The sequence below is a fragment of the Triticum urartu genome, chromosome 7A (assembly GCF_056163025.1).
Source record: "Triticum urartu cultivar PI428250 chromosome 7A, HENAU_Tu73, whole genome shotgun sequence".
Lineage (NCBI taxonomy): Eukaryota > Viridiplantae > Streptophyta > Magnoliopsida > Poales > Poaceae > Triticum > Triticum urartu.
The window spans coordinates 151,905,417-151,977,505 of record NC_141879.1 but is presented as its reverse complement, the minus strand read 5'-3'; the positions used below and the strand labels follow the sequence as shown (position 1 = coordinate 151,977,505).

Sequence of the window (72,089 nt, the reverse complement as noted above, 5' to 3'; positions counted from 1 at the left end):
TCGTCGTCAGCGGGCTGTACGTAGTAGTAGGCACCTCCGAGTAGTAGTAGTCGTCATCGACAGTGGCGTCTGGCTTCTGGGCTCCAACGTCTGGTCGCAGCAATCGGGTATAGAAAGGGGGAAAAGAGGGAGCAAAGCAACCGTGAGTACTTATCCAAAGTACTCGCAATCAAGGAGCTACACTACATATGTATGCATTGGTATCAAATGGAATAAGGGTATCATATGTGGACTGAACTGCAGAATGCTGGAATAAGAGTGGGATAGCTAATACTTTCGAAGACTACGCTTCTGGTAACCTCCATCTTGCAGCAGGAGAAGAGAGTAGATGGTAAGTTACCCAAGTAACATCGTGTAGCATAATCCTAACCGATGATCCTCTCCTCGTCGCCCTGTTAGAGAGCGACCACCGGGTTGTATCTGGCACTTGGAAGGGTGTGTTTCATTAAGTATCTGGTTCTAGTTGTCATAAGGTCAAGGTACAACTCCAAGTCATCCTGTTACCGAAGATCACGGCTATTCGAATAGATTAACTTCCCTGCAAGGGTGCACACATTTCCCAACACGCTCGATCCTCTTTGTCCGGACACACTTTTCTGGGTCATGCCCGGCCTCGGAAGATCAACATGTCGCAGCCCTACCTAGGCACAACAGAGAGGTCAGCACGCCGGTCTAAATCCTATGGCGCAGGGGTCTGGGCCCATCGCCCATTGCACACCTGCATGTTGCGTACGCGGCCGGAACTAGAACTAGCCCCCTTAATACGAGAGCAGGCTTACGGTCCAATCCGGCGCGCGCCGCTCAGTCGCTGACGTCACGAAGGCTTCGGCTGATACCACGACGTCGAGTGCCCATAACTGTCCCCGCGTAGATGGTTAGTGCGTATAGGCCAGTGGCCAGACTCAGATCAAATACCAAGATCTCATTAAACGTGTTATCTTGAAATAACCGCGAACGCCGACCAGGGCCAGGCCCACCTCTCTCCTAGGTGGTCTCAACCTGCCCTGTCGCTTCGCCACAAAGATCCACACAGAGGGCTATCGGGAAAGTATGTCCTTCCAGCCCCCAATTCGTGAATCAACTGTGGGTACTCCTCGAGCCGACCCGTCTTTTGTCACCACAAGTATCATATATTATGTATAAGTATATACCCATGACCACCTCCCGAGTGATCACGGCCCGATAGTATAGCATAGCAGACGGACAAGAATGTAGGGCCACTGATGATAAACTAGCATCCTATACTAAGCATTAGGATTGCAGGTAAAGGTAACAACAGTTGTAGCAACAATGACAGGCTATGCATCAGAATAGGATTAACGGAAAGCAGTAACATGCTACACTACTCTAATGCAATGTGACGTCCGGATAATTAAGCTACAGTGATTCCCCGCTAATGATGCCACGTCACCACGGTTACTGTGATAAACCCTCGATAGTTCAGAACCGAAACAAATTCAAAATTTAAATAAAAGAAAACAATAAAAGTTTTCAAAAACTAAAACAAAAATGTTCGGTGGTTGCCAAATATTACAAAGATAATTATGGTGTAAGGTTCACAATTTTATAAAATGCCTAAGTGTTTATAAATAAATAAAAACAGAAAAGAAAATAAATAAAAAGAAAACAGAAAACAATACAAAAAAAAGGAAGAGAAACCCCCCCTGGACCCTGGCCCAACTGGGCCGACCCCAGGCCCAGTCGGCCACCCCCATAACCCCCACGCCCTGAAACCCTAACCCCCAGATCCCCCACTACCCACTCCCCCGATTCCCCACATTCTCCCTCGTCTCTCTCTCTCGCCCGATCCAATCGGGATCGAGCGCCCATCGCCGCCGCCTGGAGCACCCCGCCCCCCTGACGACGCCCGCCGCCGCCGGACCTCCACCCCGTCGGACGCCGCCCCCTGCCTCCTCCCAGGCGCCCCCACTCGACTGGATCGGGGAGGTCCCGCGCCGCCCCGACGCGCCTCGACTGCGGCGCCCATCCCCTGCGCCTTCGCCCGTTGTCGCCGGCCCGCTTCCTCTCCGCGCTCGTCCCCGTCGCCCCCCTCGACCACCGCTGCCCCGTGCCCTACGCTCCCTCGGTGAGGACCCCGGTCCTCCTTCTCCCCGTCCCCTCTCGCCGGCGCTCGCCTCGCCCGTGCTGCGTTCGGCCGGCGAGCCCCGCGCCGACCAAGCCCTGCTTTGCCCTTCACCGCACGCGTTGGCTGCGTCCCGCGCGACGCGCGCGCTCGCGTTGGCCGCTCCCCTGCTCCCCGCGTCACGAGCTCCCGCCCCTGCCCTTGCTGTCCGCCACCGCCGACGCTGGCCCCCCTGGCCTCGCCTCCGGTCGCCCCCGCGCTCTCCTGGCCTCGCCCGTGCCTCGCCGCGCGAGCACGCGCTTGGCCGCCCGCGACCCCCCCTGGTGCTGCGTCCCCGCCCGGTGCCGCGCCGGATCTGGCCGCCCCTGGGTGTGCGCCCGTTCGGGCTGGGCGCCAGCGCCCGCACGCCCGCGCGCCCGTTATGCCCCCTGGGTCACTGACCGGGTGGCCCCACGGCCCAAAACGTTTTATTAAAAAAAAGGAATTAGGAATTAAAAAAAATAGATAAATAATAAAAATAATTAAATAAATAATAATAATTAAATTAATTAATTAATTAAGGAATTAATTAAGTTAATTAATCGTAATTAGATTAACCTAATTAACTAATTAGTTTAATTAAATAGTAGTTAGATTAGTTAAACAGTGATTAGCCTAAACAGTCTATGACCAGTGGGTCCCACACGTCAGATTGACCAGTCAACACCCCTGTTGACTGCTGACGCCATGCTGACGTCATGCTGACGTCAGCAAACACTATTCTGGATAATGTTAATTTAAATAATTAATTAAAATCAGAAAATGATTTAAATCTTTAGAAAATCATATCTTTTAATCCGTAACTCGGATGAAAATACTTTCTACATGAAAGTTGCTCAGAAAGACGAGACGAATCCGGATACGCAAACCGTTCGTCCGCCACACACCCCTAACATATCAAACTCGCAAGTTTCCCCCTCCGGCTCCTCTGCCCGAAATCGCGAAACACCGGGAATACTTTCCCGGATGTTTCCCCCCTTAACCGGTACCACCTCATACCACGTTAGGGCACGCATAGCATCGTTACTTGTCATGTCATGCTTCACTATGCATATGCTTGCATTATATTTATTGTTTCTTCCCCCTCTTCTCTCTCTAGACACCAAGACCAACGCCGCTGCTACCCCGTACGACTACGGAGTTGACGATCCCTCTCTCTTGCCAGAGCAACCAGGCAAGCCCCCCCCTTTTGATCACCAGATATCGCCTACTCTTCTCTATATTGCTTGCATTAGAGTAGCGTAGCATGTTACTGCTTCCCGTTAATCCTATACTGATGCATAGCCTGTCCTTGCTACTATTGTTGTTACCTTTACCTGTAATCCTAATGCTTAGTATAGGATGCTAGTTTATCATCAGTGGCCCTACATCCTTGTCCGTCTGCCATGCTATACTATCGGGCCGTGATCACTCGGGAGGTGATCACGGGTATATACTATATACTTTATACATGATACATGTGGTGACCAAAGACGGGTCGGCTTGAGGAGCACCCGCGAGTGGAGTTTTGGGGCGGAGCGGCAGGGCAGGTTCCGACCACCTAGGAGAGAGGTGGGCCTGGCCCTGGTCGGCGTTCGCGGATACTTAACACGCTTAACGAGATCTGGGTATTTGATCTGAGTCTGGCCATTTGGTCTATACGCACTAACCATCTACGCGGGAGTAGTTATGGGTATCCCGGCGTCGTGGTATCAGCCGAAGCCTTCGTGACGTCAGCGACTGAGTGGCGCGCGCCGGATTGGACTGGAAGGCCACTAGGCTAGGTCTGCTTTCGGCCGCGTTCGCAACGTGCAGGTGTGCTAAGGGCGATGGGCCCAGACCCCTGGGCGCTTAGGTTTAGACCGGCGTGCTGACCTCTCTGTTGGTCTAGGTGGGGCTGCGACGTGTTGATCTTCCGAGGCCGGGCATGACCCAGGAAAGTGTGTCCGGCCAAATGGGATCGAGCGTGTTGGGGTATGTGGTGCACCCCTGCAGGGAAGTTAATCTATTCGAATAGCCGTCATCTTCGGTAACATGACGATTTGGAGTTGTACCTTGACCTTATGACAACTAGAACCGGATACTTAATAAAACACACCCTTCCAAGTGCCAGATACAACCGGTGGTCGCTCTCTCACAGGGCGACGAGGGGAGGATCATCGGTTAGGATTATGCTATACGATGCTACTTGGAGGTCTTCAGTCTACTCTCTTCTGCATGCTGCAAGATGGAGGTGGCCAGAAGCGTAGTCTTCGATAGGACTAGCTATCCCCCTCTTATTCCGGCATTCTGCAGTTCAGTCCACATATGATACCCTTACTCCATTTGATACCCATGCATATGTAGTGTAGCTCCTTGCTTGCGAGTACTTTGGATGAGTACTCACGGTTGCTTTCTCCCCCTTTTCCCCCTTTCCTTTCATTCTGGTTGTCGCAACCAGATGTTGGAGCCCAGGAGCCAGACGCCACCGTCGACGACGACCCCTACTACACCGGAGGTGCCTACTACTACGTGATGCCTGCTGACGACGACCAGGAGTAGTTTAGGAGGATCCCAGGCAGGAGGCCTGCGCCTCTTTCGATCAGTATCCCAGTTTGTGCTAGCCTTCTTAAGGCAAACTTGTTTAACTTATGTCTGTACTCAGATATTGTTGCTTCCGCTGACCCGTCTATGATCGAGCTCTTGTATTCGAGCCCTCGAGGCCCCTGGCTTGTAATATGATGCTTGTATGACTTATTATATTTGTAGAGTTGTGTTGTGATATCTTCCCGTGAGTCCCTGATCTTGATCGTACACGTTTGCGTGTATGATTAGTGTACGATTAAATCGGGGGCGTCACAAGTTGGTATCAGAGCCGACTGCCTGTAGGAACCCCCCTTCCACACTCCTTGGCCGAAGTCGAGTCTAGACATTGCAAAAACTTTTACTAACTTGGCTGTGTGCCTTACGGGCCCACGTTGCCATCGGTTGGTGCTAGGATCTTTTACTCCTCGATCCTTACTCTGGGACTCTGAACTCTCTTCTACTCGGGTTAAACGAATTTACTAACTCTGACACTAGGATCCCGTTACGACATTCACCCCAAAGTTGGATAAGCCCTAGTTGTTCTTTAGAGTAGTAATTGAACATTATCCACATTGTCATTTGACTCCTGTGAAAACATCTTTGTTTTCAGATGGAACCCACGAGGCAGGTCGTGCGCCACACGACGGCCATTGGTGCCTCAGGATCACCTGCTGTGTTGGTTGAGATGATGACCTATCTGGGTTATCGCTGGCACCCTGAGTACACCGTCTATGAGGAGTATCAGGACTTCAACCAGGAGCAGTACCGTGCCATCGTCCACCTCTACTCTCGGGAGTATGACTCCACTACCGTGCTGCACACTGCTCATGGTGTTGGAGTGACTATCGATATGGCGGTCCACGATGCTGCTTATGCTGCTCTGACACGTCTTCGTGGAGAGTATCAGGAGTTGGACACCTCCCCCTTCAGGCACATTGCTATCGCATCCGATGTTGGTGCGGAGGGTTACTACACTGCTGCCTACTCCACTATCACCCGAGAGCCCTTCTACCATCAGAACCTGGTTCTGCATGCTGATGGGCTGGATCGAGCTAACCGAGCTCTTCGCCACGAGTTGTACACCACTCGTCAGCACCTCTACCGTGCTCTGACGATGTTGCACCCCTTCGTCGGATCTGGGGAGCTGTCGCGTTCTGCTATCTACCCAGCCAGGACCGTGATGCCCCAGGGCGTCGGCTGGCCAGATGTGGGAGGCTACTCTCCTGCATTGGGCCCTCTCCTGCCACCTGCGCGTCGGGTTCCGCACCAGAGTATCCGCGGACCCCAGGCTACTCGCGTGGAGGTCTTCCCTTCGCGTCACTACCAGCTGTCAGGCTACACCTACCTCCGCAGTACCGCATGGGACTGACGTAGACTTGCTTATTAGTGTTAGATGCATTCGCCGCGAGCCTGCGTGCCGCCTATGATGTCTTAGTCTATGTACCAGAAACTCTGTGTAACGAACTCCATGCATGATCTCTTTTGTAAGATATGCCGACTACTATGTAGTATCTATCGTGCTGCTTTCGTTGTGCATGTTTCATCATGAATGACTCTTGTTATTTTTGCAAATTTCTCAATGCTGAACTACCCCTGTTAAATATTAGCAGGATGGTTAGACCAGGTGGTCGTGGTCGTGGTGGCAACGCCCCACCACCGCCTGAGTACATGGCTGGTATGATCCAACAGCTTGAGATGAATCGCCAGTTCATGGAGAATATGATGGCTCAGTTTCCTCGCCCAAATATGAACCAGCAGCCAACCCCAGTGACTCTGCAGGATTTCATGCGCCTGAACCCAACTGTGTACCGCAGCTCAACTCAGCCTCTGGATGCTGATGACTGGCTCCGTGACATCACCTATGAGATGGAGTCTGCTGATGTAGCCCCTGCCAGCTATGTCACCTTTGCTTCCTTCTTCCTGAAAGGACCCGCGGCTCAATGGTGGGACAGCCACAGGCGTACTCTGCCAGCTGGAACAATCATCACCTGGCCAGACTTCCAAGCTGCCTTCCGTGCTCGCTTCATTCCTCAGGGAGTTATGGACCGGAAGAAGCGTGAGTTCCGCAACCTCACCCAAGGCAACAAAACTGTGGAAGCTTATCAGCGGGAGTTTCTGGACTTGTCCCGCTATGCTGAAGAGGACATTGCAACCGATGCACGCAGACAGGAGAAGTTCCGGGATGGCCTTCAAGCTGACATCAAACTCGCACTTTTAGTGCATGAATTTGCTGATTTCGCCACTCTGGTGAACAAAGCCATCAATGTCGAAACTGGTCTGCAGGAATACCAGAGCTCTCACAAGCGCAGCCGTGACACGGGCTCATCTTCGGGCCCGTCCTCGCAGAAGCGCAAGATATGGATTCCCAATAGCATGTACCAGCCAAGTGCACCTGCCCCAAGGCAGTCCTATGCTGCACCTCGTCTGCCTACGGCTCCAACTAGGCAGTCAAGGCTTCCAGCTCCACCACCCCAAGCTCCTGTTCCTACTCCCGAGAATGGTTTGTGCTTCAGGTGTGGACAACCAGGGCACCGTGCTAGGGAATGCAACCAGAAACAGAATCAACTGGCCCTTCCAGCAACTGGCCGTGGAAGCAACCAGCCTCGCAACAACAGTGCCAAGTCTTATGGTCGTGTTCATGCCAACCATGTTGATCTCAATGAAGTTCTAGACCAGCCTGCTACCGTGATGGGTACACTCCTCGTAAATTCAATACCAGCATCTGTTTTATTTGATACAGGAGCATCACATTCTTTTATATCAGCTGAGTTTGCATTCATGCATGGCATCAAATACGAAGAGATGAACACTGCGATTGTGGTACACACCCCTGCGGGCCAGTGTCAAACCTCTATGGTTAGTCACAACGTTCCCGTTGAAATTGAAGGACTGGAGTTCCTTGCCTCCCCCATCGTACTAAAGACCTGTAGCATCGACCTCATTCTGGGAATGGATTGGTTGAAAGCGCATACTGCTTCTATAGTTTGCGCCACTAAGGTCGTCCATCTGCTACACCCTTCTGACGAAATAATAGCTTACCAAGCTCATCTAGTTCAGAACGCCGAGGCACGACTTTATGCCTTGAACGCGTTGAACGCTGCACCACTCGAGGGCATTGAAAACATTCCCGTCGTTCGTGAATTCCAAGACGTCTTCCCAGAAGAACTTCCAGGGATTCCCCCTGCTAGAGCTGTCGAATTCATCATCGACTTGAAACCCGGCACTACCCCTATAGCTAAACGACCCTACAAGATGCCGCCGCATGAACTCATTGAGCTTAAGGAGGAAATCGACAAATCTCTTGTCAAAGGTTTCATTCGCCCAAGTTGCTCTCCTTGGGGAGCACCTTCTCTCTTTGTTAAGAAGAAGGATGGGACAAACCGATTAGTCCAAGACTACCGTCCTATAAACCAAGCTACCATTCAGAATAAATACCCTCTTCCTCGGATCAATGATCTTTATGATCAACTGGCTGGCTCATCAGTGTTCTCCAAACTCGACTTGAGGTTGGGTTATCACCAGATCCGTGTTCGTGAGGAGGACATCCCAAAAACCGCCTTCGTGACTCGGTATGGATCATACGAGTACACCGTCATGTCATTCGGCTTAACGAATGCTCCCGCCACCTTCTCTCGTCTGATGAATTATATATTCATGGATTACCTCGACAAGTTCGTCATGGTTTATCTGGACGATATCCTTGTATTTTCCAAGAACGAGGAAGAACATGCTGGACATCTGCGTCTTGTGCTAGAGAAGCTTCGAGAACATCAACTATATGCTAAGTATTCCAAGTGTGAATTCTGGCTCCCCGAAGTAACCTATCTTGGGCATGTCATCTCCAAGGATGGTATTGCCGTCAACCCTGAACGAGTTCAGGCTATACTCGATTGGACTCCTCCGAAGAATGTGAAGCAAGTCCGAAGTTTTCTCGGTCTCGCCAGCTATTGCCGTCGATTCGTCGAGAACTTCTCCAAGATTGCCAGGCCTCTGACTAATTTGTTGCATAAGGGTGTCAAGTTCGACTGGACAGACAAGTGTCAGGAAAGTTTCCAGGCGCTCAAAGACAAGTTGACTTCTGCCCCCGTGCTTGCACCACCTGATACTAAGAAGGACTTCGTCATTTACTGCGACGCTTCCCGCCAAGGATTAGGCTGTGTCCTAATGCAGGAGCGCAGAGTGATTGCTTATGCCTCTCGTCAACTGCGCCCTCATGAAGAAAACTACCCGGTTCATGACCTCGAGCTTGCTGCTGTCATTCATGCACTGAAGCAGTGGCGACATTACCTTCTCGGTAATCGTTGCGAGATCTTCACCGACCATCAAAGTCTGAAGTATCTGTTTACTCAGCCAGATTTGAACCTACGCCAGCAAAGATGGATGGAGACTGTTGCAGACTTTGACGTGGGTATATCCTATACCCCCGGCAAGGCTAATGTAATGGCTGATGCCTTGAGCCGCAAGTCTTACTGCAACCACCTCCAGGTCCACAAAGTTCAGCCTCGCTTGCCGAAGAATTTAGGAGGCTGAACCTCCATATTGTTCCTCCGGGATCACTCACTCCCCCTCCCGAAGATTTCCCCAAACGGAACCTCCATGTTGTTTCCAAGGGTTCTCTCAATACCCTGGTTGCGAAACCAGATCTTGTGGACACCATCAAATGGATACAGAAATGTGACGATGAAGTCCTCAAGATTAAGCGCGACCTCAAAAAGGGAAAGCCCTCATTCTTCACGATCGCCGACGATGGCGCCTTGTATTTCAAAGGCCGCTTAGTGGTACCATGTTCGAAGAAAAACCTGGATAAGACTAAAAGGGTTATGCAAGAAGCTCATGATACGCCTCTGTCCATCCATCCTGGTAGTACAAAGATGTATCAGGATATTCGTCAAAGATTCTGGTGGTCTAATATGAAGCAGGACATTGCTCGTTATGTTGCTGAGTGTGACATTTGTCGCCGAATCAAAGCAGAGCATCAAAGGCCTGCTGGAACTCTGCAACCTATCTCTATTCCTGAATGGAAATGGGACCATGTTGAGATGGACTTCGTCACTGGTTTTCCCAAATCGCAGAAAGGTAATGATGCTATTCTTGTCGTCATTGACCGGCTTTCCAAAGTTGCCCATTTTCTGGCGGTCAAAGAGACAATCACGGCTAGTCAGCTTGCTACTCTCTACATGGCCAGAATTGTTTCACTTCACGGTATCCCACTGGTTATCAGTTCAGACCGTGGCAGCTTATTCACTTCAAGGTTTTGGGCGAGTTTCCAAGAAGCTATGGGGACTCACCTGTCGTTCAGTACTGCGTTCCATCCTCAGTCGCAAGGGCAAGTTGAACGTGTCAACCAAGTGCTCGAAGACATGCTTCGAGCTTGTGTAATCTCATTCGGCAAGAAATGGGAGGAATCTCTTCCATATGCCGAGTTCTCTTATAATAATAGCTATCAAGCTAGTCTGAAGATGTCTCCCTTCGAAGTGCTATATGGACGAAAGTGTCCAACCCCTCTGAACTGGTCAGAAACTGGGGAACGTCCACTCTTCGGTCCGGATATTATCCAACAGGCCGAAGAACAAGTTCGCGTTATTCGCGAGAATCTCAAGACTGCTCAGTCACGTCAGAAAAGTCAGTATGACCGTCATCACCAAGACATGGTCTATCAACCTGGCGAAAAGGCTTATCTTCGAGTTACACCAATGAAGGGTGCACACCGCTTCGGGATCAAAGGAAAGTTAGCTCCCCGCTATATTGGTCCCTTCACTATTCTCGAAAGGCGTGGAAAGGTGGCATATCAACTGGAGCTTCCGCCGAACCTTTCTCAGGTTCACGATGTGTTCCATGTGTCACAACTCCGCCGTTGCTTCAAGGATCCAATCCGAGCGGTGGATCATGAAGTGCTTGAATTGCAACAGGACCTCTCTTATAAAGAGCATCCGGTCCGCATTCTTGACCAAGCTGAACGCCGCACACGTCAGAAGGCGATCAAATTCCTCAAAGTCCAGTGGTCGAATCACTCTGAAGACGAAGCCACTTGGGAACGCGAGGGTCGCCTGCGTGATGAATACCCCGCGTTGTTTCCTTCTACCTCCTAAATCTCGGGACGAGATTTCTTGTAGTGGAGGAGAATTGTGACGTCCGGATAATTAAGCTACAGTGATTCCCCGCTAATGATGCCACATCACCACGGTTACTGTGATAAACCCTCGATAGTTCAGAACCGAAACAAATTCAAAATTTAAATAAAAGAAAACAATAAAAGTTTTCAAAAACTAAAACAAAAATGTTCGGTGGTTGCCAAATATTACAAAGATAATTATGGTGTAAGGTTCACAATTTTATAAAATGCCTAAGTGTTTATAAATAAATAAAAACAGAAAAGAAAATAAATAAAAAGAAAACAGAAAACAATACAAAAAAAAGGAAGAGAAACCCCCCCTGGACCCTGGCCCAACTGGGCCGACCCCAGGCCCAGTCGGCCACCCACATAACCCCCACGCCCCGAAACCCTAACCCCCAGATCCCCCACTACCCACTCCCCCGATTCCCCACATTCTCCCTCGTCTCTCTCTCTCGCCCGATCCAATCGGGATCGAGCGCCCATCGCCGCCGCCTGGAGCACCCCGCCCCCCTGACGACGCCCGCCGCCGCCGGACCTCCACCCCGTCGGACGCCGCCCCCTGCCTCCTCCCAGGCGCCCCCACTCGACTGGATCGGGGAGGTCCCGCGCCGCCCCGACGCGCCTCGACTGCGGCGCCCATCCCCTGCGCCTTCGCCCGTTGTCGCCGGCCCGCTTCCTCTCCGCGCTCGTCCCCGTCGCCCCCCTCGACCACCGCTGCCCCGTGCCCTACGCTCCCTCGGTGAGGACCCCGGTCCTCCTTCTCCCCGTCCCCTCTCGCCGGCGCTCGCCTCGCCCGTGCTGCGTTCGGCCGGCGAGCCCCGCGCCGACCAAGCCCTGCTTTGCCCTTCACCGCACGCGTTGGCTGCGTCCCGCGCGACGCGCGCGCTCGCGTTGGCCGCTCCCCTGCTCCCCGCGTCACAAGCTCCCGCCCCTGCCCTTGCTGTCCGCCACCGCCGACGCTGGCCCCCCTGGCCTCGCCTCCGGTCGCCCCCGCGCTCTCCTGGCCTCGCCCGTGCCTCGCCGCGCGAGCACGCGCTTGGCTGCCCGCGACCCCCCCCTGGTGTTGCGTCCCCGCCCGGTGCCGCGCCGGATCTGGCCGCCCCTGGGTGTGCGCCCGTTCGGGCTGGCGCCAGCGCCCGCACGCCCGCGCGCCCGTTATGCCCCCTGGGTCACTGACCGGGTGGCCCCACGGCCCAAAACGTTTTATTAAAAAAAAGGAATTAGGAATTAAAAAAAATAGATAAATAATAAAAATAATTAAATAAATAATAATAATTAAATTAATTAATTAATTAAGGAATTAATTAAGTTAATTAATCGTAATTAGATTAACCTAATTAACTAATTAGTTTAATTAAATAGTAGTTAGATTAGTTAAACAGTGATTAGCCTAAACAGTCTATGACCAGTGGGTCCCACACGTCAGATTGACCAGTCAACACCCCTGTTGACTGCTGACGCCATGCTGACGTCATGCTGACGTCAGCAAACACTATTCTGGATAATGTTAATTTAAATAATTAATTAAAATTAGAAAATGATTTAAATCTTTAGAAAATCATATCTTTTAATCCGTAACTCGGATGAAAATACTTTCTACATGAAAGTTGCTCAGAAAGACGAGACGAATCCGGATACGCAAACCGTTCGTCCGCCACACACCCCTAACATATCAAACTCGCAAGTTTCCCCCTCCGGCTCCTCTGCCCGAAATCGCGAAACACCGGGAATACTTTCCCGGATGTTTCCCCCCTTAACCGGTACCACCTCATACCACGTTAGGGCACGCATAGCATCGTTACTTGTCATGTCATGCTTCACTATGCATATGCTTGCATTATATTTATTGTTTCTTCCCCCTCTTCTCTCTCTAGACACCGAGACCAACGCCGCTGCTACCCCGTACGACTACGGAGTTGACGATCCCTCTCTCTTGCCAGAGCAACCAGGCAAGCCCCCCCTTTTGATCACCAGATATCGCCTACTCTTCTCTATACTGCTTGCATTAGAGTAGCGTAGCATGTTACTGCTTCCCGTTAATCCTATACTGATGCATAGCCTGTCCTTGCTACTATTGTTGTTACCTTTACCTGTAATCCTAATGCTTAGTATAGGATGCTAGTTTATCATCAGTGGCCCTACATCCTTGTCCGTCTGCCATGCTATACTATCGGGCCGTGATCACTCGGGAGGTGATCACGGGTATATACTATATACTTTATACATGATACATGTGGTGACCAAAGACGGGTCGGCTTGAGGAGCACCCGCGAGTGGAGTTTTGGGGCGGAGCGGTAGGGCAGGTTCCGACCACCTAGGAGAGAGGTGGGCCTGGCCCTGGTCGGCGTTCGCGGATACTTAACACGCTTAACGAGATCTGGGTATTTGATCTGAGTCTGGCCATTTGGTCTATACGCACTAACCATCTACGCGGGAGTAGTTATGGGTATCCCGACGTCGTGGTATCAGCCGAAGCCTTCGTGACGTCAGCGACTGAGTGGCGCGCGCCGGATTGGACTGGAAGGCCACTAGGCTAGGTCTGCTTTCGGCCGCGTTCGCAACGTGCAGGTGTGCTAAGGGCGATGGGCCCAGACCCCTGGGCGCTTAGGTTTAGACCGGCGTGCTGACCTCTCTGTTGGTCTAGGTGGGGCTGCGACGTGTTGATCTTCCGAGGCCGGGCATGACCCAGGAAAGTGTGTCCGGCCAAATGGGATCGAGCGTGTTGGGGTATGTGGTGCACCCCTGCAGGGAAGTTAATCTATTCGAATAGCCGTCATCTTCGGTAACATGACGATTTGGAGTTGTACCTTGACCTTATGACAACTAGAACCGGATACTTAATAAAACACACCCTTCGAAGTGCCAGATACAACCGGTGGTCGCTCTCTCACAGGGCGACGAGGGGAGGATCATCGGTTAGGATTATGCTATACGATGCTACTTGGAGGTCTTCAGTCTACTCTCTTCTGCATGCTGCAAGATGGAGGTGGCCAGAAGCGTAGTCTTCGATAGGACTAGCTATCCCCCTCTTATTCCGGCATTCTGCAGTTCAGTCCACATATGATACCCTTACTCCATTTGATACCCATGCATATGTAGTGTAGCTCCTTGCTTGCGAGTACTTTGGATGAGTACTCACGGTTGCTTTCTCCCCCTTTTCCCCCTTTCCTTTCATTCTGGTTGTCGCAACCAGATGTTGGAGCCCAGGATCCAGACGCCACCGTCGACGACGACCCCTACTACACCGGAGGTGCCTACTACTACGTGATGCCTGCTGACGACGACCAGGAGTAGTTTAGGAGGATCCCAGGCAGGAGGCCTGCGCCTCTTTCAATCAGTATCCCAGTTTGTGCTAGCCTTCTTAAGGCAAACTTGTTTAACTTATGTCTGTACTCAGATATTGTTGCTTCCGCTGACCCGTCTATGATTGAGCTCTTGTATTCGAGCCCTCGAGGCCCGTGGCTTGTAATATGATGCTTGTATGACTTATTATATTTGTAGAGTTGTGTTGTGATATCTTCCCGTGAGTCCCTGATCTTGATCGTACACGTTTGCGTGTATGATTAGTGTACGATTAAATCGGGCACGGCGGGGCTAGCGGGCGAGTCGGCGGCAGGAAGGCGGCGGCAAGCAGCGGCGGATGGCGAGCAGCACGGGCGAGGCGACGACGCCGGCGGGCGAAAGGCATGGCGCGTGCGCGAGCGCGTCGGAGGCGCAGGCAGGGGGCAGCGGCGATAGTTGGGCGCGGGGGTGGGGGAGAGCAAGCGGGCGGCGTGCGCGTGCCAGGGAGGGAGCGGTCGCCACGGGCGCTGGGCGCGAGCGAGGCGCCGGTGCGGGCGGCAGAACACGGCGACGAGCGTGCGGCGCGTCGCGCGCAAGGCGAGGCCACGCGCGGCGGTCAGGGGTTGGGCGAGAGCGCACGGGGCGTAGGCTCCGGCCAGTGAGCGGGAGGGCGCTGGCGCGGGGCGCGCGCGTGCTGCGAAGCGGGACGAGCGTGGCGAAGGGCAGCGCGGTGAGTCAGAGAGGAGGGAGTGGAGGCCGCGGACTCACCGGGGACGTAGGGTCAGGGCAGCGGGGCTCGGGGTGGTCGACGGTGATGACCGGGCGACGAGGAGGCAGGCCGTTGGGGAGGGGCTCCGGTGAGGCGGCGGGGTCTCCTGGCGGCGACGGGCGACGGCGTCGGTGGCCTCCTCCTCTCGATCCCGATCCAATCGGGAGAGAGGGGGGAGGAGATATTTTACGGGGGGGAGTGGGGGTGTCGGTGGAGTGGGAGTGGGGTGACGAGTGGATAAGGGGTGAGGGTGGGGGCCGGCTGGGCCAGTGGCCAGCTGGGCCGAAGCCCATGGGGGTTTCTCTTCTTTTCCTTTTTTTGGTCTTTTGTTTTTCTGTTTTATTCCTTTTCTTTTATTCATTTTTCCTTTTCTGCTTTAATTCAATTTAAAATATTTATGCATTTTCTAAACATGTGTTTTCTTCAACATAATTAACTATGTAATATTATGCACAAACCGGACATTTTTGTTTTAACGTTTGTAAACTTTTATCGTTTGACTTAATTTCAAATTTGAGTTTGAATCGGTTTTAAATCATCGCGAGGTTAACAATAGTATCCGTGGTGACGTGGCATCATTAGCGCGGGATTACTGTAGCATGATTATTCGGGCGTTACACGGCCTCTCTAGGCGCACCAAAGGGGGAGGAATCCACCTCCTAGTAGGAGTAGGATTCCTGCTTTCCTAGTCCTACTAGGAGGGGAAGGAAGGAGAAGGGGAGAAGAAGGAAAGAGGGGGCGCAGCCCCTCCCCTAGTCCAATTTGTACTAGGCCCATGGGGGACGCGCGGCTAGACCTCGTGGCTTCTCCTCTTTTTTCCTTAAAGCCCACTAAGGCCCATATGTACTCCCGTATTCCCGTAACTCCTCTGGTACTCCGAAAAATACCTGAATCACTCGGAACCTTTCCGATGTCCGAATATAGTCATCCAATATATCGATCTTTATGTCTCGACCATTTCGAGACTCCTCATCATGTCCCCGATATCATCCGGGACTCCGAACTACCTTCGGTACATCAAATCACATAAACTCATAATACCAATCGTCACTGAACGTTAAGCGTGCGGACCCTACGGGTTTGAGAACTATGTAGACATGACTGAGACACGTCTCCGGTCAATAACCAATAGCGGAACCTGGATGCTCATATTGGCTCCTACATATTCTACGAAGATCTTTATCGGTCAAACCGCATAACAACATACATTGTTCCCTTTGTCATCGGTATGTTACTTGCCCGAGATTCGATCGTCGGTATCTCAATACCTAGTTCAATCTCGTTACCGGCAAGTCTCTTTACTCGTTCCATAATGCATCATCCCGCAACTAACTCATTAGTTACAATGCTTGCAAGGCTTATAGTGATGTGCATTACCGAGTGGGCCCAGAGATACCTCTCCGACAATCGGAGTGACAAATCCTAATCTTGATCTATGCCAACTCAACAAGTACCATCGGAGACACCTGTAGAGCACCTTTATAATCACCCAGTTACGTTGTGACGTTTGGTAGCACACAAAGTGTTCCTCCGGTACTCGGGAGTTGCATAATCTCATAGTCATAGGAACATGTATAAGTCATGAAGAAAGCAATAGCAACAAACTAAACGATCATCGTGCTAAGCTAACGGATGGGTCAAGTCAATCACATCATTCTCTAATGATGTGATCCTGTTAATCAAATGCCAACTCATGTCTATGGTTAGGAAACATAACCATCATTGATTCAATGAGCTAGTCAAGTAGAGGCATACTAGTGACACTTTGTTTTGTCTATGTATTCACACATCTACTAAGTTTTCGGTTAATACAATTCTAGCATGAATAATAAAAATTTATCATGATATAAGGAAATATAAATAACAACTTTATTATTGCCTCTAAGGCATATTTCCTTCAGTCTCCCACTTGCACTAGAGTCAATAATCTAGTTCACATCGTCATGTGATTTAACATCAATAGTTCACATCTTTATGTGATTAGTTCACATTTCCATGTGACTAACACCCAAAGGGTTTACTAGAGTCAATAATCTAGTTCACATCGCTATGTGATTAACACCCAAAGAGTGATCATGTTTTGCTTGTGAGAAATTTAGTCAACGGGTCTACCACATTCAGAGCCGTATGTATTTTGCAAATTTTCTATGTCTACAATGCTTTGCACAGAGCTACTCTAGCTAATTGCTCCCACTTTCAATATGTATCTAGATCGAGACTTAGAGTCAGCTAGATCGGTGTCAAAAGTTTGTATCGATGTAACTCTTTACGCCGAACTCTTTTATCACCTCCATAACCGAGAAATATTTCCTTAGTCCTCTAAGGATAATTTTGACCGCTGTCCAGTGATCTACTCTAGATCACTATTTTACTCCCTTGCAAAAATCATGTTAAGGTATACAGTAGTTCTGGTACATAGCATAGCACACTTTATAGAACCTATGACTGAGGCATAGGGAATGACTTTTCATTCTCTTTCTATTTTCTGCCATGGTCAGGTTTTGAGTCTTTACTCAACTTTACACCTTGCAACACAGGCAAGAACTACTTCTTTGACTGTTCCATTTTGAACTACATCAAAATCTTGTCAAGGTATGTACTTATTGAAAAAACTTATCAAGCGTCTTGATTTATCTCTATAGATCTTGATGCTCAATATGTAAGCTGCTTCATCGAAGTCTTTCTTTGAAAAAACTTTTTCAAACACTCCTTTATGCTTTCCAGAAAATTCTACATTATTTCCGATCAACAATATGTCATTCACATATACTTATCAGAAATGTTGTAGTGCTCCCACTCACTTTCTTGTAAATACAGGCTTCACCGCAAGTCTGTATAAAACCATATGCTTTGATCACTTTATCACAGCATATATTCCAACTCTGAGATGCTTGCACCAGTCCATAGATGGATCGCTGGAGCTTGCTCACTTTGTTAGTATCTTTAGGATTGACAAAACCTTCTAGTTGCATCATATACAACTCTTCTTTAAGAAATCCATTAAGGAATACAATTTTGACATTTATTTGCCAGATTTCATAAAATACGGCAACTGCTAACATGATTCGGACAGACTTTTAAGCATCGATACGAGTGAGAAAATCTCATCGTAGTCAACACCTTGAACTTGTCAAAAACATTCTTGCGACAATTCGAGCTTTGTAGATAGTAACACTACTATCAACGTCCATCTTCCTCTTGAAGATCCATTTATTCTTAATGACTAACCGATCATTGGGCAAGTCAATCAAAGTCCATACTTTGTTCTCATACATGGATGCCATCTCAGATTTCATGGCCTCAAGCCATTTCGCGGAATCTGGGCTCATCATCGCTTCCTCATAGTTCATAGGTTCGTCATGGTCTAGTAACATGACTTCCAGAAAGGATTACCATACCAATCTGGTGCGGCCCATACTCTGGTTGTCCTACGAGGTTCGGTAGTAACTTGATCTGAAGTTCATGATCATCATCATTAGCTTCCTCACAAATTGGTGTAGAGATCACTTGAACTGATTTATGTGATGAACTACTTTCCAATTCGGGAGAAGGTACAATTACCTCATCAAGTTCTACATTCTTCCCACTCACTTCTTTCGAGAGAAACTCATTCTATAGAAAGGATCCACTTTTAGCAACAAAGATCTTGCCTTTGGATCTGTGATAGAAGGTGTACCCAACAGTTTCCTTTGGGTAGTCTATGAAGACACATTTCTCCGATTTGGGTTCGAGCTTATCAGGTTGAAACTTTTTCACATAAGCATTGCAGCCCCAAACTTTAAGAAACGACAGCTTAGGTTTCTAGCCAAACCATAGTTCATATGGTGTCGTCTCAACGGATTTATATGGTTCCCTATTTAACGTGAATGCAGCTGTCTCTAATGCATAACCCCAACATGATAGTGATAAATCGGTAAGAGACATCATAGATCGCACCATATCTAATAAAGTACATTTATGACGTTCGGACACACCATTATGTTGTGGTGTTCCAGGTGGCGTGAGTTGCGAAACTATTCTGCAGTGTTTCAAATGAAGACCAAACTCGTAACTCAAATATTCTCCTCCACGATCAGATCGTAGAAACTTTATTTTCTTGTTACGATGATTTTCCACTTCACTCTGAAATTCTTTGAACTTCTCAAACGTTTCAGACTTATGTTTCATCAAGTAGATATACCCATATCTGCTCAAATCATTTGTGAAGGTCAGAAAATAACGATACTCGCCGCAAGCCTCAACACTCATTAGACCGCATACATCAGTATGTATTATTTCCAACAAGTCTGTTGCTTGCTCCATTGTTCCTGAGAACGGAGTCTTAGTCATCTTGCCCATGAGGCATGGTTCACAAGCATCAACCGATTCATAATCAAGTGATTCCAAAAGCCCATCAGCATGGATTTTCTTCATGCGCTTTACACCAATATGACCTAAACGGCAGTGCCACAAATAAGTTGCACTATCATTATTAACTTTGCATCTTTTGGCTTTAATATTATGAATATGTGTATCACTACGATCGAGATTCAATAAACCATTCACCTTGGGTGTATGACCATTGAAGGTTTTATTCATGCAGACAAAACAACAATTATTCTCTGACTTTAAATGAATAACCGTATTGCAATAAACATGATCAAATCGTATTCATGCTTAACGCAAACACCAAATAACATTTATTTAGGTTCAACACCAATCCTGAAAGTATATGGAGTGTGCGATGATGATCATATCAATCTTGGAACCACTTCCAACACACATCGTCACTTCACCCTTAACTAGTCTCTGTTCATTCTGCAACTCCCGTTTCGAGTTACTAATCTCAGCAACTGAACTAGTATCAAATATTGAGGGGTTGCTATAAACACTAATAAAGTACACATCAATAACATGTATATCAAATATACCTTTGTTCACTTTGCCATCCTTCTTATCCGCCAAATACTTGGGGCAGTTCTGCTTCCAGTGACCAGTCCCTTTGCAGTAGAAGCACTTAGTCTCAGGCTTAGGTCAATACTTGGGCTTCTTCACTTGAGCAGCAACTTGCTTGACGTTCTTCTTGAAGTTCCCCTTCTTCCCTTTGCCCTTTTCTTGAAACTAGTGGTCTTGTCAACCATCAACACTTGATGCTTTTCTTGATTTCTACCTTCATCGATTTCTGCATCACGAAGAGCTTGGGAATCGTTTACGTTATCCCTTGCATATTATAGTTCATCACTAAGTTCTAGTAACTTGGTGATAGTGACTAGAGAACTTTGTCGATTACTATCTTATCTGGAAGATTAACTCCCACTTGATTCAAGAAATTGCAGTACCCAGACACTCTGAGCACATGCTCACTGGTTGAGCTATTCTCCTCCATCTTTGTAGGTGATACGTCTCCGTCGTATCTACTTTTCCAAAGACTTTTGCCCTTGTTTTGGACTCTAATTTGCATGATTTGAATGGAACTAACACGGACTGACACTGTTTTCAGCAGAATTGCCATGGTGTTATTTATGTGCAGAAACAAAAGTTCTCAGAATGACCTGAAACTTCACGGAACGTCTTTTTGGAAATAATAAAAAATCCTGGCAAAAGATCAAGACCAGGGGGCCCACACCCTAGCCACGAGGGTGGGGGCGCGCCCCCATACCTCGTGGGCCCCCTGGAGCTCCTCTGACCTCAACTCCAACTCTATATATTTGCTTTCGGGGAGAAAAAATAGAGAAGAAGGATTCATCACGTTTTACGATACGGAGCCGCCACCAAGCCCTAAAACCTCTCGGGAGGGCTGATCTGGAGTCCGTTCGGGGCTCCGGAGAGGGGAATCCATCGCCATCATCATCATCAACCTTCCTCCATAACCAATTTCATGATGCTCACCGCCGTGCGTGAGTAATTCCATCGTAGGCTTGCTGGACGGTGCTGGGTTGGATGAGATTTATCATGTAATCAAGTTAGTTTTGTTAGGGTTTGATCCCTAGTATCCACTATGTTCTGAGATTTATGTTGCTATGACTTTGCTATGCTTAATGCTTGTCACTAGGGCCCGAGTGCCATGATTTCAGATCTGAACCTATTATGTTTTCATCAATATATGAGAGTTCTTGATCCTATCTTGCAAGTCTATAGTCACCTACTATGTCTTATGATCTGGCAACCCCGAAGTGACAATAATCGGGACCACTCCCGGTGATGACCGTAGTTTGAGGAGTTCATGTATTCACTATGTGTTAATGCTTTGGTCCGGTACTCTATTAAAAGGAGGTCTTAATATCCCTTAGTTTCCGCTAGGACCCCGCTGCCACGGGAGGGTAGGACAAAAGATGCCATGCGAGTTCTTTTCCATAAGCACGTATGACTATATTCGGAATACATGCCTACATTACATTGATGAATTGGAGCTAGTTCTGTGTCACCCTAGTTTATGAATGTTACATGATGAACCGCATCCGGCATAATTCTCTATCACCGATCCATTGCCTACGAGCTTTCCATATATTGTTCTTCGCTTATTTACTTTTCCGTTGCTATTGCTATCATCACTACAAAATACCAAAAACACTACTTTTGGTACCATTACCTTTTGCTACCGTTACCACTACTATCATATTACCTTGCTACTAAATACTTTGCTGCAGACATTAAGTTTCCAGGTGTGGTTGAATTGCCAACTCAGCTACTAATACTTGAGAATATTCTTTAGCTCCCCTTGTATCGAATCAATAAATTTGGGTTGAAAACTCTACCCTCGAAAACTGTTGCGATCCCCTATACTTGTGGGTTATTAAGACTATTTTCTGGCGCCGTTGCCGGGGAGCATAGCTCTATTCTTTGAGTCGCTTGGGATTTATATCTTCTTATCATTATGAAGAACTTCAGAGATCCAAAAACCAAGATCTATCCCTCAACTACGAGGGGAGGTAAGGAACTACCATCTAGCTCTACACTTGATTCACCTTCTGTTTTGAGTAAGCTTGCAACACCTAAGCCTGCTTCTGCTATTGATTCTGATATGTCGCATGTTATTGATGATGCCACTTCTGCTATGCATGATACTTATGATGAAACTACTTCTATGCTTGATACTACTATGCCACTTGGTGAATTTCTTGATGAACAACTTGCTAGGGTTAGAGAGAATGAAATTATTGAAACTGATAATATTGATGAAAGTGATGATGAACACTCTCCCCCTAATAAATATGAATTGCATGTTGTTCCTGAGGGTTATGTTATGGATGAAGAAGCTACTAGAGCTATTTTAGCTTGCAATGATAGATATGATCTAAAGAGGTTATTAGCTAAATGGAAGCAGCAGTCCCTTAATGCTAGAATGAAATCTGACCCTGCTTTTGCTACTTCACCTGTCTGTGTTACTGATAAGGATTATGAATTCTATGTTGATCCTCATATAATTACTTTGGTTGAATCTGATCCTTTTTATGGCTATGAATCTGAAACTGTTGTGGCACATCTTACTAAATTAAATGATATAGCCACCCTGTTCACTAATGATGAGAGAACTCGCTACTTTTATATCCTTAAAATATTTCCGTTCTCATTAAAGGGTGATGCTAAGATATGGTTTAATTCACTTAATCCTGGTTGTGTGCGTAGTCCACAGGATATGATTTATTACTTCTCTGCTAAATATTTCCCTGCTCATAAGAAACAAGCTACTTTAAGGGATATATATATAATTTTGTGCAAATTGAAGAAGAGAGTCTCCCACAAGCTTGGGGGAGGCTTCTCCAATTACTTAATGCTTTTCCTGATCATCCTCTTAAGAAAAATGAAATACTTGATATCTTTTATAATGGACTAACCGATGCTTCCAGAGATTACCTGGATAGTTGTGATGGTTCTGTTTTCAGGGAAAGAACGTCGGATGAAGCTGAAATTCTATTAAATAATATGTTGACTAATGAAAATAATTGGACACTTCCTAAGCCTATTCCTAAACCAACTCCGAAGAAGAGAGGTGTTCTATTTCTCAGTCCAGAAGATATGCAAGAGGCAAAGAAATCCATGAAAGAAAAGGGTATTAAAGTTGAAGATGTTAAGAATTTACCTCCTATTGAAGAAATACATGGTCTTAATTTACCGCCTGTTGAAGAAATGCATAATTTTAATCCATCTCCTATTGAAGAAACACATGGTCTTGATAACCCGACACAGGTAGTAAAGGTAAATTCTCTCTATAGATATGATAAAGCTGAAATCCCATTTACTAAGTTTTCTAGCCCATGCTGAGATGAGTTTGATAAGTTTATGGTTAAGCAAGAAGACTTCAATGCTTATTTTGGCAGAGAATTAAAACGCAGTGTTGATATATGCTTGAACACTTGGGTGATTATATGGCTAATGTTAAAGGTGAACTTAAACTTATTAGTAAACACGCTTCTATGGTTACCACTCAAGTAGAACAAGTACTTAAAGCTCAAAATGATTTGCTCAATGAATTGAATAGTAAGAATAATGATTATGCTATTAGAGTGGCTACTAGAAGTGGTAGAATGACTCGGGAACCTTTGTATCCTGAAGGCCATCCTAAGAGAATTGAGCAAGATTCTTAGAGAAATAATATAGATGCACCTAGTCCTTCTAAAAGGAAGAAAAAGAAAAATGATAGGACTTTGCATGCTTCTAGTGAAACTATTACTGAAACACTTGAGAATCCAAATGATATTTCTATTTCTGATGCTGAAACACAATATGGTAATGAACCTAAAACTAGTGATAATGTTAATGATAATGTTCATGTTGATGCTCAACCTAGCCATGATAATGATATAGAAATTGAACCTGATGTTGATCTTGATAACCCACAATCAAAGAATCAACGTTATGATAAGAAAGACTTTGTTGCTAGGAAGCACGGTAAAGAAAGAGAACCATGGGTTCAGAAACCCATGCCTTTTCCTCCCAAACCATCCAAGAAAAAGGATGATGAGGATTTTGAGCGCTTTGCTGAAATGATTAGACCTATCTTTTTGCGTATGCGATTAACTGATATGCTTAAAATGACTCCTTATGCTAAGTACATGAAAGATATTGTTACAAATAAAAGAAAGATACCGGAAGCTAAAATTTCCACCATGCTTGCTAATTATACTTTTAAGGGTGGAATACCAATTACCAAAGAAACTTGGAGATCCAGGAGTACCCACTATACCATGCTCCATTAAAAGAAACTATGTTAAAACTGCTTTATGTGATCTTGGAGCCGGTGTTAGCGTTATGCCTCTCTCTTTATATCGTAGACTTGATTTGAATAAGTTGACACCTACTGAAATATCTTTGCAAATGGCTGATAAATCAACTGCTATACCTGTCGGTATTTGTGAGGATGTGCCTGTTGTGGTTGCAAACGTTACTATTTTAACGGACTTTGTTATTCTTGATATTCCCGAGGACGATAGTATGTCTATTATTCTTGGAAGACCCTTTTTTTAATATTGCAGGGGCTGTTATTGATTGCAACAAAGGCAATGTCACTTTTCATGTTAATGGTAATGAGCATACGGTACACTTTCCGAGGAAACAACCTCAAGTCCACAGTATCAATTCTATTGGAAAAATTCCATCGATTAATTTTGGAGGTTTTGAATTTCCTCTTCCTACTGTCAAGAAGAAATATGATATTCTTATTGTTGGGGATGTGCATATCCCTGTTGAGGTAACCTAGTGTTTTTCGAAAATTCTCCGGTTCCATGTTCTTCGGAATGAGTTTGTTAACAAGACATGATCAACCTTGTTAGTGGATTCCTTTTGATGATCATGAGATGGATGAAGTTAGAAAGCACAACCTTGTGTACCCTCCTTTTACTTTCTGTTATTTATATTAAATAAAGTAAAAATAGTATTTTCTGTCTGTTATCTGAATTATCCGTGCAATATAAAAATACCCCGAAAATAAAAGTTCTCCAAATGCCCTGAAATTTAAATATGATTTTTTTTTCTGGAATATTTGAGAATATTTGGCACTGAGAACACAGCAGGGGGGCATCCACCTGGCCACGAGGGTGGAGGGCGCGCCCTACCCCCTGGGCGTGTCTCCTGCCTCATGGGCCCATGGTGGCCCTCCTCCACTTATTCCTGCACCCACACACTCCTTCCTCCCACAAACACCATTATCTAGTTCAAACCCGAGTCCAAGCTCATTTTGCTACCATTTTCGATCTCCTTTCTCAAAGCACCTCTCACAAAACTGCTTGGGGGGTTGTTCCTTGGTATGTGACTCCTCCATTGGTCCAATTAGTTTTTGTTCTAGTGCTTTATTCATTGCATATTTTTGCTGCTTATGTGACCCTGTTCTTGAGCTTGCATGTCAAATTTATATGGTTCCAAGTAGTTCTAATGCATGATATGGGCTCTAGGCACTTGTAGGAGTAGTTGCTATCAGTTTTGTTGAGTTTGGTTCACTTTTATTTTGATGTTACTAAAAATTTCAGAATTTTTCAGAAAATAATGAAGATATTTTTGAGGGGATCATCGAGCCAAAGCTCAAAGGAAAAGCAAAATGAAGAAGCAAAGAAGCCCAAATATAATCTGCCTCGCACCGCGGAGGTGATACATCTCCAACGTATCTATAATTTTTTATTGCTCCATGCTATATTATCTACTGTTTTGGACATTATTGGGCTTTATTATCCACTTTTATATTATTTTTGGGACTAACCTATTAACTGGAGGCCTAGCCCAGAATTGTTGTTTTTGCCTATTTTAGGGTTTCGAAGAAAAGGAATATCAAACGGAGCCCAAACGGAATGAAACCTTCGGGAACGTGATTTTTGGAATGAACATGATCCAGGAGACTTGGACCCTACGTCAAGAAATAAAGGAGGACGCCACGAGGTAGGGGGCACGCCTACCCCCCCCTAGGCGCGCCCTCCACCCTCGTGGGCCCCCTGTTGCTCCACCGACGTACTCCTTCCTCCTATATATACCTACATACCCCCAAACGATCAAAGATGGAGCCAAAACCCTAATACCACCGCTGTAACTTTCTGTATCCACGAGATCCCATCTTGGGGCCTGTTCCGGAGCTTCGCCGGAGGGGGCATCCATCACGGAGGGCTTCTACATCAACACAATAGCCTCTCCGATGAAGTGTGAGTAGTTTACCTCAGACCTTCGGGTCCATAGTTATTAGCTAGATGGCTTCTTCTCTCTTTTTGGATCTCAATACAATGTTCTCCTACTCTCTTGTGGAGATCTATTCGATGTAATCTTCTTTTTGTGGTGTGTTTGTTGAGACCGATGAATTGTGGGTTTATGATCAAGATTATCTATGAACAATATTTGAATCTTCTCTGAATTCTTTTATGTATGATTGGTTATCTTTGCAAGTCTCTTCGAATTATCAGTTTGGTTTGGCCTACTAGATTGATCTTTCTTGCAATGGGAGAAGTGCTTAGCTTTGGGTTCAATCTTGCGGTGTCCTTTCCCAGTGACAGTAGGGGCAGCAAGGCACGTATTGCATTGTTGCCATCGAGGATAACAAGATGGGGTTTTTATCATATTGCATGAATTTATCCCTCTGCATCATGTCATCTTGCTTAAGGCGTTACTCTATTTTCATGAACTTAATACTCTAGATGCATGCTGGATAGCGGTCGATGAGTGGATAAGAAGATGTCACTATATGAATTTTGCAGGGTTTGCACAATAACTTTCGAGGGTAGCTTAGAGGAACCACATTGTAAAGACGTGGATGGGTTTATTGACACTATCACTGTAGGGGAAACTAGGAAGGTTTCCGATGCAAGAATCACTAGCATACATTTTCCTGTTTTACGCTACTTTGCAATATTTGCTAGTCGTTGCTTAATTGGTCGCGGAAACTGTGGAAACCTTAGTGTTCCTGATATTTTTATTCTATTCCATGGTTTATTCCGTGATGACTCTGTTAGTATGGGCGGTATTATCTATGCTTCACGCCTTGCTGCATATTATAACATACCCATTAGGCACTATGAAAAAGAAGAAAAATTGTTGCCTACTGTTTATTTAGATTATAAGAGTATGGTAGCGCATTATTTTATTATAAAGAATAGGGAAGGGGAGCTTAAATACAAATTGTTCTTTGATAAACATCATCCTAAGACTATCACCTTGCTTGCTCCTTCCTTGTTTGATTTATCTACAGGCCAATACCTCGTCTCGCCGGAGGACATTCATGCTTACCGGAACCCTACATCAGCCATAGAGCCAGAGTCGGAACCACAAGTTGATCCTCCACGACAGTCTAATTACTAGTGGGATCCGGAGATGATTGCCAACCAGTGGCAATCAGAGTCTTCTTCTTCGCAGTACGACCCCAACTATTACTATGGATATCCGCCAAGCCAACCGTGGCCATAGACCAACTTAGGCCAAAAGACTAAGCTTGGGGGAGTACGTATTTCTCACTGACATTACATTCATGTTCACACACTCATTGCTAGATGTCGGTGCTCATACTCTTTCATTGTACTATCCATGCTAGTTTATTTCCTTTTAGCTAGTTTTAATTTCCATGCTTGTAGTAGTAATTAAAAAGAAAACCCAAAAAGATTTCTTGTTCTTCTTTTGCTTGTTGGGAGCTTTCCCGTGTAAATAGTTTTATTTCTTTTCTTTTCTTTGGGGGTCGATAGGAGAAGACCATAATTAAATTGTTGAAGTGGCCCTTATATGCATTATTGTTGATCTGACAAAAGAGCCCATATTGCCTTGTCTTCTCCTGTTTATTGAATGCTTGCAGATTTCAGCTTAGTCCAATGCACGCGCACTATTATTATTACTCACATCGTTCGGTCGTGCAAGTGAAAGGAAATTATGACGATATATGATGGACTGACTGAGATGAGAAAAGCTGGTGTGAACTCGACCTCTCTTGTTTTTGTAAATATGATTAGTTCATCGTTCCTGATTCAGCCTATTATGAATAAACATGTTTGCAATGACAACTAGAGATCATAGTTTCTTGTGCCATGCTTAATTAGCTATGAGCTTTTAATGGTTTACCTTGCATGCCAACATGCTATTAAAATGGTTATGATGTGTTATGATAGGGTGGTACCTCCTCTGAATGATTTAAGTGACTTGACTTGGCACATGTTCACACATGTAGTTGAAACAAAATCAACATAGCCTTCACAATATTTATGTTCATGGTGGATTATATCCTACTCATGCTTGCATTCGGTGTTGATTAATTTTAATGCATGTTCATGACTGTTGTCTCTCTCTAGCTGGTCGCTTCCCAGTCTTTTGCTAGCCTTCACCTGTACTAAGCGGGAATACTTCTTGTGCATCCAATCCCATAAACCCCAAAGTTATGCCATATGAGTTCACCATACCTACCTATATACGGTATCTACCTGCCATTCCAAGTAAATTTGTATGTGCCAAACTCTAAACCTTCAAATAAATATCCTGTTTTGTATGCTCGAATAGCTCATGTATCAACTAGGGTTGTCCGTATCTTCCATGTTAGGCGGGTTATTCTCAAGAGGAGTGGACTCTGCTCCTCACTCACGAGAAAGTGGCTAGTCACCGGGATGCCCAGTCCCATGCTTTATGCAAACTAAATCAAAATAATTGCAAACAAAACTCCCCCTGGGACTCTTGTTAGTTGGAGGCACTCGTTGTTTCGAGCAAGCCATGGATTGATGCTTGTTGGTGGAGGGGAGTATAAACTTTACCATTCTGTTTGGGAACCACCTATAATGTGTGTAGCATGGAAGATATCGCCATCTCTTGGTTGTTATGTTGACAATGAAAGTATACCGCTCAAAATATTATTCATCTCTATTTCATAACCGAGCTCTGGCACCTCCACAAATCCCTGCTTCCCTCTGCGAAGGGCCTATCTATTTACTTTCTTGTTGAGTCATCATCCTCTTATTAAAAAGCACCAGTTGGAGAGCACCGTTGTCATTTGCATTCATTACTGTTAGTTTACATTGAGTATGACTTGACTGGATCTCTTTTACCATGAATTACAATGTCTAGTCAATCCTTGATCTTTAAAGGTGCTCCGCATTTATGTTTTACGGTCTCAGAAAGGGCTAGCGAGATACCATCTTGTTATATCATATTATGATTGTTTTGAGAAAGTGTTGTCATCTGAGATTTATTATTATTGCTCGCTAGTTGATTATGCCATTGATATGAGTAAACATGAGACCTATGCATTATTGTGAATATGGTCAGTCTATAATCTTTGCTGAAAACTTGAATGTTGGCTTTACATATTTACAACAACAAGAGCAAACAGAGTTTGTAAAAGTTTTTCTTTATCACTTTCAGTTTCTCAAGTGAATTGCTTGAGGACAAGCAAAGGTTTAAGCTCGGGGGAGTTGATACGTCTCCATTGTATCTACTTTTCCAAACACTTTTGCCCTTGTTTTGGACTCTAACTTGCATGATTTGAATGGAACTAACCCGGACTAACGCTGTTTTCAGCAGAATTGCCATGGTGTTATTTATGTGCAGAAACAAAGGTTCTCAGAATGACCTGAAACTTCACGGAACGTCTTTTTGGAAATAATAAAAAATCCTGGCAAAAGATCAAGACCAGGGGCCCACACACTAGCGCCTGCCCCCCCTCCCCCGGGGCGCCCCTCCCCCTACCTCGTGGGCCCCCTGGAGCTCCTCCGACCTCAACTCCAACTCTATATATTTGCTTTCGGGGAGAAAAAAATAGAGAAGAAGGATTCATCACGTTTTACGATATGGAGCCGCCGCCAAGCCCTAAAACCTCTTGGGAGGGCTGATCGGGAGTCCGTTCAGGGCTCCGGAGAGGGGAATCCATCGCCATCATCATCATCAACCTTCCTCCATCACCAATTTCATGATGCTCACCGTCGTGTGTGAGTAATTCCATCGTAGGCTTGCTGGACGATGATGGGTTGGATGATATTTATCATGTAATCCAGTTAGTTTTGTTAGGGTTTGATCCCTAGTATCCACTATGTTCTGAGATTGATGTTGCTATGACTTTGCTATGCTTAATGCTTGTCACTAGGGCCCGAGTGCCATGATTTCAGATCTGAACCTATTATGTTTACATGAATATATTTGTGTTCTTGATCCAATATTGCAAGTTATAGTCACCTACTACGTGTTGTTATCCGGCAACCCCGGAGTTCAAGCAAGAAGCTCAAGCTTGTTAACATAGTTCAGGTCATGCTCATCCGCCGGATCCTCCCGTGCCAACAACGGGACTTCAACTTGTGGGAGTTCGACCCGGCCCAGCACCAGACTCTGAGCGAGCTCTTCGACACGACGCACAAGGACGTCTGGAAGGTGCTGTTCAAGGGCGCCGAGGTCCCTCCCTCTCTCACCGAGGACCGTGGGCTAAGCGCGAAGCGCCGAGCGCATTCGGTGAGTTCTATACATCCGGTAGGATATTTATTTCCCCTAGCTTAACCATGTGCGGGGTCTGATCTCCGTGCCTTTGACAGGACTGGGTGGAGACGTTGGGGCAGATTAACTGTCCGGCCCCTCTGCCCGAAGACACTGCGGACGCTCTCCTGACGGAGATGCTGACTCCGGCTCCTTACAAGGTGCCGGAGAAGACCAAGAAGGCCAAGGGAACCCGAAAGAGCTCCCGGTGCCAGGTGTAATCGGACTCATTGTCCGATAACTCCGCAACGCACTCCTCCCCCGAAGACAAGGAGGAAGATGAAGATGTTCCCCCTCCAGTCGGGGGAGACAAGAAATTGAAGGTCGCCCCTACTAGGGGGGCGAAGGGTCCAAGAAGGGAAGGACTCTCCTTCCGGACTACTCCACCACCGCCGCCGAAGGCGAAGACGAGTGGCTGCTCAGGGCCAAGCCCCTGGCGAAGTCGTAAGTATTCGGATACTAGAGTAACTCATAGCATTCCTTTGTCGCACTGCTTCTCCTAACGCCGAATTATAATTGTGCAGACCGCCCCGAACCCGTATCGATGTATCCTCGTCGGACGGCTCCCTGGGCTCGTCGGATATGGATAGCGAACCACTTCAGACCGCCACCTCCCCTTTCCCTACGGACAACACCGAGGTGTTGTCTCAAGAGGCACTGGGTCGAGGGGAGACAGCCCCGGAGGCGCCTCAAAGCGACCTTCCGGACTCCGGGAGCAGGGGGAGCAAAGCCCTCGAGGGCTCCGAGTTCGGCCCTCAGCCGAACACCGCGCCGGAACCTCCAGTGGTTCCGGACTCGGGCAGGCGGCCTCCTTCCAAGAGGGGCAAGACGCATGTGCCTGTGTCCTCTGCCCATCCAGAGGCACCGGATAATCTGATGGGAGCGCTTCGCAGCGCTTCCATTGACGAAGAGCACCGCACTATTATGAGTGCGGTGGTCCAGAAGGTTCAGTCCGCCAAGAGCGGACTGACTGAAGCCTGTGCTAGCCTTCTAACAGGCTTTGAGGTAAGTTTTTGAAATATAGGAGAAATATTACCGCATAGACAGTAGCCCCCGATGCTCTGTTCGGTGTTCACAAAGAAAAGCCGAACAGAGGATCAAACAATATCGCAGGAGTCTAATATAAGTATGTCTATATGTGTATGCAGGCTTCGCTGCTGGCCTCTGCCGCACTGACTGCAGAGGTCGCCGCACTGAAGCAGGACCTCAAAGGGTCCAAGGAAGAGCTCAGCCTTGCCAAGAGGCAGCTCGAGGAGAACAAAGGTAAGTAGTACCTGGTCTATGGATATAAAAATAATGCGATTGCAAAATGACAGGATTATCGTAAATTTGCCAGGGGCCACGACCGAGGTGGCGACCCTGAAGCAAGTGCTATCCGAGGCCGAAAACAAAGCGGTCAAGGAGCGCACCGAGCGGGAAAGGCATGAGGCACGGGTGGGCGAGGTGCAGCAAGAGCTCCACGCTCTCGTGACGAAGCATGATGCGCTGGAGCTTGACTTGAAGACGCGAGAGTCCAATCTTGCCACGGCCCTTGAGAGTGCAAAGAGTGCCAAGGCCGAAGCCCAAAAGGCCCTCCAGGAGATTGATGTGATGAAGAAGATAGCGGCGGGTAAGGCATTCTATATGCAAAGCAAGCATGTGAAAGTAAATGACTTGTTACTTACCCGAATCCAGAACTCTCCAGGAGCATTCGCAGATTTTCCCCGCAGCGTGTCGGATGCCGCGAAATTTTACTAGGCCGAGGAGGGAAGCTCGACAGAGAAGTTGTTCTGGGCCCAGTATACTGGGACCGAACACCCAGTGCCTATGAGCGACCAGCTAAAGCAGCTGGTCGAGCTACACAAGGCGGCCGAACAGGCCATGAAGGGCTTGATAGTCCGGATGTGGCCTGGCGACGCCCTTCTCAACAGCTACTTCGTCCTGGTGAGGCGGCTTGTGGATGCCTGCCCATGGCTGGAAGTTATCAAGTGGTCCGTCTGCATCGAAGGTGCATGCCGGGCTTTCGCCCGTGTGAAGGTGCAATGGGCCAAGCTGGACGCCGTGAAGCTGATCAAGGAAGGGCCGCCGGAGGGCAAGGAACATTGCCACCCCGAGATGTACTATGAGGGTGTCCTGAAGGGTACTTGTCTCGTAGCGGACGAGTGTACGAAATATATAATATTTGAGTAAACTTGCTCGTGTAATCCTGTATTCATGAAAACTTGTTCATATGCGCTATGCAACGCTTGTTAGAATTTAAAATACTACCTTCTGTTCGGCTGTTTATCAAATCTGAGAGATGGATAGTCGTCGGCTTCTGCCCCCATGCCACGAGTGCTGGGGTGTTCGGGATAAACCTGAGCACTCTTGTTCCCATTTTTGGGTCCTTCGAGGGAGGTGCTCAGCACAACGAACAAGGCAATCGGACTATAATGCGTTATCACTCTCACTTGGCCATAGAATTCTATAATTTTAAATTTTGGCGAAGCCCCTAGTGTTCGGAAGGCCGAATTCGGGGCGCGATACACGCCTTAAGCCGGACAGGGCCGGCTCCTCGCTCTAAGCGGCATAAGTCTTTAGGGACTCGAAACCTCTCGAACAGCGACCAGTCTCTCGCCTTATCATGACAGTCAGTTTTAGCTTTCTCTACTGAGGTGCTTAGCCCAGCAGAACCGGGGCACAATCGCAGTAGTTCTCCCAGTGCTACCTTAGCCGATATAGCGGAACGTAAGGTACCAAAACATGGGAGCCGGGCGAACCCAACTATTGACCCAAGACATGATTCGGAGCTGATGCATATAATGCTATAAGTTCGGGGTGCCGCACTGTCGAAAGTGTTTGGACTTTTCACGCCGTATTGTGGGGTATGCTTAAGCCCCTGGCGTATTGGCCGTACCAGAGTGTACGGGTGCTGGATGTCATGAATGAACATATATATAAGAAGAATGCAATAATAGTCTTAATGCTATGCATTGTTTATTCAAAAGGGTGCGTTAAAGCAGAATGATACATGTAGTGCGATAAGCAAAAAGTAGGACTATGTCCCCTCCAAGGGCAAGCTGAGGAATAGTATTAAAGTAAATATGTCACTCGTTATCGTAATCCACCTGGAAATTCCGTGGTGTAACGTAGCTTTCTGCCTCCTTGGTTGCTGCATCATGTGTTCGGCAGTCATTCTGCCAGACAGGGTTTCCAGAGATTAAGGTCCTGAAAGAGAAAAATAACAAAGCAGGAAGCCCCTAGTGCGGTTTAAGCCGCGTCTTGGAGCGTGCCGTAATCATGCCCCCTCCCTACCTGTGCCCATGGTATTTTTAATGCGTAATTATGTATGTGTGGCACGAGTTTCGTCGTTTGGCTTGGGCCGGGGTGGGGGCCGCATTGCTATGCGAGCTCGGAACGTGCCAGGCGGTCCTGTTGCCGATTACTCCGGGCGCGCTTGAAGGTGTTCGGGTCCTTAAACGCCGAACTAGTGGATTGCCTTAAGAGGCTGCTTTGCGCTTCCGCTGTGAGGGTCATAGTGTGCTCCTCCGTTTGGAGAGAGCGCTCTGTGTTTCCATTAACTGTAATGACCCCCTGAGGTCCTGGCATCTTGAGCTTGAGGTATGCATAATGCGGTACCGCATTGAATCTCGCAAATGCGGTTCGCCCGAGCAGTGCATGATAACCACTACGGAACGGGACTATATTGAAGATTCACTCTTCGCTTCGGAAGTTATCCGAGGATCCGAAGACCACTTCCAGTGTGACTGAGCCTGTGCAATGGGCCTGTACACCTGGTATGATGCCTTTAAAGGTTGTTTTTGTGGGTTTGATCCTTGAGGGGTCTATACCCATTTTGCGCACCGTGTCCTGGTAAAGCAGGTTCAGACTGCTGCCGCCATCCATAAGGACTCGAGTGAGGTGAAATCCATCAATAATTGGGTCTAAGACCAGTGCGGCGAATCCGCCATGACGGATACTAGTGGGGTGGTCCCTGTGATCAAAGGTGATCGGATAGGAGGACCATGGGTTGAACTTTGGGGCGACTAGCTCCAACGCATATACGTCCCTGAGCGCACGCTTCCGCTCCCTCTTGGGGATGTGGGTTGCGTATATCATGTTCACCGTCCGCACTTGTGGGGGGAACCTCTTCTGTCCTCCGGTATTCGGCTGCCGGGGCTCCTCCTCGTCATCGCTATGTGGCCCCTTATCTTTGTTTTCGGCAATTAACTTGCCAGCCTGCTTGAACACCCAACAATCCCTATTAGTGTGGTTGGCTGGCTTGTCGGAGGTGCCGTGTATTTGACACGAGCGATCGAGTATACGGTCCAAACTGGACGGGTCCGGAGTGCTTCTTTTGAATGGCTTTTTCCGCTGACCGGGTTTAGAGCCTTTGAATCCGGCATTGACTACCGTATCCTCGGTATTGTCGCTGTTAATGCGGCGCTTATGTTTGTTGCGACGTGACCTGCTACTGCCGTCCTTGGTATCCGAAGTACCATGGTTCTTTGATATGTTGTTACTGCGAGCCAGCCAGCTGTCTTCTCCCGCACAAAAGCGGGTCATGAGTGTCGTGAGGGCTGTCATAGATTTCGGCTTTTCCTGACCAAGGTGCCGGACTAGCCACTCGTCACGGATGTTGTGCTTGAAAGCTGCTAGAGCCTCTGCATCCGGACAGTCGACGATTTGATTTTTCTTTGTTAGGAACCGTGTCCAGAATTGCCTGGCCGATTCCTCTGGCTGCTGAATTATGTGGCTCAAGTCATCGGCATCTTGTGGTCGCACATAAGTGCCCTGAAAGTTGTCGAGGAATGCGGCTTCCAGATCCTCCCAACAGCCAATGGACTCTGCTGGCAAGCTATTGAGCCAATCCCGAGCTGGTCCTTTGAGTTTGAGTGGGAGGTATTTAATGGCGTGTAGATCATCACCGCGTGCCATGTGGATATGCATGAGGAAATCCTCGATCCATACTGCAGGATCTGTTGTGCCATCGTATGATTCTATATTTACGGGTTTGAAACCCTCTGGGATTTCATGATCCATTACTTCGTCTGTGAAGCATAAGGGGTGTGCGGCGCCTCTGTACTGGGCTATATCGCGACGCAGCTCCAATGAGTCTTGCCCGCTATGCTCGGCCCGGCTGGATTTACTTTTGTTGTATCCGGCGTGACGATTATCGTCTCGCGTAGTGGCGCGCCCTCGTGATCCGTAAATCGATCTTGCATGTTTTTCTTTGTCCTCCAATACGTCTCGCAGGTCTGGCGTATTTCCCCATGCCTTTTTATTTGAATGGCGTCGGGGTGCAGGCTGAGCTTTTGGCTGGAATGCCTCTCTGTCGTGGCCACGGGGTGGCCGATCAGCCGCATCATATGCTTCTTCCTCCAGTCGGGGTAGCAACCTGCATTTTGGGTAACTCTTGGAGGGGCGTTCGAGTTTATATTCCTCGGCCGCCAGGACTTCAGTCCATCTATCAGCTAGCAGATCTTGATCAGCTTGAAGCTGCTGCTGCTTTTTCTTAAGGCTATTTGCCGTGGCTACAAGCCGGCGCTTGAAGAGCTCTTGTTCGACGGGATCCTCTGGCACGACGAATTCGTCATCGTCAAGGCTTGCCTCATCTTTGGAGGGAGGCATGTAATTATCATCCTCCTCCTTTTCATCTGCCGCTCTCTCAGGAGGGCTGGCTTCTCCCTCCTCCTGCCCTAAAACGTGATGGGGGGATTGTTGCCATCTTTGGCACTGTCCGGAGTTCTATTATCTCCTGTGCCGGTATCACCACTTTTGCTTTGGCGGGACTTAGAGCGGCGCCACTGACGTCGGTGCTTGGGTTGCTTCTTGGAGGGGCCATCCTCCATTGTCTCGTCGCCATTGCCTTCTTTGGGTGTGTCCACCATGTATATATCGTATGATGAGGTGGCTGTCCCGTGCCCTATGGGCAGTGGCTCCTCTTTGTCTCCCGCATCGTCGTCCATACCGTCGATGTCTTCGGAGTCGAAGTTGAGCATGTCAGTTAAGTCGTCGACAGTGGCTACTAAGTGGGTGGTGGGTGGGCGGCGAATTTCTTCGTCATCCGCATCCCAATCCTGCCGGACATAGTTCGGCCAGGATCCTCCTGACAAGGAGAGAGACCTTAATGAGTTCAGTATGTCGCCAAAGGGCGAGTGCTGAAAAATATCCGCGGAGGTAAACTCCATGATTAGCGCCCCATCGGATTCGACAGGAACGGGCGCAGGCGGTTCGGAGTCCGTGGCCGGAGAAGGATCCGGCAGTTTGACTACATGGCTCTCATGAAGGGTAAGGTCGATACTCGGCTCGGTCGCCGCTGAGGATACGGCCTCTGTGACGGGGTCCATCCACCCGTCCACAGATGGCGTAACTGGCTCCGAATTGAGGCTCGGGGTGGCTGCCGGTGCGATCTCCTGAATACGGTCTGATGGCAGAGCTAAATCGTACTCATCGTGACCGCGCGGCGCACAAGGCAGGGGCTCGAATTCGTCGAAGATCAAGTCTCCGCGGATATCGGCCATGTAGTTTAAGCTTCCAAACCTGACCTGGTGGCCAGGGGCATAACTTTCGATCTGCTCCAGATGGCCAAGCGAGTTGGCCCGCAGTGCGAAGCCGCCAAACACAAAGATCTGTCCGGGAAGAAAAGTCTCACCCCAGACCGCATCGCTATCGATGATCGTAGGAGCCATCAAGCCTAACGGCGACGATACAGAGGAACTCTCAATGAAAGCACCAATGTCAGTGTCAAAACCGGCGGATCTCGGATAGGGGGTCCCGAACTGTGCGTCTAAGGCGGATGGTAACAGGAGGCAGGGGACACAATGTTTTACCCAGGTTCGGGCCCTCTTGATGGAGGTAAAACCCTACGTCCTGCTTGATTTATTCTTGATGATATGGGTATTACAAGAGTTGATCTACCACGAGATCAGAGAGGCTAAACCCTAAAAGCTAGCCTATGGTATGATTGTATGTTGTCCTACGGACTAAAACCCTCCGGTTTATATAGACGCCGGAGAGGGTTAGGGTTACACAAGGTCGGTTACAAAGGAGGAGATATCCATATCCGTACTGCCTAGCTTGCGTTCCACGCCAAGTAGAGTCCCATCCGGACACGAGATGAAATCTTCAATCTTGTATCTTCATAGTCCAACAGTCCGACCAAAGGATATAGTCCGGCTGTCCGGAGACCCCCTAATCCAGGACTCCCTCAGCTCCCCTTGTGTCGAATCAATAAATTTGGGTTGAATACTCTACCCTCGAAAACTGTTGCGATCCCCTATACTTGTGGGTTATCAGTAGGCAAAGTACTGCCAGAGGTCTCCTACCTCTCGGCACGGGCATGAGTATGAAATACTAATTTCAATACTTGGAACATCTTATATGCTCTGTGGCGTTCAAAACATTTTTGAAGTCTCGGTTCTAAGCCGTAAAGCATGGTGCACTAAACTATCAAGTAGTCATCATACCGAGCTTTACCAAACGTTCATAACGTCTGCATATGCTCCTGCAATAGGTCTGTCACCTAGCGGTGCATCAAGGACATAATTCTTCTGTGCAGCAATGAGGATAATCCTCAGATCACGGATCCAATCCGCATCATTGCTACTAACATCTTTCAATTTATCTTTCTCAAGGAACGCATTAAAATTCAACGGAACAACAGCACGGGCCATCTATCTACAACAACATAGACATGCAAAATACTATCAGGTACTAAGTTCATGATAAATTAAGGTCTAGTTAATCAAATTATTAAAGAACTCCCACTTAGATAGACATTCCTCTAATCATCTAAGTGATCACGTGATCCATATCAACTAAACCATGTCCGATCATCACGTGAGATGGAGTAGTTTTCAATGGTGAACATCAATATGTTGATCATATCTTCTATATGATTCACTCTCGACCTTTCGGTCTCGGGTGTTCTGAGGCCATATCTGCATATGCTAGGCTCGTCAAGTTTAACCCGAGTATTCTGCATGTGCAAAACTGGCTCGCACCCGTTGTATGTGAACATAGAGCTTATCACACCCGATCATCACGTGGTGTCTCAGCATGACGAACTTTCGTAATGGTGCATACTCAGGGAGAACACTTGTACCTTGAAATTTAGTGAGAGGTCGTCTTATAATGCTACCGTCGATCTAAGCAAAATAAGATGTATAAAAGATAAACATCACATGCAATCAACATAAGTGATATGATATGGCCATCATCATCTTGTGCTTGTGATCTCCATCTCCGAAGCACCGTCATGATCAACATTGTCACTGGCGCGACACCTTGATTTCCATCGTAGCATCATTGTCGTCTCGCCAACTATTGCTTATACAACTATCGCTACCGCTTAGTGATAAAGTAAAGCAATTACATGGCGATTGCATTGCATACAATAAAGCGACAACCATATGACTCCTGCCAGTTGCCGATAAATCGGTTACAAAACATGATCATCTCATGCAACAAAATATAGCATCATGCCTTGACCATATCACATCACAACATGCCCTGCAAAAACAAGTTAAACGTCCTCTACTTTGTTGTTGCAAGTTTTACGTGGCTATTATGGGCTGAGCAAGAACCGTTCTTACCTACACATCAAAACTACAACGATAGTTTGTCAAGTTAGTGTTGTTTTATCCTTCTCAAGGACTGGGCGTAGCCACACTCGGTTCAACTAAAGTTGGAGAAACTGACACCCGCCAGCCACCTGTGTGCAAAGCACGTCGGTAGAACCAGTCTCGCATAAGCGTACGCGTAATGTCGGTCCGGACCGCTTCATCCAACAATACCGCCGAACCAAAGTATGACATGTTGGTAAGCAGTATGACTTGTATCGCCCACAACTCACTTGTGTTCTACTCGTGCATATAACATCTACACATAAACCAGGCTCGGATGCCACTGTTGGGGAACGTAGTAATTTCAAAATTTTCCTACGCACAGGCAAGATCATGGTGATGCATAGCAACGAGAGGGAAGAGTATCGTCCACGTACCCTTGTAGAACATAAGCGGAAGCGTTATGAGAACGCGGTTGATGTAGTCGAACGTCTTCACGATCCGACCGATCCAAGTACCGAACGAACGGCACCTCCGAGTTCAGCACACGTTCAACTCGATGACGTCCCGCGAGCTCCGATCTAGCAAAGCTTCACAGGAGAGTTTCGTCAGCATGACGGCGTGGTGATGATGATGATGATGCTACCAATGCAGGGCTTCGCCTAAGCACCGCTATGATATGATCGAGGTGGGTTATGGTGGAGGGGGGCACCGCACACGGCTAAGAGATCAATGATCAACTTGTGTGTCTAGAGGTGCCCCCCTGCCCCCGCATATAAAGGAGCAAGGGGAGGTCGGCCGGCCTCTCTAGGCGCGCCAAAGGGGGGAGGAATCCTCCTCCTAGTAGGAGTAGGATTCCTCCTTTCCTAGTCCTACTAGGAGGGGAAGGAAGGAGAAGGGGAGGAGAAGGAAAGAGGGGGCGCAGCCCCTCCCCTAGTCCAATTCGTACTAGGCCCATGGGGGGCGTGGCTAGCCCTCGTGGCTTCTCCTCTTTTTCCCTTAAAGCCCACTAAGGCCCATATGTACTCCCGTATTCCCGTAACTCCTCTGGTACTCCAAAAATACCTGAATCACTCGGAACCTTTCCGATGTCCAAATATAGTCGTCCAATATATCGATCTTTACGTCTCGACCATTTCGAGACTCCTCGTCATGTCCCCGATCTTATCCGGGACTCCGAACTACCTTCGGTACATCAAATCACATAAACTCGTAATACCAATCATCACCGAACGTTAAGCATGCGGACCCTATGGGTTCGAGAACTATGTAGACATGACTGAGACACGTGTCCGGTCAATAACCAATAGCGGAACCCGGATGCTCATATTGGCTCCTACATATTCTACGAAGATCTTTATCGGTCAAACCGCATAACAACATACGTTGTTCCCTTTGTCATCGGTATGTTACTTGCCCGAGATTCGATCGTCGATATCTCAATACCTAGTTCAATCTCATTACCAGCAAGTCTCTTTACTCGTTCCATAATGCATCATTCCGCAACTAACTCATTAGTTACAATGCTTGCAAGGCTTATAGTGATGTGCATTACCGAGTGGGCCCAGAGATACCTCTCCAACAATCAGAGTGACAAATCCTAATCTTGATCTATGCCAACTCAACAAGTACCATCGGAGACACCTGTAGAGCACCTTTATAATCACCCAGTTACGTTGTGACGTTTGGTAGCACACAAAGTGTTCCTCCAGTACTCGGGAGTTGCATAATCTCCTAGTCATAGGAACATGTATAAGTCATGAAGAAAGCAATAGCAACAAACTAAACGATCATCGTGCTAAGCTAACGGATGGGTCAAGTCAATCACATCATTCTCTAATGATGTGATCCCGTTAATCAAATGACAACTCATGTCTATGGTTAGGAAACATAACCATCATTGATTCAACGAGCTAGTCAAGTAGAGGCATACTAGTGACACTTTGTTTTGTCTATGTATTCACACATGTACTAAGTTTCCGTTTAATACGATTCTAGCATTAATAATAAACATTTATCATGATATAAGGAAATATAAATAACAACTTTATTATTACCTCTAGGGCATATGTCCTTCAAATACTTAGTATTAGCTTCTCCAACTTTAATTTGTCTGATAGTTGCTCTTTGCTTCCAATACAGCCTTTGGTGCTTCAACAACTTCTCCAAGTGCAATTTGAGGATCTCTCTGCTATTGTTTTCTACCAAAGTTAGGTATGTCACATCTTCAAAGGTATCATAGCAGAGAATTAAAAAGTTGGTGTCTTCAATGATCTTTTTGAGATTGGAGATGTTTCTGGCCCAAGTCTTTAATCCTTTCCTGGACCTCTTAAATTTTGTGGCAATAGTTCTGGCACTATCCATGTGCCCCACATCCTGGTTCCAAATGGTCTGCACTACATCCTGAAAATCTGGGTGTTCCAGCCAGTAGTTTTCAAATCTGAAGATGTTAGGTTTGGGTATAGATGTACCAATCTTAATCATAATAGGAACATGGTCTGAAGTTGTTTTTGCCAGAGGATGAGCAAAATTAGCTAGGAAGTTCAAAGTCCAAGTCTCAGAGTTGAAACACCAGTCCAATTTTTCCAAAAGTGGAGCATCCTGCATGTTACTCTAGGTAAAGTTCCTACCTTTCACAGGGATTTCAATAAGTGCTTGATTGCTAATGGCTTCACTGAAAGCAAACATGTCTGAGATACTGCCTCCCTCTCTGCTTCTGTTGTGTGGATATCTGATGTAATTAAACTCCCCAAGCACCATCCAATTAACATCATCATGTATTTGAAAATTCTTAAACCAGTCAATGAAATTGCTCCTATCTGGTTGCTGACATGGACCATAAATATTGGATAGGATCTAGGAATCTCCATTATGATTAGAGGTGAAATTGATTGAGAGGGAGTATTCATTGGAATGGAAATTTTGTCCATGAAAAACATGTTAATTCTAGGCTACCAAGAGGCCTGCAGATGCACCAATAGAAGGGAGAAAAGCAAATTTATTTATTCTATTGGGACAGAAATTTTTAATATAAGAATTGCCAAATTGTTCTCTCTTAGTTTCATGAAGACAGACAATTGTACATTGAGATTCTTCAATTTTGTTTCTGATTGTAGTCCATTTATCCGGATCATTGATGCCTCTGACATTCCAGTTCAAAATAGTCCAATCTCTAGCCATATAACATATATAGAGCAGGAAAACATGTACTGCGAAAATACTTATGCCAGAGAATAAAGCAGGAGAATCTTAGAGATCATAATGTAGCAGTGGACAAAGATTAATAACCCAAGGCGCTACTGTAACAATAATAACTGAGTCTGACACATTGAAGCATAGCAATCTCAGAGCACCTCTATTACACTGATCATGACACCAAAAGAACCACAGTGCCCACCAAACAAATTCATACATTACAAACTAACAAGTTCTTAAACAGTGAGAGCTGGATGAGTCTGATCCTCAAGACAAAATGCAACTTCAGAGGCCATATTACTACTAGCTAAGAAGCAACTACTGGAGATTTATTGACTCAGCTACTGGGAGCCTTTGCTGAGTCCTTGCCAGCCTTGGGGCCCACTTTGGATGTAGTAGTGCTCTTGATCTTCTTGTGCTTCTTAGAGAGAAGTTCCTCAGAAGTATCACTTGCAGGCACATTGCAAAAAAGCAATGTTAAGATTCTTAGCTACTTTTGTTGGGATTGGTGGAGGTAAAGCATGATAGGCCATACAATTCCAATCTATGCAGATGTTCTTTTTATATCCATTTGCTAATTTTTGCAATCTGCAACTTCTCCTTACCTCAGTTTCTACCAAGGGCACTTTATCCTTCCTCTTCTTGTTATTGTGCAGAGCTGATGAGGAAGATGTTGCGGCTGACACTTTTGAAGATGAGATTAAAGGAGAGGTTACTTCCTGCTCTTCTCCCCTCCCCCCCTGTTCAGACACAGTGGCAGTGGAAACAAATGATTCAGCAATTGGGCAGATCTTAGGGATAGCAAATGGTAGAGTACTGAGACCACTAGACCCTTGTGTGATTATCTCCTAGACATTAGAATTCACAAACTTCTTGGCCCAATAAAATTTATCAGGTGTGAGGAAAGTAACTGACAAGAAATTGACCCGATCAACATGTACCTAGGTGATATCCTTGTCATGCTTTGAAGGAGCAAAGTGCTTTTTCCAGGTCTAAGATCCCTCCTGACCTAGGAGCTCTGCCAGCTGAGCATGATCAGTTTCCATAGTTGCAAGCACTGGATCAACATCTAGCAAATTCAGTTGCACAAGACCTGTAGTGATAATATTGTGTTGATTGAGGAAAGCAGGTACAGGGAAATCAGGGGGAGCAGACAAATCAGAACAATTACCATTGGAGGAGGTATCAACCATACCATTAGGATCTGTGGGGATGTCATTCAAAGGTTGATCCAGTGGCACTGGTTCCATCTGCAGTTGTTCTGGTTCTGTCCTCTTTTCTTCAATTGCAGATGCCAGCAACTTTAAAGGAGCGGCACTAGAAGTAGAGGGCAGGTGAGCCAGCAACTCCATCTGCATGGGGTCCTCCTGTCTATCAACCACATTGTTGCTTGGCTGCCACAGAATCATATTCAAACTCATATCAATAATAGGCTGCCTTGGGAGCTGGGGGCCCATAACTGCCTCCACATGGAGAGGGTGGGCAGGCTCAAGTGCAGGAATAGGCCAATCTGCCAAATTCAAATCTGGTAGGAGAGGAGCCAAGGGCCCATTAGCTGAAGCACCAGAATTGGCACTGTGGTCAGATTGTCCCATGGATAGAGTGAGGCTGGTATGATCAATGTTCTCATTAACTGGCTGAACATCTTCTTCCATGGGCCCCATAAGATCATTGAGCTCAAGGAATTCTCCAGGGTTGTTCTCCAGGTCAATCATAGGATCTGGCATTGCCTGGTGGCTCCATCCAGGTAACTCTTGTTCTTGCTCTGCATCTTCATCTGCATCCATATCCTCTGCAGTATTCAGTGCCAGATTCAGGTTCAGATTTGGTTCTTGCTGCTCTTGTTGCTGAAGGGGTCCAAGAAAGTGGTTGTGCTGGTTAGGGTGAAAGTTCTCCTGCAATGGCATTGGGTGTGGGTTGCCATTGGGTTGAATAGGGTCCTCATCATGTGGTTCTACACCTAGCACCTGCTGCTGAAGGATGACCACAGGGCACGAGAGAGAATATTCCTTATCCCCATCTCCTAAGACAATACTAGCAGGAATATCTCTTAATTCCTCCACCTTTACTTTGACTATTTGATTTGCTCTAGTACTTCTGACTTTGTCCCAGCTAACAAACTTTCCAAACTTGCTAACTGCATCATTAATCTCCTGAATGTTCCTCCTATCAAGTGGAAAACCACACAACAGAATCCAAACTTCTCTGTTTAAAACCAACTTTCTCCAGTTTAACCCTCTATCATGTCTTTCAAAGATGACATGAACATCAGTGAACAAGTGTGGGCTATTGGAAACTAGATCATCCCGATCGAAAATGCTATTCATCTTAACATAAGACTGACCGAATGGGCAAGGGACGATCTCTGAAAACCCCAATCTCCTGTCGGTGAAGAAGTCAGAAAGTACCTCGCGCACGGTGTTGAACTGCACTGGAAGGTTGGGCATCGGCACAATCGACACAATCACCCAGTCTTCATGCAAGGGTGGAGGCGAAGCTGACATTACCTGCACCCTGGCCGAATGGCCAGCTATCTCGTTGCTATGGTGATTTGGGGGAAGGAAGGGGTGGGATCAAAAGGGAAGGTGGCCATGGTAGAGGAGATGATGGACTGCGAGGTGCGTGCGGGGATGGCCGGCGGCGTGCGATGATTTGTGTCAGAGTTGAGAAAGACAGCAGCTTGGAGAAGCTGAGAGGCGAAATATGGAGAGGTGGAGTAAATTACGCTGCCAACTCGGGAAGGTGTAGTGGGGGATTAACAGGATTGCCTTGACCAGTCAGCTGATTTACTACCCTTGCCATCCCATCCGCAGGAACAGTGGCGGCTTGCCTTGGAATGTGAAACGATTGTGGTGGGCGGCTGAATTGGGCACTGAGCGGGGTGGGTTCAGTCGATCGAGTGGGTTGGGCCTTGGAGAAGCAATCTTTGGTGATATGGCCCTCTTTCTTGCAAGCATGGCATTTGATTCTGTTTTTACAAGTGGGCCGAGAGTGACCAGACTCGAGACAGTGAACACAAAAGGCCACTTTATTGATTTGAATAGGCGATGTTCCCGCTCCGTTGTGTGCCCCATTGAGCGACCATTATGACCATTGCTGTCGGAATTAGGGCCTTGATTACCCGATGATGGTGCCCCATTTGAATTTGGATGATGAACAACATCTGATCTAGGAATAGGTGAGATCTGTGGGGCGTAGTTGGCAGGAGATCTAAGAGCTTGCATGTAAGATTCCCTTGGGTGTCTACTGAAAACATGAGTCCATTCATCCTCTTTATCTTGAAGATATTGATCAAGCTCCCAACAAGAGTTTGGTCCCCCATTCCCCCAAAGAAGGAAATTCACATTGAGCAGAGGCAGATTGATGTTACCTCCCTTGATGATGGAGAAACCCACTTCTTTGGACAAAACCGAGAATTTGAAAGACCAATTATGTAGCAGCTTGACTTTGAATACAGAGGCTCTTCCTCCAAAACATGCTAGGAGAATAGTACTTATTGATTCCTCAGTGAGTCTAATGTGCGAGCGAGTGAATTTGGCGACCAGAAGGAATTCCTCTTGATCCGATCCTTCTTCATAGTTGATAGGAACTCCCCACTTTCTCCATACTTCCGAGGCAAAATCTTGGCCTCGGTCAAAGTTGAGATCTGCGAGTGACATGATCTTGGTTGGTGGTAGGAGTTGGATGGTAGGGCTGATGGGAGGGTGTGCGCCAGGGCCGGAGCGGCCACCGACAATGGCCGGGAGGGAGGGGGCTAGGAGGAAGGTGTTGGGGTTGAGTGGGCTAGCTGCAGTGCGACCTGGTAGCCGTCTCAACATGACCCCTTGTAAAGATATCAATCAAAAGCCTTGGTTTTTAGGTGAACTTTCAGGTTGCACATGTATTTCTTTTTAAGAGGAATAGTGGAAGAAAAGCCCACTATAATTTTTAAATTTTATTAATAAAAGCAAAAAAGTATATGTACAAAGGCTTGAGAAAGCCAAAGGCAGAAGAGAAAACAAAAGATAAAGAAACAACGAGGCAAGAAAGAAAACTATTCAGACAGCCTACTCTAGTAAGCCAAGAATTGAAGGCTAGGCATGTGGGGAAGTAAGAATGAAATGGTTCCTAGGTCTGTTGCGATGGCGCGAAAAGGAGGCAACCTCGTTCCCTTAGTCCACTGCCGGCCAGACCAATGGTTCTCTCCCTCTACGTTTGCTGCTCCGGCGACAGGAGAGCGATGGAACCCGGATCTAGGGCCCCATCGTGTAGATAGTAGGGCTAGTGGTCTTGGCAACGCCGTTGAGTTGGGGATGATGGTGTCCATTTGGAATAAGTGTGCCATCACTCGATTCCCTTCCCAGTAAAGCATTGGGTGGAGTTGGCGAGTGGCTGGAGTTGTGTGTTCTCGGATTTGTTGAAGGTGAGTCTTGGTGCTCGGGCCATGCTTAGTGCGACGGAGGCAGCGATCTGCTTGGTGAGTTTTTGTCCCATGTCTTCTTCTTCATCTCAGCGAGGTGGGCTCTGGCTTTGTTGTGGAGGTTCTAGGGGTGGTGCGGCGGTGCTATGGGGGTTGGCGCCGGCTAGTGCGGCTGCGTGTATAGGAGTTTTGGGCGTTCGGATCTAATCGAGGCTTGGCCGGTGACGGCTGGTTCATGGGGTGATACGTCCATTTAGCATCATGCTTTTATATCGATATTTATTGCATTATGGGCTGTTATTACACATTATGTCACAATACTTATGTCTATTCTCTCTTATTTTACAAGGTTTACATAAAGAGGGAGAATGCCGACAGGTGGGATTCTGGGCTGGAAAAGGAGCAAATATTAGAGACCTATTATGCACATCTCCAAAAGTCCTAAAACTTCACGGAAGTCATTTTCAGAATATATAAAAAATACTGAGCGCAAGAAGTTCCGGAGGGGGGCCACACCCTGCCCACGAGGGTGGGGGCGCGCCCTACCCCCCTGGGCACGCCCCCCTGCCTCGTGGCCCCCCTGGTGGCCCTCTGATGCCCATCTTCTGCTATATGGAGTCTTTCGATGAGAAAAAAATCATAAGCCAGCTTTCAGGACGAGACTCCGTCGCCACGAGGCGGAACCTTGGCGGAACCAATCTAGGGCTCTGGCGGAGCTGTTCTGCCGGGGAAACTTCCCTCCGGGAGGGGGAAATCATCGCCATCGTCATCACCAATGATCCTCTCATCGGGAGGGGGTTAATCTCCATCAACATCTTCACCAGCACCATCTCTTCTCAAACCCTAGTTCATCTCTTGTATCCAATTCTTGTCTCTAAGTACGGGATTGGTACCTGTGGGTTGCTAGTAGTGTTAATTACTCCTTGTAGTTGATGCTAGTTGGTTTATTTGGTGGAAGATCATATGTTCAGATCCTATATGCACATTAATACCCCTCTGATTATGAACATGAATATGCTTTGTGAGTAGTTACGTTTGTTCCTGAGGACATGGGAGAAGTCTTGCTATTAGTGGTCATGTGAATTTGGTATTCGTTCGATATTTTGATGAGATGTATGTTGTCTCTCCTCTAGTGGTGTTATGTGAACGTCGACTACATGACACTTCACCATTATTTGGGCCTAGAGGAAGGCATTGGGAAGTAATAAATAGATGATGGGTTGCTAGAGTGACAGAAGCTTAAACCCTAGTTTATGCGTTGCTTCGTAAGGGGCTGATTTGGATCCATATGTTTCATGCTATGGTTAGGTTTACCTTAATACTTTTGTTGTAGTTGCGGATGCTTGCAATAGAGGTTAGTCATAAGTGGTATGCTTGTCCAAGTAAGGACAGCACCCAAGCACCGGTCCACCCACATATCAGATTATCAAAGTACCGAAAGCGAATCATATGATCGTGATGAAACCTAACTTGACGATAATTACCATATGTCCTCGGGAGCGCTTTTCTCTATATAAGAATTTGTCCAGGCTTGTCCTTTTCTACAAAAAGGATTGGGCCACCTTTCTGCACTTTATTTACTTTTGTTACTTTTTGCTCGTTACAAATTATCTTATCACAAAACTATCTGTTACTTATAATTTCAGTGCTTGCAGAGAATACCTTGCTGAAAACCGCTTATCATTTCCTTCTGCTCCTCGTTGGGTTCGACATTCTTACTTATCGAAAGGACTACGATAGATCCCCTATACTTGTGGGTCATCAAGACTCTTTTCTGGCATCGTTGCCGGGGAGTAAAGCGCCTTTGGTAGGTGGAATTTGGTAAGGAAAAATTTATATAGTGTGCTGAAATTTACTGTCACTTGTTACTATGGAACATAATCCTTTGAGGGGCTTGTTCAGGGTATCTTCACCCCGACCAGAAGAGCAAAGAGTTGCTCCTCAACCTATTGAACCTACTGAAAATGAAAATGTCTACTTTGATATTCCTTCGTGTATGATAGAAAAACTGCTAGCTAATCCTTTTGCAGGAGATGGAACAATGCATCCTGATGAGCACCTAATACATGTGGATGAAGTTTGTGGATTATTTAAGCTTGCAGGTGTGCCTGATGATGTTATTAAGAAGAAGGTCTTCCCTTTATCTTTGAAGGGAGATGCATTGACATGGTATAGGCTATGTGATGATATGGGATCATGGAACTACAAATGATTGAAATTGGAATTTCATCAGAAGTTTTATCCTATGCATCTTGTTCATCATGATCGCAATTATATATATAATTTTTGGCCTCGCGGAGGAGAAAGCATCGCTCAAGCTTGGGGGAGGCTTAAATCAATGTTATATTCATGCCCCAATCATGAGCTTCCAAGAGAAATATTATTCAAAATTTATATGCTCGGCTTTCTGATAACAATCGCACCATGCTCGATACTTCTTGTGCTGGCTCTTTTATGATGAAGACTATTGAATTCAAATGGGATTTATTGGAAAGAATTAAATGCAACTCTGAAGATTGGGACCTCGACGAAGGTAAGGAGTTAGGTATGACACCTAAGTTTGATTGTGTTAAATCTTTTATGGATACCGATTTTTTCCGTAAATTTAGCACTAAATATGGACTTGACTCTGAGATAGTAGCTTCTTTCTGTGAATCTTTTGCTACTCATGTTGATCTCCCTAGGGAGAAGTGGTTTAAATATCATCCTCCCATAGAAGTAAAAGTAGTTGCACCTATTAAAGTTGAAGAAAAGACTGTCACTTATAATGATCCTATTGTTCCTACTGCTTATGTTGAGAAACCACCTTTTCCTGTTAGGATAAAAGATCATGCTAAAGCTTCAACTATGGTTCGTAAAAGCAATATTAGAACTTATACACCTCCTGAGCAAGTTAAAGTTGAACCTAATATTGCTATTGTTAAAGATCTCTTGGTTGGTAATATTGATGGGCATGTTATTTATTTCTGTGATGAAACTGCTAGAATTGCTAAACCTTATGCTAAAGATAAACATAGACCTGTGGTAGGCATGCCCGTTATTTCTGTTAAAATAGGAGATCATTGTTATCATGGCTTGTGTGATATGGGTGCTAGTGCTAGTGCAATACCTATTGACCTATACAGAGAAATTATGCATGATATTGCACCTGTCGAGTTAGAAGATATTGATGTCACCATTAAACTAGCTAATAGAGATACTATTTCACCAATGGGAATTGTTAGAGATGTTAAAGTCTTGTGTGGGAAAACTAAATATCCTGCTGATTTTCTTGTTCTTGGTTCCCCACAAGATAGCTTTTGTCCCATTATATTTGGTAGACCCTTCTTAAACACTGTTAATGCTAGGGTAGACTGCAACAAGGATGTTATTACTATTGGTTTAGGTGATATGTCTCACGAGTTCAACTTTTCCAAATTTTGTAGACAACACCGTGAAGAGGAATTGCTTAGTAAAGATAAAATTATTGGTCTTGCTTCTATTGCCGTACCTCCTAGTGATCCTTTAGAACAATATTTGCTAGACCATGAAAATGATATGTTTATGAATGAAAGAAGGGAAATAGATGAAGTATTCTTTAAACAAGAACCCATCCTGAAACACAATTTGCCTGTTGAAATCCTAGGGGATCCTCCTCCACCCAAGGGTGATCTCGTGTTTGATCTCAAACCGTTACCTGATACTCTTAAATATGCCTAACTTGATGAGAAAAAGATATATCCTGTTATTATTAGTGCTAACCTTTCAGAGCATGAAGAAGAGAGATTATTGAAAACTCTGAAGAAGCACCGTGCTGCTATTGGATATACTCTCGATGATCTTAAGGGCATTAGTCCCACACTATGTCAACACAAAATAAATTTGGAGAAAGACGCCAAACTAGTTCGTGATCACCAAGGACTGAATCCTAAGATGAAAGAAGTGGTAAGAAAGGAAATACTAAAGCTCCTTGAGGCACGTACAATTTATCCCATTGCTGATAGTCAGTGGGTAAGTCCTGTCCATTGTGTCCCTAAAAAGGGAGGTATTACTGTCGTTCCTAATGATAAAGATGAATTGATTCAACAAAGACTTATTACAGGTTATAGGATGGTAATTGATTTCCGCAAATTAAATAAGGCTACTAAAAAAGATCATTAGCCCTTACCTTTTATTGATCAAATTCTAGAAAGATTATCCAAACATACACATTTTGCTTTCTAGATGGTTTTTCTGGTTTCTCTCAAATATATGTGTCAGCTGATGATCAATCTAATACCACTTTTACTTGCCCGTTCGGTACTTTTCCTTATAGACGTATGCCTTTTGGTTTATGTAATGCACCTGCTACCTTTCAAAGATGCATGATGGCTATATTCTCTGACTTTTGTGAAAAGATTTGTGAGGTTTTCATGGATGATTTCTTCGTCTATGGATCCTCTTTTGATGATTGCTTAAGCAACCTTGATCGAGTTTTGCAGAGATGTGAAGAAACTAACCTTGTCTTGAATTGGGAGAAGTGCCACTTTATGGTTAATGAAGGTATTGTCTTGGGGCATAAATTTTTTGAAAGAGGTATTGAAGTTGATAAAGCTAAGGTTGATGCTATTGAAAAGATGCCATGTCCCAAGGACATCAAAGGTATAAGAAGTTTCCTTGGTCACGCCGGTTTTTATAGGAGGTTCATTAAGGACTTCTCAAAAAAATTGTCGACCTCTGACTAATTTATTACAAAAAGATATACCATTTGTTTTTTATGATGATTGCGTAGAAGCATTTGAAATACTTAAGAGAGCATTGATCTCTATACCTATTGTTCAGCCACCTGATTGGAATTTACCCTTTGAAATTATGTGTGACGCTAGTGATTATGCTATAGGTGCTGTTCTAGGGCAAAGAGTTGATAAGAAATTAAATGTTATTCAATATGCTAGTAAAACTCTAGACAATGCTCAGAGAAATTATGCTACTACTGAAAAAGAATTCTTAGCAGTTGTATTTGCTTGTGATAAGTTCAGACCTTATATTGTTGATTCTAAAGTAACTATTCACACGGATCATGCTGCTATTAAATATCTTATGGAAAAGAAAGATGCTAAACCTAGACTCATTAGATGGGTTCTCTTGCTACAAGAATTTGATTTGCATATTATTGATAGAAAGGGAGCTGAGAACCCCGTTGCAGACAACTTGTCTAGGCTAGAGAATGTTCTTGATGACGCACTGCCTATTGATGATAGCTTTCCTGATGAACAATTAAATGTCATAAATGCTTCTCGTACTGCTCCATGGTATGCTGATTATATTGTTGCTAAATTTATACCACCTAGTTTCACATACCAGCAAAAGAAAAAGTTTTTCTATGATTTGATACATTACTTTTGGGATGACCCACATCTTTATAAAGAAGGAGTAGATGGTGTTATTAGACGTTGTGTACCTGAGCATGAACAGGAACAGATCCTACGGAAGTGTCACTCCAAAGCTTATGGAGGACACCATGCTGGAGATAGAACTGCACATAAGGTATTGCAATCCGGTTTTTATTGGCCTACTCTCTTCAAGGATGCCCGTAAGTTTGTTGTATCTTGTGATGAATGTCAAAGAATTGGTAATATTAGTAGACGTCAAGAAATGCCTATGGATTATTCACTTGTTATTGAACCATTTGATGTTTGGGGCTTTGATTATATGGGACCTTTTCCTGCCTCCAATGGATACACACATATTTTAGTTGCTTTTGATTACGTTACTAAGTGGGTAGAAGCTATTCCAACTAGTAGTGCTGATCATAACACCTCTATTAAGATGCTTAAAGAAGTTATTTTTCCAAGGTTTGGAGTCCCTAGATATTTAATGACTAACGGTGGTTCACATTTTATTCATGGTGCTTTCCGTAAAATGCTTGCTAAATATGATGTTAATCATAGAATTGCATCTCCTTATCACCCACAATCTAGTGGTCAAGTAGAATTGAGTAATAGAGAACTCAAATTAATTTTGCAAAAGACTATTAATAGATCTAGAAAGAATTGGTCTAAGAAACTTGATGATGCATTATGGGCCTATAGAACTGCGTATAAAAATCCTATGGGTATGTCTCCGTATAAAATGGTTTATGGAAAAGCATGTCACTTACCTCTCGAACTAGAACATAAGGCATAATGGACTATTAAAGAGCTCAATTATGATTTCAAACTTGCCGGTGAGAAGAGGTTATTTGACATTAGCTCACTTGATGAATGGAGAACCCAAGCCTATGAGAATGCCAAATTGTTTAAAGAAAAAGTTAAAAGATGGCATGACAAAAGGATACAAAAGCGTGAGTTTAATGTAGGTGACTATGTATTGCTATACAACTCTCGTTTAAGATTTTTGCAGGAAAACTTCTCTCTAAACGGAAAGGTCCTTATGTTATCGAGGAGGTCTATCATTCCGGTGCCATAAAAATCAACAACTTCAAAGGCACAAATCCGAAGGTGGTGAACGGTCAAAGAATTAAACATTATATCTCAGGTAATCCTATAAATGTTGAAACCAATGTTATTGAAACCGTAACCCCGAAGGAATACATAAGGGACACTTTCCGAAACGTTTCAGACTCCGAAAAGGAATAGGTATGTGGTACGGTAAGTAAACCAACTCCAAAACAGTTCTAATGGCAATTTTCTTCCATTTTGGAATATTTAGAAAAAAGAAAAATAAGAAGCAGTCCGGGAAGGACACGAGGGCTCCACGAGGGTGGAGGGCGCGCCCTACCCCCTGGGTGCGCCCCATGCCTCGTGGGCACCTCGTGCGCTCTCCGGACTCCGTTTTCTTACACGTTACGTATTTTTGTCAGTAAAAATTCATTATATAATCTCCTAGAGGTTTTGACTCATGTATCATGCAAATATCTCCTGTCTTTGTTTTGAGCTGTCCTGCTGCAGATTAGAACAACATGTCGTCCCAGGAGTCGGAAGGAGAAAGCTATGTGGCTGACTACCTCGCAGATCCTAAGGTCTATGGGGATGTGGAGCATTATGGTTGGACTACGGAAGAAGAAGAGGACTATGAACCCAAGGGAAGGGAGGAGACGAGCTCAGAAGAAGATGAAGTCCCATTACCTCAACCTGGGGACATGCATGTGGAGTTCAAAAAGTCAAGCCTCCCGGATAGAGTAAAGAAACCTAAGATCGAGTTTATCCCTTTTCGCCTCTTGCGGGAAAACAAGCAAGAACTATGCAAAAAGATACTAAGCCTGGAGCAGGAGATTGAGGACCTAAGGGACCAAAATTCTGTCCTCAAGCACAAATTAAGGAAGAAGCCTACGCCATCAACAAAACTATCACCTTCTTCACCAACAAAGAAGAACTGAGTATCTAGTATGGACACTCCCCTTGGCAACTGCCAAGCTTGGGAGAGTGCCCCGGTATCGTATCACCATCACTTTTATCTTTACCGTTTTCTTAGTTCAATCATTTTGATAATATCTTGATCTAGTAGAATAAAGTTTTAGTATGATCTAGTTGTGAGTTTTGCTTTATGATCCTTCTATGTAATCGAGTCCGTGAGCTATATAATAAAGATTAGTGTTGAGTCAAGGGCTTGAGTCAAGGGCTTGATTATTTTGCCATGATCTTGAGGGAATAAAATAAAAGAGAAAGAAATAAAAAGAAACAAAGAGATCATATAGATCTTATGGAGAGTAATGAGCTCACAAATAAAAAGTATGATGAATAAAAGTTGTTGAGAGTTGACAAACATAGTTTTGGTCATAGTTGCAATTAGGAAGTAATAAAGAAAGAGAGGTCTTCACATACAAATATACTATCTCAGACATCTTTTATGATTGTGAGCACTCATTAAAATATGACATGCTAAAGAGTTGACGTTGGACAAGGAAGACAACGTAATGGGTTATGTTTTCTTACATCTGAGATAAATTATATTGTCATGGATCATCCAACATGATTGAGCTTGTCTTTCCCTCATGCTAGCCAAATTCTTTACACCAAGTAGAGATACTACTTGTGCTTCCAAACACCCTTAAACCAGTTTTGCCATGAGAGTCCACCATATCTACCTATGGATTGAGTAAGATCCTCCAAGTAAGTTGTCATCGATGCAAGCAATAAAAATTGCTCTCTAAATATGTATGACTTATTAGTGTGGGAGAAAATAAGCTTTATACGATCGTGTGATATGGAAGAAATAAAAGCGACAGACTGCATAATAAAGGTCCATATCACAAGTGGCAATATAAAGTGATGTTCTTTTGCATTAAGATTTTGTGCATCCAACCATAAAAGCGCATGACAACCTCTGCTTCCCTCTGCGAAGGGCCTATCTTTTACTTTTATCTCCTACCTTGCATAAGAGTCATGGTGATCTTCACCTTTCCTTTTTTACATTTTATCTTTTGGCAAGCACAACATGTTGAAAAGATCCTGGTATATATGGCTAACTGGATGTGAGTTTTCATGAACTATTATTGTTGACATTACCCTTGAGGTAAAACGTTGGGAGGCAAAACTATAAGCCCCTATCTTTCTCTGTGTCCGATTAAAACTCCATACCCATAAGTATTGCGCGAGTGTTAGCAATTGTGAAAGACTATATGATAGTTGAGTATGTGGACTTGCTGAAAAGCTCTTATATTGACTCTTTCTTATGTTATGATAAATTGCAATTGCTCCAATGACTGAGATTATAGTTTGTTAGTTTTTAATGAAGTTTATGATTCATACTTGAAATTGTGATTAAATTATTACTCTAGCATAAGAGATCATATGACAAGAATTATATAAGTTGTTGTTCTAAGAATGATCATGATGCCCTCATGTCCGTATTTTATTTTTATCGACACCTCTATCTCTAAACATGTGCACATATCTTTCGATTTCGGCTTTCGCTTGAGGACAAGCGAGGTCTAAGCTTGGGGGAGTTGATACGTCCATTTTGCATCATGCTTTTATATCGATATTTATTGCATTATGGGCTGTTATTACACATTATGTCACAATACTCATGCCTATTCTCTCTTATTTTACAAGGTTTACATAAAGAGGGAGAATGCCGGCAGCTGGGATTCTGGGATGGAAAAGGAGCAAATATTAGAGACCTATTCTGCACAGCTCCAAAAGTCCTGAAACTTCACGGAAGTCATTTTCAGAATATATAAAAAATACCGAGCGCAAGAAGTTCCGGAGGGGGGCCACACCCTGCCCACGAGGGTGGGGGCGCGCCCCCCTGCCTCGTGGCCCCCCTGGTGGCCCTCCGATGCCCATCTTCTGCTATATGGAGTCTTTTGGTGAGAAAAAAATCATAAGCCAGCTTTCGGGACAAGACTCCGCCGCCACGAGGCGGAACCAATCTAGGGCTCCGGCGGAGCTGTTCTGCCGGGGAAACTTCCCTCCGGGAGGTGGAAATCATCGCCATCGTCATCACCAACGATCCTCTTATCGGGATGGGGTCAATCTCCATCAACATCTTCACCAGCACCATCTCTTCTCAAACCCTAGTTCATCTCTTGTATCCAATTCTTGTCTCTAAGTCTGAGATTGGTACCTGTGGGTTGCTAGTAGTGTTAATTACTCCTTGTAGTTGATGCTAGTTGGTTTATTTGGTGGAAGATCATATGTTCAGATCCTATATGCACATTAATACCCCTCTGATTATGAACAGGAATATGCTTTGTGAGTAGTTATGTTTGTTCCTGAGGACATGGGAGAAGTCTTGCTATTAGTGGTCATGTGAATTTGGTATTCGTTCGATATTTTGATGAGATGTATGTTGTCTCTCCTCTAGTGGTGTTATGTGAACGTCGACTACATGACACGTCACCATTATTTGGGCCTAGAGGAAGGCATTGGGAAGTAATAAGTAGATGATGGGTTGCTAGAGTGACAGAAACTTAAACCCTAGTTTATGCGTTGCTTCATAAGGGGCTGATTTGGATCCATATGTTTCATGCTATGGTTAGGTTTACCTTAATACTTTTGTTGTAGTTGCGGATGCTTGCAATAGAGGTTAATCATAAGTGGGATGCTTGTCCAAGTAAGGACAACACCCAAGCACCGGTCCACCCACATATCAGATTATCAAAGTACCGAACGCGAATCATATGATCGTGATGAAACCTAGCTTGACGATAATTCCCATATGTCCTCGGGAGCGCTTTTCTCTATATAAGAATTTGTCCAGGCTTGTCCTTTGCTACAAAAAGGACTGGGCCACCTTGCTGCACTTTCTTTACTTTTGTTACTTGTTGCTCGTTACAAATTATCTTATCACAAAACTATCTGTTACCTATATTTTCAGTGCTTGCGGAGAATACCTTGCTGAAAACCGCTTATCATTTCCTTCTGCTCCTCGTTGGGTTCGACACTCTTACTTATCGAAAGGACTATGATAGATCCCCTATACTTGTGGGTCATCATGGGGTGTTGGTCCTTGGGGCCTAAGATTGTTGACTTCCCTTCTACCATGGAGGATCGCCGGCGAATATGCGGAGCCGCGACGCCGCGGCGTGCAGCGACTCATTTCAGTGAGATAGCCTGTGTGGCTCCCTGGGGTCTTCATTGTAATTTTCTTCTTTGTGGGGTGCTAATTGTAATTGGTTGGGCTTCTTAATAGATTTGAGGGCTTGTTCGCAAAAAAAATAAAGAATTGAAGGCTAGACCATATTTCTTCTTAATTCTTAACCTCCGCAGGAAAGCTATGACTGATCATTTAGATAACCCATAATGCAATGGTGATAATCTCCATCAAAAAAGGTACATTGAACTTGCTTCTAAGATGAGCAAAAGCCTTAAAGGTTGATAGGTTTTGTCTTCTACTAGGGCTGACAAAATTCCAACACATTTGAGCAAATATACAATCCCAAAACATATGAGGAGGGTTTCCTCTTGTGGGCATTGTAGAGTGGCACAGTTGTAACTCGGAAGCACAAATTGGTTCCTCCTCAGCAAACTTATGTTAAGTCTGTCATGCAGAATCAACCAAAAGAATAGTTCAAGTTTAGATTGACAAGAACTCTTCCAAATTCAGTTAAAATGAGGGGGCAGGGTTGAGAATCAATCAATACTTTGTAGGCCCTATGGAAAGAAAATTATCAATAACCCAAATGTAACTCCAGGTATCAGTCAAGTGCATGTGTTCTTCTGTTAAAACCTTTGCACAAAGGTGCTCCATTTGAATAAATTCCTAATGAGCACGTCTATACAGAGGCAAATGGAAAAGGTCCTTGTGAAATTAATCTTCATTAATAAAATCTACACTCAGGTTAAATCCTTAGCAAATGTGACAAGAAGAGGTGGAAAAGGAGGAGGAGGACGGGTGACGGATTGGACAGTTTTGCCAGTGAGGAGATCTGGCTCGATCCATATTACGTCTTCGACCGTTATTTCCGTGATGAAGATGACAAGGGCAAGGGATCCGTCGGGAACTTTCTCGATAGCCATATAATTCATAGCTAGTAGAACATGCCGATTTTTGATAGTCTGATGTCATATATGAACTCCCCTATGCTATGTGTGTTGATCTAGATGAACTATGTGTGTTATTTTAACATTGCATAACACTGTATGGATTTGAAGATTTGCTAAGTGAGGGAGACAATTGTGCACACGGACATTTGAAAGGTGACCTGTCATTGTCCGCGAACGCACTTAAAAGCGTATGCGGATATTTTGGGGCTCACTTTTGCCTGCTCCGGTTGTAGATGCCCTAACTCCCTACATAACTTATGTTGGGTTGGTTCATATCTTTTGTATATAGATATTTCCTTCTGTGCTTTTTTTCTTTTTCAAGCTAGCTTTGAATGAATCTTTATCTACATCTATATCTATATTTGTACATATATCAATATAATCTATATCTATATTTATCCCTACCAATATAAAATGTCTGAAAGGGGTAGATCCAATTATTATCGGCCATCAAATCATGAATCCAACGACCTAGATTACTTCAATGGTGAGCACTCAGCATGTTTAGCATGCAATTAATATCTTGCCAAATATCAAAGTCTATGATAATCATGTAATTAACACGTAAATAATATCCTACCTAATATAAATATGCAATTAATTTCCTCTCTAATACGTATTACAACGTGGATTCGGCGTACACATTTACTGGTTAATACGAAAAGACCCAAAAGGACGGATCCAGTTAACCTCAGCCATAAAATCATTACAATCCAACAATCTAGATTGCTCGAATGGTGAGTATTCAACATATTTAGCATGAAAGTAATATCATCCTAAATATCAACCTCTATGCTAATCACAAAATTAGTGCATAATTTTTTTTGTGAGTAAATTAACGCATAATTGGTATCCTACCTAATATGAACGTGCAATTAACCTTCTTCCAAATATTAACGTGCATTACACGTAGTGTTCAAAGAAAGAAAGAAAAACGTGCATTGCATGTACTAGTAACAACAAAGCCACTTCTGCACCGATGGTAGTAGTATATCTCAATCCACCTTCGAAAGCTCGTAAATCAGCAAAGAAAATTGTTGCGGACACGTTGGTACCCAAGTGGCACAGACATTCCCCGAACAACGAACTCAAACCCAGAACCGCGGAACCGGACGAATGCACGCGCCTGCCATGGGTTTCTTCAACTCCTTTGACGCGCCAAAGCCCCCCACACACACCGTCACGTATTCACGTCGTCGTCTTTACGCCCCATACGCTCCGGGCTGCTATTTAAGCCCCCCGGCAGACCCTGATAGATCGACAACCTCATCAAGCGCACACAAGTCAGCAAGCAGCCAAGCACACCACGAGTCACAGCCAGTCAGCCACAGCCAGAACCAGCTCGATCGTTGATCCTGCACGCCATGGGCGACCGCAAGACGGCGTCGTTGCTGCCACTGCTCTGCCTCTTCTCCCTCCTCGTCGCCGCCGCGGCGCCGCGGTGCGCGGCGTACAGCCCGCGGACGCTGTTCCTGGTGAAGCCCGACCCGATCGTGCTCCGGGACCACGGCGGCGCGCTGCTCACGGGGAACCTCACGGTCAAGGTCAACGTCCTCTACTACGGCCGCTTCGCACCGGCGCAGCGCGCCGTCGTCGCCGACTTCGTGCGGTCGGTCTCGGCGCCGGCCCCGCGCGGCGCCGCCGAGCCGTCCGTGGCGTCCTGGTGGCGCACCGTCTCGCTGTACCGCGGCGGTGGCGCGCGGCTGAGGCTCGGCCGGGAGCTCCTCGACGAGCGCATGTCGCTGGGCCGGTCCCTCTCGCTGGAGAACGTCACGGCGCTGGCGAGGGGCGCGGGGCACCACCGCGGCGCCATCACCGCCGTGCTCACGGCGCCCGACGTCCTCGTGGCGCCCTTCTGCATGTCCCGGTGCGGCGCCCACGACCACGCCACCGCCGGCGCGCACGGCAGGGCGAGGTACGCGTACCTGTGGGTGGGCAACCCGGCCCAGCAGTGCCCCGGCCAGTGCGCGTGGCCGTTCCACCGGCCGTCGTACGGGCCCCAGGCCCCGCCGCTCGTGCCGCCCAGCGGCGACGTGGGAACGGACGGCATGGTGATCAGCCTCGCCGCGCTCCTCGCCGGCACGGTGACCAACCCCTACGGCGACGGGTACTACCAGGGCAATGATGCAGACGGCGCCGGGCCGGAGGCCGCCACGGCGTGCGCCGGCATCTTCGGGAGCGGCGCCTACCCCGGCTACACGGGGAGGCTGCTCGTGGACCGGGCCACCGGCGCGAGCTACAACGCCGTCGGGCTGAGCGGGAGGAAGTACCTGCTGCCGGCGCTGTGGGACCCGACCACGTCGCAGTGCAGGACGCTGGTGTAGACGCCGTGGGAGCAGGCAAACTGGATGGTCTCGCACTCTCGCTGCATGAGATCCGGAGGAGAAATAAATGCCCTCCTCCATTTATTTTTCAGTCCATTGTAGTAGTGTAGTTCACTTTGTTGCATTTACTTGTTTGATCCGTACCCGTTGCAATGTGTTTTCCGAAGCAGCAGAGGTTGTATTGTACTCCGTGTGAGTTGTCATGCATCGCAGTATGCGAGTATCAATGACTTTCCATGCATGTTTATTTTCGGGGGAGCTTCTGGACACACTGGATGTTGCTGCTGGTGCTATTGTCTTTGATAGAGAGGCGATTAAAAATCCAAACTTCACAAGTTCATGCCCGAGTGGACGGCGAACTATCGAAGGAAGAAGACGATCGATATGATTTCCAATGTAACTTTTTACATATCGTTTTGTACTCCCTTCGTCTAAAATTACTTGTCCAAAAAATAGATACAAATGGATGTATCTAGAACTAAAATACGTCTAGATACATTCATTCCTGCGATAAATAATTTGAAACGAAGGGAGTATCGAAGTCCTCCTTCCTCTGTGTTGTCTATGATTTTCCTTCGTAATATCAGATATATAAGATAGAAAAGCATTGGATTCAGCTGACTGATCCTTAGTTAATCGCACGATCTTTTGTCATGTAATTATGAACATTTTTAAAACAAGGATAACTTTTGAAATTATGAATATTTTCTGAAAATGCAATCATTTTTTGAATTTTTCAACATAATTTTGAACACGGGACCGTTTTAAAATTCAGAACGATGTTTAAAGTTCCCAAACATTTTTTAAAACAAGTATAGTTATTGAATTTTTGAGCAAAATTTTAAAACAAAAATAATTTTTAAGTTCTTTTTTCAAATGTGAACGTTTTTTAAACATCTTTTCAAATTTTTGAGTTTTTTAAAATAAAAAATAGAAAAAGGAAAAAAAGTAAAGAAAATCACATAAAGAGAAAAACCGGGTTAGGAAACTTCTAGAGGGTTCCCAAATTTGGTCAGGAACCCTCTAGTTACTCTATATTTTATGTAACCCCAGTTGTATCCGTGAGGACTCTCTTGTAATTATCCTTGATGAATAAAGCACGACATTCTCTCTAAAAAATAGGTATTGTAGTCACCTGTCCTAACTACAAATGGACCGGCTCGTTTACTTTGTTTCGGAGACCTCCTATACGGTGCCTTTGCGCACTGGCGCTGACTTGCAAGATTAGCTGGGCACCAAATAGGGTTGTGTTTCGCCCAGAATTTCTAAAAATAAATCATTGATACAAAAAATATTCATACATTTCAAAAAAAGTTCGTCAAAAGTAAAAAAATAACGTCCGAGAATTTCAAAATGTGTTCCCAAAATACTCATCGATTCAAAAGATGATCAGCCGTTTTAGCAAATGTTTGCGAATTTGAAAAATGTTTAGGAATAAGAAAAATGTTCACACATGTCAAGATGTTCATGACTTCGAAAAATGTTCCCATATTAGAAAAATGTTCATGATTTTAAAAAGTGGTCAATAATTTGAAAGATGTATGCAAAATGAAAAAAGGAAAAGAAAAAGTAAATTGTTCATTATTTCAAAAAAACCATGATTTCTAAAATTGTTTATGAATTTAAAAGATGTTCATAAAATAACAAAAGGAAAAAAGAAAGAAAAATAAAATAAAAAGTACATAAAAAATGAAAAGAATGGGCCAAAAATAAAAGAAAGAAAAAACCAGAAGGAAAAACAAAGAAAAAGAAAAATTCTAGGTAAGTTAAGATTCTAGAACTTTCTAAAAACCGGTGGGAGAAAATCCACCAAGGGTCGAACCATACTGAGGACATGTGCACGAGAGGGGTACACTTAGGCCTACACGCCAAAGTGTACTGGCTGGAGCACGTATCCAAGGTTACCCGCAAGGGTCACTTTCTTCGAATGCGAGTGCGCCCAGCCGCCGCCAGGTGTTGCATTAGGGCGGCCCCTTTAGATTTTGTTCTTTTTATTTCTCTATATGCATTTTCAAGTTTTAGATGAGTATTTTTATCCTTTTTTGGCCTTTGTCATTTTTCCTATGTTTTTGAGTAAATATTCTTTTATGAAAAGAAAAAAACTTGTGCTTCCACGAGAAGCACATATTTGTTTCTTGATGGAAGCACTCGTTGAAGCACAAATTCACTTCCGCGAGAAGCATAGTTGTTCTTCTTGAAAGGGAACAATAATGTTTTCATGAGAAGTATAGATTTACTTCCGCGCGTGCTTGTCAAAAAAAGGTTGTGCTTGCTTCTCGTGAAAGCACACATTTTCTTCTGTGAGTTGTGCTTCTCGGAAAACGAAAAAATATGTGTTTCCACAAAAAGCATATTTTTGTTACTCACAGATGTATTTCTTGGGGAAAAAATGTGTGCTTCTAAAACTGAAAAAGGTGAAAAACCCGCAATCGTGCTTCGGGCTCCCATTTTTTTCTCTGTTTTATTTCTTTGGTTAAGGATTTTTTTCATTTTTATCAGACTTTTTTTATTCTAGGTTTTTTGGTTTTTGTTTTTCTTGTTTTTTACTAAAAGAAAGTTTGTAGGAAGTTATTACCATTCGATCTAGTTTCGAAGATCTCGACGCAAGAAATCCAACGGTTAAAATGATTCGGCATTTACGCATGGTTGAAGAAATATAATATTTGATTAAATGAAGCTAGAAATAAAACACCCAGGTTGCGACAAGTGACGTACAGTGTGCCATTTGTCAGCACATGAGCTACCTCTTAACTAGTGCTTTCGCCAGAGCACTCTTATCTTTTTTTTAAGCAGTGGGAGCACTCTATCAAAGAGCCGAAAGGAGGACATCCCATCCTTCCAGTCTGGCCCAAATGCTCTTACACGGCCCAAGGGAAGCAGCCATTCCCTTTCCGCGTGTCACGACTCTTCTCCTCCGGCGTCAGTGCCTGCCTCCCCCAAGTATCCCCTCCTCACCGACCCAGAGCAGAGCTCCCCGCCCGCGATCCCCCGCCACCGGCAGCCATGTCCAACCCCGAATCGACCCCCCAAGCCGCCGCGTCGTCCACCTCGCCTCCCTCCCACGCCGGCCACATCCACACCCCGCTCTGCCGCTCCTGCGGCGCGCCCGCCGCGGCGCCCGCCCCCGCCCCCTGGACCGGGGACTCCCCGCCGCCCGCCTACCGCCCCATCCGCATGCCGGCCATCAACGCGCCCACCAACACCGCCGCCATCGTCCTCTCCCCGGTCCCGCAGCCCCTGCCGGTGCCGCCCGCCTCGCCGCCCTTCGCCTTCCAGGCCCCTGCCAAGCGCATCGCGTCCCCCGACGACATCGCCCGCTTCAAGGACTCCACCCACGGCCGCCACTTCCTCGGCTTCGTCGCCTCGCTCTCCGCCTCCGTGCACGGCCGCAAGCTCTCCGACCCGCTCCCCTCCCCTCCCTCCCCCGCCGTCTCCGCCCTCCTCGACCTCATCTCCGCGCTCTCCGCCTTCGTCGCCTCCACCCCGCCGTTCCCGCACAGCTCCCGCTACGGGAACCCCGCCTTCCGCCTCTGGCACGAGAAGCTCGGCGACTCCGTCAACGAGCTGATCGCCCCCATCACAGCCACCGCCGCGTCCCCCTCGGACCTGGCCGGCGCCGAGGTCGAGCTCGCGCCGTACCTCCTCGACTCCTTCGGCAACGGCACCCGCATCGACTACGGCACGGGGCACGAGACCAACTTCGCCGCCTTCCTCTACTGCCTGGCCCGGCTCGGGCTCATCACCGAGCCCGATTACCCCGCCGTCGTGCTACGGGTGTTTGCTTCCTACCTCGACCTCATGCGCACGCTGCAGGACACGTACCTGCTGGAGCCTGCGGGCTCGCACGGCGTCTGGGGGCTAGATGATTACCATTTCCTGCCCTTTGTGTTTGGGGCTGCACAACTGATTGATCACAAGTACATGAAACCCAAGTCGATCCACAACCCGGATATCTTGGAGAACTTCTCGAAGGAGTACATGTACCTGGCGTGCGTCATGTATGTGAAAAAAGTGAAGAAGGGGCCCTTTGCGGAGCATTCACCGATGTTGGATGATATCAGCGCGGTGCCGAACTGGAAGAAGGTGAACAGTGGGCTGCTCAAGATGTACAAGGCTGAAGTGCTTGAGAAGGTGCCCATCATGCAGCATTTCCTCTTTGGCTCACTTATCAAATGGTATGGATCCTGAACACTCTTTAATCATGGTGTAATTTTATCTGATGCAAACTATTTGATCCTGTTAGTTGATATGTGAATCACCTATCTAGGAAATAGATGAGGGAATAGTTAGTGCTTCAGTTTCTCTCCCAAGTAAGCTTCAAAGTAGCACAATGATTTTCAGAGCCAAGCTAGTTCTAGTAAGGGACTCCATTCCATAGCCGTAAAACGTAGAATGGTAGAAGGAAGACATTTACAGGCTGATGTACAACATGGGATTACGTGACAACTATTTGCCCCCCTACTGAATATCAGCCATATTGGGAACTCTTAACAGATTGGATCCTTATGCAGATTTGAGTGCTATAATATTAGTAAGAGCAAAGTGCTACAGAAAGTTTTAAGACCTGCAAGAACAACTTGCATGAAATTGTTTCTGTACGTGTTAGGTTGGAATACAAATTGTTGTGCGCACGTGCTGTAATATTACGCTATTTCCACATTGAAACCATCTTATTAAAGTGGATAAACCTCAGTTGATCCAATGCTGATTTGACTTTTAATCTATGTTAGGGCGTATTTGACAAATTAGTTCCAAGTCATTGGTCATGCAAACCTATGGATATGATTGTCAGACTACAGCAAGAATGAAAATGTGTCAACATGTTTTTATTCGTTAAAACCTAAAACATGTCTGGAAAAGTGATTCTGTTAGTCCAGCAGACTTCGTGATTCTTTGGATGGATTGCACTCTTGGAAGTAGAGAAAATTCCCTTGGAGCCCTGTAAGTAGGGATGACCGGAGCCAAAACTTTCCGGATTTTTGACGGAAATATGGAAATGGAGAGGAAATGCAGAAGCGGGAACAGAAATGGAAACGGAATGGCGTTTTCCGGCTGAACAGCCTTGGAAACGGAAATTCCGTTTCCGTAAATACAGAACTTTCCCTTTTTCCATGGCTACGTCACTCAGTTCAGCACTCAATAAAACCCATATTAGTACCTAACTTAATCCCCTTCTACATTTCACTATCCCCAGCAAGCCAGCCCACACGCCTCCTACCCATCTTCGCTGCAGTGTATAGGTGCTTCCATGGTTTTTTTTAGACAAACAGGGCAGCCCAAGAACCCCCTGGTTCCATTGATAGCAACGAAACCAGAAAGTAGCAGGTTGAAGGCCAGACCTTATTAGATTGAAGGTTCCAGCAAAAAAGAAGAAAACAATACAAAACAGCCACTAGATTGAGCATAACAGACTCAATGGGGTGTGGCTGGTTTAGGAGATCTTTGTTTGTAGTAGTCATATAAATTGAAATAGTTCGCCAGTTTGCTTGTGTTTTTTCTCAATTGTTCAAGGGTCTTTTAGTTCCGGCGAACATCTGGTTTTGTATCCACGTCCGCACCGTGTTTCCTTTGTATTCATTTTTGGTAGTATCTGTTTCCGTATACATTCCCGGGATTTTTGTATTCATTTCCACTTCTAGAAAAAATATGAAAACAAATGTGGCAGCACTCAGGTCCTACCGTTCTCTTCCCTACCTGTAAGCTGATGCAACCTTTGTTTCAGTAGCTAACTCTGTCACCATGCTAAAATTTCTGCTCTTTTTCAGGCTACATTTATTACTTTTATGATACAAAAAAGTTGACCGGAAAAGTTCTGTTCTCCCCCAGTCTTTTGAAAACTCTCATCTACTCCCTCCGTCCCATAATGTAAGACGTTTTTCAACACTAATGGAACTTTGGATACATTGATGTAGACTATTTCTGTCGAGAGAGCAGTATAATTTCGCTGTTGTGGTTAGAAAAAAGTCCATTTTACTACCCTGAACAAAGTTGGTGGTTCACATTATCCCCCGATCTATTTTTCTGCTCGTTTCACCCCCTAGACAAACCCATACCGGACAAAAGACCCCCTGGCTGGTTTACCTGCTGGTCAAAGGTTGTATTTGACTAGTGGGCTCGTGGTGGTGCGCCGGGGCGGCAGAGGGCGCGGTGGGCCGAGCGGCTGGTGCCGCGGCGCGGCAGCTCAAGCACGGCCGCATGCACGCGCAGACTCCATGCGGAAGGAATCTGTGCAGGAAGCCCCAGACGCGACGCACGCGTCCTGTTCTTCCTCGGCTCGAGGTGGTGCGCCGGGGCGGTGGAGGGCGCGGCAGGCCGAGCGGGTGGTGGCCCGGCGCCGCGGCTCGAGCACGGCCGCATGCACGCCCAGAATCCCCGTGGGAGGAATTGGCACCGGATGCCCCAGATGCGATGCACATGTACTGTTCTTCCTCGGCTTCGACCGACGTCCTCGTCGTCGATGCGCTCCACTCTGGCTAGCCCAGCGGCTCTTCTTCCACCATAAGCTCTGCCTTGACCTCGCGCAGCTTCCAGACAAGTACCCGTCAACCCATTCGGCCTCGAGCCACCTTGCCCCGATGCCACGCTACGGCCGCCGCCTCCGGCGACCATCCCGTCGTCCCCGTACATCCCCTGCACCCATCTCTCCGCCTTGCATCTCCTGCGGGATCTTCCCGTCCTCCTCGACCTCCCATCATTCCCCGCTCACCTCTCCAGTGCCGCCCAAGGCCGGCATCGCCGTGCCGACGCTGGTAGCCAATGCGGATTTGAAAGAAAAAAAGCGTTGGGGCGAGCAGCAGTGCAGCAGGTGACAGCGGCTTGAGACACAGCGCTGCATCAAACTCCGCTGCCTTGTCCAGAGCGCATCGCCGATGTGCAGCTGTACCGCCGGGGTCACGTCGGCCTCGCGCCTCGGCCCCTCGAAGATACAGGAGTTCTACGCATCAGCGTTCTGCATCGACCCCTCGTCCTGCTTCCTCGCACGCAGGTCTCCTGAACCGGCCTCCCCCGCAGGCCGCCTTCCTGATCTTGACGCCGCCAACAACGAGCTCTCCGGTGAGCTCACGAAGTGCTCGGCGGAATGCCAGAGAACGGGATAAAAGAGAGATGGTAGGATGACAAGTGGGCCTATGTCAAATTACACACGCTAATTTCCTGTTTCAGATGACAAGTGGGCCCCACCCGCAGGTCAAAACCACCATTGACCAGTGCCACGTCAGCTGCAAGTTGACACAAACCACCCAGGGGGGGGGTCTTTTGTCCGGTATGGGTTTGTCTAGGGGGTGAAACGAGCAGAAAAATAAATCGGGGGGTAATGTGAACCACCAACTTTGTTCAGGGTAGTAAAATGGACTTTTTTCTTGTGGTTATAAAGAAAATGCTATGACCGTGGATTATAAGCCACGGCAAATACCAAACTAAGCCTTAATGTAAATATCTCTCCTAGCATGAGGAAAGAAGATATCAGCTAGCTATCAATGTCCAGATGCTCTTTTAGCACGTGCTGAACTGAAGTTGATGATATGAGTCAGTACAACAAACAAAGAAAATAATTGAATAATCTTAGCATTGCCCTCCGTCTTGGAACTCCACGCTGATATCCTCGATTGCATTCACATTCTTCTCATGACATCAAGATCAATCATTTCATGGTATGATTTTGCATTTTGTGCATTCTGAACACCAATTTCCTGTACGGGTTGGTTTTTGTTTTAGTCTGTTTTCTCAAAAGGGCTATTTCTGAGTTCTGACAGTCAGTATATCAGTTGATGCAAGAGTTGATCTTTGTCAGTGAATTTGTCTATATACATCCATTTTGATGCTGTAGGTGAATGTGATACATTGTTCTCTGATTGTGTTGTTGCATTACCACACACACACTTGTGCACACACACGCCCTGGTTTTCTGCAGATTTTGCATTCTTCAGTACTGGTATGCATCCTTTTAACTGGGATGCATATATTGCACATTGGTACGCTTAGGGTCTGCTTCAGTAGACAGATGACAAAAGCAGACCACTAAGATTGTGTATCACATTCTCTGATGTGGTCAATGACTCAGTGTAACATAGGTTGTGTGAAAATATTAATACGCAACACCGGTGAAAATTACTTAGCTTCACAATCACAACAACAAAATGCCACTCTCAATCCTCACGACTCACAGTACCCTTTATTATACTGGAGCAACGGAAGGTAGACTTTTCGTGATATGTAATAGAGAGAAACATTCAGTATAATGTGGGAACCTTTTTTTGTGCCAATTAACTGACGTTAAAAATAATAATCAACCGACCAGTAATTGCAGTTCCACTTGAGATGGATTTCCGTTGCTTGGGTTTATGAGAGAGCACATTTTAGCTCTTTTCGTAATCATAGAAATCTTTCAGATGTCGAAAGTACAAAAATACTGTTGGTACGTCTTGGTAAGGACCACCCGTGTACCTTTACAAAACTACTGTTGGTACATCTTGGTAAGGGCCACCCGTGTACGTTCACAACTCTACTGTTGGGGCTACCCTTGTACGTTTACAGTATGTCTCTACTTGATCACCGCAGTTGTACATGTACGGACGTACTGTTGTCACTGCATCGTAAATTAATGCTGTCCTCAACATTTTGGGCCGTGTGATGTGATGTAACAATAGGTCTTTTGCGTTTTCCATTTTCTTCAGGGAGGATTGAGCTTGATGATCTCCCCGCGGTGGAGGCCGATCTCCAGGACAGACACCACACCACACCATGCTCTGCGAGTAACGAAGTACCCCTCCTCTGCGACGCAACAAAGACTGATGCACAGCGATGCTGCTGGCTCCATGTCAGTACAAGACGGACCCTAGGGATGTTCACTTTCCATCTAGGGCAATGGGCTTGTGGCTAGGAGATGTATGCTTTCTGCATGCTAGTGCAGTGTAGTGTAGTGTGTAGTGCGTCGGTTCATCGCACCGCTGCTGTGTTGCTCGAACTCTGGGACCTGTCCCTATTCACCTCTGCATTTCACGAGGACAAGCTAGTTGTACCACCTTTGATGAATAATAACGCCCTGTGTCGAGGCTTTCGATGTAGATTACTGGAGGGGAACAGTTTGTTGTTGTCGCTGCTGTTGTGTTTCCCTGTGACTGAGTATGATTATGCCGAATGTGACCAAAGCTGCCTGCCTGTAAAGCTATGCTCACCTAATACGTGTGGCCCGTGTGAACTAGCGGCAAGCGCACCGGTGAAAATCTGAATGTCTAACCACCACCAGCTCGCACCTGTTTGTCTCGTCTGGAGCCTGATGGGGTTGATTCCTTTTGCATGTGATCCTCCTGCAAGCGGCATCGAGTGACTTGCTCGAGTAGATAATTGCATGCGTGTGTCCTACAATCCAACTGCTAACTTGATGGTTATATTATTACCGTCTGTGAGATGCCATGGCGATAGGAAGAACTTTTTCTTGTGCTCTGTGTTTCTTCACCCACGCTGCAATGCAATGCAGCCAGGCCATGGCTTTGTTTGGTGGAGATTTATCCAATCCAGAAGCCGTGGAGTGCCAAGGGACGAAATTCTTGCATGGTTTACGATATGCTGCTGCTTGGTTGGCTGGCGATTCAATGCACATTGATGCTCTTTACCCTCGCAGCGTCTTTCTTTTATGATCTCGCAGAGCATTCAGCGCTGTGCTGCTCATCCTGGTTTTTAGAGCTGGAGTGAGGCCAGGGGGGCCCTGCGCTACACAGAGCACTGATTGGAGAAGCAAACACATAAATGAGAAACAGAGATATGTACGCAGTACAAAGACATATTTCTCTCTTTGCTCGTGTTTCACGTACCCATCAGCAGTGCAGTGCAGTATTGCCCTCAAATGCTGTTGCCTGGAAGAGTTTTCCTTGTTGCGTGGAAGAGTTGGCGAGAGCATTTACTACGAAACGCAGTTTTTTTTTAGATGGACGCAGCAATTTGGTTCCCGAGCGTGAACAATAAAATCGAAAGAAATAACAAAAAAACCTAAATAATTCTAACTTTTGATGTCCGTACTAAATTTGGCGATGTTTAGACATCTGAGTAGCACTCAACAAAGAAAAATCGAGCTTGTAAGAAAGTTTTGAAAACCCACTGTTCGGTTCTGATTTTATCCTTTTTTGCCACGATCTCCTCATATGTCCGAACACCACAAAAATTGGAACAGACATCACACATTTGAGTATCTTGGTTGACAAAAAATCAGACTTTTCTGAATTTGTATATTTTTAATGAAATTATTGTTCACCAAGATCAGATGAGCCTAGGCTCGCAATTGAATATTCGCACTCTCGTACCCTTTCTTTTTCTATAGAAAACACTGCATAAAGGTAAAAAAAAAACATTGTATATACTCATGTTAAGAAAAACATACAAGACCTCATAGATATGCAGAAAAATACTGGAGTACACAGAAGGGGTATGTATCCTAGACAACAGAAAGGATTGTAGCAAAGAGAAAATTATAACTTCGCCGCTCAAGACGATAGAGAGGAAGAAGGCAAACCCCCAACTGATCTGGACTGCAAAGCGCCTTGACGCACCTTGCACACTTTGTTGACCGATGGAGTGGCCACAACCAAACGTCGAAGCTTTTTCTATTGTGGCACATCGGAGGGACAATGTCTATTAGAGGAGGGTGAGGGTTTGAACGATCAAGGATGTTTGCTAGAGGGGGGTGGAAGGCCATGAATAGGTGACTAACAAATGATTCCAACCCCATTGAATGAATAATCTGTAGCAATGAGGGTTCGATCCTGGTTAGCTTGGAATACCATCACCCACCTAACAAAGACAAAACATTGGTTGCTTCTCATCAGATTGATGGTTTTAGTGAAAATATGATATAAAGGTTATAAAATATAATAGTAGATCTTAATGTGATTTCTGGATTCACAATCTCCTAAGGAAAATCCTCAACTTGAATGTGTGCGGTGCACTCCAACTGCCTAGGTGTCATCCCACATCAAGATAAATAAGCGCGGCGAATGCTAGGAGGACTTGATGCTCTTGCTTAGAAGGGAATAACTCAAACCTCACATGAATCACACCTCCCTCTTGTATTCCCCTACTCTCCAACTTATGGTTAGCTCCAATGGAGGTATGGAGAAGAAGGTGAATAACACTTGGATCTCATATCTTGAATTTTATGAAGAGTATCCTGAACCAGCGCGTGGCGGGGTGGGAGGGGGTGTGAGGAGATATTTGTAGATTTAGGAAAAAAATTCTTCCATTACAAGAAAATATGTTGGAAACTCCGGGAACCAAGTTTCAGCGGCTAGTCAGAAGGTTCTTCTTAGGAAATTTACAACATTCAGATACTTTATTTTTTTTCTCTAAGACTCCAACCCCAAGACATTTCGAAGAGGAAATCGAGTAGGTCCAGAGTTGACCCCAGACACTAGTCCAAACACTTAAAGCCCCATGAACCGAGAGTTACCTAGATACTCTGGCCTCGTAATCGTGCAACCTCGAACAAAGGTCCATAGTAAACCTTGGATAATATAGCCTCGTTTTGATCCGAAGATTCTGTGCTCCCTTGATCTTGCATAACTTCTACTAGGTTGAGTCTTTGGCTCTGACTATTGTTATTGTGCCAACAAAGGATAAGATAGAGCAAATTGGGCATTTTTCTTTCGCCTTTGACATCCCTCTCAGGAGTGTGCCTTCCCTATGACTCAAAGTGATTTCGAAACAAAACATAGAGAAATTAAAATAAACATCCAGAAGGCGACCATCTTTATCATTTATTATTTATCCATGCATGTCATAATTTTCACTTATGAAACCAAGATATGTTTATATGCTTAACGGATATATTAGTCTCTTAGTTTCTCATCATTAAATACCAACATCCACTTAGGTGCCTAGATGTCCTTTCAATCCCATTCACCACCTATCGTCGATAGGTTGGGGTTGCCATGCCAAATCTACTAACTTGGAATCTTCAACTATGTGCTGACTCGAGCCTATTGCAAAAGTCGTC

The 72,089-nt window shown here is 45.8% G+C and overlaps 1 protein-coding gene and 2 pseudogenes across 2 annotated transcripts; 2 read left to right on the top strand and 1 right to left on the bottom strand.

The window, feature by feature from the left end:
• Positions 1–42,925: 42,925 nt before the first annotated feature.
• Positions 42,926–45,592, bottom strand: LOC147958692 (uncharacterized; annotated as a pseudogene).
• A 13,460-nt stretch (positions 45,593–59,052) lies between these two features.
• LOC125519677 (protein EXORDIUM-like 2 pseudogene) lies at positions 59,053–60,489 on the top strand (annotated as a pseudogene).
• Positions 60,490–62,967: 2,478 nt separating this feature from the next.
• On the top strand, positions 62,968–69,199 carry LOC125519676 (phosphotyrosyl phosphatase activator (PTPA) family protein). Of its 2 annotated transcripts, XM_048684405.2 has the most exons (2): positions 62,978–64,281; positions 68,779–69,199. In XM_048684405.2, the coding sequence occupies exons 1-2, from the start codon at positions 63,110–63,112 to the stop codon at positions 68,786–68,788; spliced, it is 1,182 nt and encodes a 393-aa protein (XP_048540362.1). In that variant the 5' UTR covers positions 62,978–63,109; the 3' UTR covers positions 68,789–69,199. The 2 variants fall into 2 exon arrangements, with proteins under 2 accessions (XP_087394110.1, XP_048540362.1); XM_087537984.1 differs by lacking the exon at positions 68,779–69,199 and having other exon boundaries at positions 62,968–66,088.
• The last annotated feature ends 2,890 nt before the right edge of the window (positions 69,200–72,089 follow it).

What these genes read in the sequence shown, in the direction of transcription:
- LOC125519676 (XM_087537984.1), top strand. Translation starts at nt 63,110, where the DNA reads ATGTCCAACCCCGAATCGACCCCCCAAGCCGCCGCGTCGTCCACCTCG.